Source organism: Petromyzon marinus, chromosome 34, assembly GCF_048934315.1.
Source record: "Petromyzon marinus isolate PM22_M1 ecotype Great Lakes invasive population chromosome 34, UKy_Petmar_22M1.pri1.0, whole genome shotgun sequence".
Classification (NCBI taxonomy): Eukaryota; Metazoa; Chordata; class Hyperoartia; order Petromyzontiformes; family Petromyzontidae; genus Petromyzon; species Petromyzon marinus.
Window position 1 is genome coordinate 12,569,966 of NC_133700.1, and position 62,267 is coordinate 12,632,232.

General features: G+C 46.6%; 2 protein-coding genes across 5 annotated transcripts; both read right to left on the minus strand.

Annotated features, from left to right (window-relative positions):
• Positions 1–737: 737 nt before the first annotated feature.
• Positions 738–33,912, minus strand: LOC116948737 (nucleolar transcription factor 1-like). Of its 4 annotated transcripts, none has more exons than XM_032965766.2 (21): positions 33,571–33,912; positions 28,322–28,441; positions 25,760–25,938; positions 24,608–24,691; positions 24,054–24,209; positions 22,613–22,677; positions 21,979–22,102; positions 21,134–21,244; positions 20,365–20,489; positions 19,361–19,502; positions 18,595–18,636; positions 16,956–17,081; positions 16,303–16,458; positions 15,662–15,850; positions 7,561–7,671; positions 6,178–6,251; positions 5,848–6,037; positions 5,563–5,610; positions 5,305–5,391; positions 4,424–4,561; positions 738–4,324 (listed from the first exon to the last, which is right to left on the minus strand). In XM_032965766.2, exons 2-21 carry the CDS (start codon positions 28,383–28,385, stop codon positions 4,226–4,228), a joined length of 2,310 nt encoding a protein of 769 aa, XP_032821657.1. In that variant the 5' UTR covers positions 28,386–28,441; positions 33,571–33,912; the 3' UTR covers positions 738–4,225. The 4 variants fall into 4 exon arrangements, with proteins under 4 accessions (XP_032821657.1, XP_032821658.1, XP_032821656.1 ...); XM_032965767.2 differs by lacking the exon at positions 33,571–33,912 and adding an exon at positions 33,415–33,543; XM_032965765.2 differs by lacking the exon at positions 33,571–33,912 and adding an exon at positions 33,235–33,394.
• A 3,309-nt stretch (positions 33,913–37,221) lies between these two features.
• Positions 37,222–56,166, minus strand: HHATL (hedgehog acyltransferase like). The gene is made up of 12 exons (XM_032965769.2): positions 55,987–56,166; positions 50,496–50,685; positions 49,518–49,579; positions 48,666–48,779; positions 47,610–47,804; positions 45,343–45,552; positions 44,515–44,686; positions 43,615–43,759; positions 42,549–42,584; positions 39,343–39,544; positions 38,596–38,740; positions 37,222–37,782 (listed from the first exon to the last, which is right to left on the minus strand). The coding sequence occupies exons 2-12, from the start codon at positions 50,593–50,595 to the stop codon at positions 37,679–37,681; spliced, it is 1,485 nt and encodes a 494-aa protein (XP_032821660.1). The 5' UTR covers positions 50,596–50,685; positions 55,987–56,166; the 3' UTR covers positions 37,222–37,678.
• Positions 56,167–62,267: the final 6,101 nt, after the last annotated feature.

The following is a 62,267-nucleotide window of genomic DNA, read 5'->3' on the forward strand; positions in this document are numbered from 1 at the left end:
ATTTTGATTCACGTCGATTTTTTCTGACTTTGTGAACTAAGACACAAAGTCACCCGTTTGATGATTGAAAATATGTAAATTTCTAAATATCACTGTCCTGGTCACAAAAGCAGAGTTTGTGGGGAATAGCCATTTTCCGTACTTTTGAGGCATAAGCAATTAGGACATAACCCTTACTACCCAGGAACTAAAAACAATTGTTACAGTGTTATCACCAGGAATGAACCAAGCCAAGCAAGCCTGGATAGTTCGTGGATGAATGGATAACCGACCACCATGCGTAACAGGTTGTTACAGGTTACTACAGGGCTACGAAGTGGGCAGCAGAGGCTAATTCAGCAAAGTCCATTGTTGTGCTGCAATTATGTCCCCATGTCTATGCTGTGCACCTTCATCAAGCCGCACTGACCAGCGTCCCGGTAAACATGCAACGCTGGGCATGTGATTGGAACCGTTGAGCCAACGTTGGGCCAACGTTCTCTATTCACTAAGGTGAAGAATGGTCAAATAACATTTCACTACCTGCACAACGTGGGGTGGGCCTCATCCAGCAGTGGATTGACAACAGGGGTGCACATGCATATTAAACTTGTGCAATTAACACCAAATTTGGGGTTGGTGGTAATTACTATCACGTTAGTTCAAACGTCACTTTGCCTTGTGCACAAACATAAACGCAAACGTTAAAAACACTATTTAAAGCATAAGTAGGAAAGCATTAAACAAGTGTGACGATATTTGAAGTTTTGTTCACTTTTATTTTAAAGTCGGTATTACAGTTCCAGTCAAAAAAAGAGTCTATATGATAAGACAGAAAACTTGAAAAAGGCAGATTTTTTTTGTATATAAAATCTACAATTACGGTATTATCAAAATCTCAGTAAAATGTATGCAAAGCCCTCAGACAAAATACCAACATTCTGAAAAGCCATACACATCAAATGAAACACTTGCTGAAAGGGCAGAGATCTTCAAAGAATTAACACATTTCAAATAAATGGAAAACTGTTCTGGCTTTATTTACTGTATATACAAATGCCCACATATTTCAGAAGCCCTGAATCCATGTTCAAAGATCTGTTCGTGTGGCAATTCCTGTAGATTTTGTCAAAAGTTAAGCTCCGTATACAACTCACCCAAGAAGCAAAACAGCGTCCACTAAGATGTCAGTTTTAATAAGCTAAATGAAGACAGAAAATTCACATCTACAATGTGAAGACTCACAATTGATCTTAAGTTTCATGAGCACAGTGAAAATGGCAATAAAACATTTCGATTACATAATACAAAAAGCAGGGCCTTACTTGTGTTTAGAAAATTAACTGAAACGCAGCCAATGGGAGTTGCTGACAGCTTCTTAAAAGTGTTCATTCAAACTTGCAAAGGAAAACACACCTTGCGTCCAAACCTTGCAATGTCAGACACAAAAATGCAGTCCCTTTATTTAAGCCAACAACGAAGTGAATGAAATATTCCAATATGACCCCCTACGTTTTGGGTCAGGCCATGTATACGTTTTATGCCAAAATTCTTGTCATTAACCCCGATCACGTTTAAAAGATGACCTTTTCCAATGCATAGATGACATTCTATTACAGTTATGCTTCTAAATAAAAATTTACTCAAATATTCTTAACAATTTGGATTTATAATGGAATTACACGTTTGTGCACCATTCATCAGATGAGAAAACCACCTAAGTTTGGTTCACTTTTATTTTAAAGTCAACAGATGAGAAAACCACAAGTGGGGAGATAATGCAGGGCTTTAAAAGTAGGCAGTGTAAATGTTCATAGATGAACCAAGACTGAGATTTTAAATGTAACAACTGATGCATAAAAATGGAACACGGAATTTTCATATCTGAACATGCCGCTGTTGAAACTGATGCCATTCTGTTGTGAGCAATACATTTTGAGGGTTCAATTTTTAAGACTGGTTATTTAGTATTAGAATATTGCCACAGCCAACCTTTGTGATTGTTGGTACAAGCCTTTCTTAAAATAATGGAAGTGACCAGCCTCCATTTACTTAAAAAGGAAGATATTAAACATAACGCTGTTATTGCCTAAAGCTACAGCTGCAGCCAGGTCATTGAATGAGTGAGGTCTGGAGTGATTTGTGATAGGAGAAATTTCTTACTGAACGGACACACCTGTACCTTACAAGCGCCTTAATTTCCTAAAAGCGAGCCTTAACAGTAACAGACTTGTTGTAAAATGTAACCTTTAGTTATTTATTTTACGTTTCTTACATATCAGCATGCAAGTATTCAAACATGTTTCTATATCTTACAATCACATTACATTTTTAATAAAATGATAACACCAATATTTTTCCTTTTTTTGTATGTATAAAACTGAGGAACGCCTAACATGTTGACACCACCTACTGTGCTACCACTTTTACGTACAGGTCAGGAAAAATATGTGCAAGGTGACTTGCCCCACACACAAAACGATTTTGCAAAGATTTAAAAAATCTTAAAAAATATTTATAAACATGGCCCTTGCTTTAAACAAAAATAAGTAATAGTTCATGTTTTTGTTTTATTTAAACAGGTAGCGAATATAAAGAGTTGTTTTGCTTGGTCAGGTGATTTTTACTTCTAATGATAAAACAATAAAAAACACATTGGCCCATTATCATAAGCTAAATTAGATGTGAATAACTATTGTGGTTCCACCCACATTTCAACGGAGGGACCAATGATACAAATTACACTGTTTAAAAAAACGAGCTGAACTTATTTACCGAAAATATTTACACATGTAAAATAAATGTGCAACAAAAAATACAAATTAAGTAACAATGTAAATGACCATCTGCAAGCAACAACCAAGTGATAAAGGAAATACTCTGGACTGATGTATGGTCAAAAACTTGTTGTGAAGCTCGTGTATTTTACTTTCAAAATGAGTTTTCCTTGTTTTGTTAGCTTGAAAAAAAGCTTCACAGTCCTTACAAACAAAAGCGAAGGGGAATGAAAACAATTACAAAAACACAGCTACAATTTAACCTGATTGTTTTATGAATTTCAATTAACGTATACCAGGTGGTGTTAATCGGTAACACAGACGTACCTGCATGCTATACACGCTCTAGGAAATCACCAATTCGCCTTTTCGCTTAAATGTAAAATGGAAACAAATTCCATTTTGATCTACAGTATTTTAACTTAAAGAAGCCTGCGGGCAGGCAGGACTTGACACTGAACCTTTCGCATACTTGGTGGATAATAAACCTTCACCCAGTATGGTGCATCAGCCGCCAGCTCACTTAACAGATTTCAGCCATGCATGATGACAAATGTATAATGACGTGTCTTGGTCAGGCCTTCCCTTCACCAACACACCACAAACTTTTAATCATGCCACTGTCTCATGTATTTCAAACACAATGCAGCACTTTCTTCCTATGTAACAATCTTTGACGTTATTAGGCGAAATTAAAAATGTAAAATTGCGATGGCCAAGATATACGATGATAGACGCTAAGATAACTTATCTATGATGTTCAAAGAGGGATGTTGGACATCTTAGTGAAGGCACCCTACCCCTACCCCGACTGTCCCCACCCACCACGGCACAACCCCTCCAGTCCTTCCACAACCCCCCCACCACTTCCCAAACCCAGCCTAAGCTTTGTGTCTGGAGGAAAGGGGCAGGGCCTAAAGAAGGGGTGGGTCCTGTAAAGGAAAGGCGTGAAACTAAACGAGGAAGAGCTGGGGCCTAAATAGAAAGAGGTTGGGCCCTCAGGAGTAAGGGGGCATAACGAGGAAGGGCATGACCCTGAAGAGGCAGTTCCCCTGCAGAGGTTTAACTCCCAATTTAATATAAGCGTAGAGTAAAATACCTCCATCAGGCACCATACCTTTCGTGCCACAGATGCAGCCAGAGGCCAACTAGTCATGTGTAAAAGGTTTTGGGGGATTATTTCTCCCTATTGACCATAAATAAAAGACTAATGACAATGGCCGCAATTGGGTACCCATTCTATAAATTACCCCTTAAACATAGGCATCTGGTCATGTTGCCGGACTTTGCTGTCCTGTAGCATTGCCAAAACCAATTGAAACATGGCGAGTAAAATAAAGTGACATTTAAGTGATGCTCCACATGAGACAAGAATTAAACCACCTGATCAGTTACATTTATTGAAGTTCATTTTGTTACTATGAGGAGCACCGCTGCCAGGAATGACATTTTGGCCAACATTTCTGGGTTCAGTCAGAGTCCGAATCGGATCCCTCTTCGGACGATGATTCGCTGTCACTGCTGTTGTTGTTGCCTTCCTCCCCATCTTCTTCATCATCGTCTTCATTCTAGAGTACAAACACACACACACACGACAGAGAACATGAAGCAAAAGCACACATTTGACGTACAAGAGCACGACTTGGGTAAAAGTGAAAAATGTCTACCTCATCGTCATCATCATCATCTTCATCGTCATCATCATCATCACTGTCATTATCTCCCTCTGAAGACTCCTCCTGGCCATCCCCTTCCTCCTCATCATCGTCTTCATCTTCTGATGACTCCTCATCATCTTCATCCTCCTGTATCAAATACAAGTGATTAACTCAGTGCATAGGTCACAAATGCACTGTGGCTACAAACTCGAAGGCCACTTTAGCTGACCTAAAGTTCACTGCCTTAAGTGTCCATAGTAACTCCTCCAAGCAGGGGCGGAGCCAGGGGGGGTGACAGGGGTGACATTCTGCGTATAAGTGTACGACACTCGGTCTGGCAGACTCCGTGCAACTGCAATGTCAGAGTGTGTCGCCAACCGATGGCGTCTAGTTCAACAGCCTGACTCTCTAATCATTCTTCAAATAAAAATTTGTTGAATGTCACCCCGGCCTGAAATCCTGGCTCCGCCCCTGCCTCCAAGCATAGTAAGCTCATGCACACAGTAACCATGTCCTAAAAGTTGACATGTGACCTCCCTGCAGGTAATTATAATAAAATATAATAAAACAGCTGCCAAATATTAGGGTGCCAACTTCCCACTCTTGTGGATGCTGGGGACTGCCAGAGAATAGGGTGGGGAATGAGGTGAGAAAGGTAAAAATGTTGCCAAAATAGGGCTAGAAACAAATGTGGCAAGTACACATTATTTTACTTGTTATCATTAAGTATGTGCAACTTCGTTGTTAAAATAAATAAATAGTCCAGTAACGATATACAACAAGGTTAACAAAGTACCATGATGGCCAGAATATACAGGGTGATGGTGTCTGAGCCTTGAATATGGTGGATCACAGCAATGTAGTGAAAGGCACCCAAGAAGGTTACTTACAGACTCCTCTTGATCTTTCTTCGATTTTTTGTTCGCCGGTTTTGCTTTTGCGGTTACGGCTGAGGGCTTTGCTGAACCTCTTCGCTTCTTTATAAGGAAAGCAAATCACAAACGAAAGCAAAACACATAACACAAGATGAAAAGAACATGACAAACTACATCTTGTGTGACTTACTGCAGTATGTACCTGACCAAAATGTTATCAAATAATGACTCTTCCAACCATTTTCAAAGTAAAGGGTAACATCAAATACTTACATTTGTGACGAACTCCTTGTACAGGGCTTTATCAGCTGCGGGCAGCGTCTAGAACCAAAATAACAGTTTATTTGTTATAATTCGATAAGTTCTCAACGTAACTGCTTTCACAATCCAAAATTGTAAACATGTATCAAATTATCAATAGTGCAGTTTTAGCTGTTTCCAGTTAATATTTTTTGAGGTGCTTTTATTTGGCAGATCAGTGAGAATGCCGAAGCAATTCTCCCAACACTGACACAATATTATTATACTATTAAAATGTCAGTGGATTACGGGCACTACCTTTATCCAGGCCTCGAGCTGAGCCTTGTACTTCTTTTGAGCCTCCTCTGCCAGTTGCTTGTAGCGGTCCTTCTGCCCCTGGCCAATTTTCTGCCAGCGACGGCCGATCTCCATCATGCGCTCACGCAGGGTGATGTGCGACAGCTCCCCGTTGGACAGCAGCTGCTGTGAGAACATCTGGTAGCCACTCCTGCACATGGCAGACAAGTTTGCACGTGGCTCATTAGCGCCGAGTCTCACTTGGTGGCAGCAGATACTGAAATAAACGGTATTCCCGAAAGGGAAAGGAGCAGAAAAATTCAGTCGAGATGGTGGCTGGAAATGACTTACGTTGGTGGCTTCTTGGGTTCCCCCTCAAAGTGAGCCTTCTTTACAGGGGCGGTTTTCATTTCAGCAACTTGTTTCTGTTGATAAACAGTCACTTCATTTAAACCCGTTCAAAAATACATACCTCTTTTGCATTGACCAGTGTGGTCAAACAAACTCCATGGCCAATACGGTGTCCGGGAGGGTCTTCATGCAGTAGTAGACTCACAAAATTGTAAAATAAATACCTGGACCGTCGACAACCTTTCAGGTAAACATTCAAGGATTTTTAGAAAACATCCGGCGTTATGCAAAGGGAAGCTTATTTGTCAGGATTATCAAGACTACGTAACCACTGGACAAATCCAGCCCTCACACATCTAATGTAGTCCATGGCGTCACTCCTACTATTAATAGCGGTTTCCCCCCGCAGCTTTGAAATGTAATTAACAAAGTTAATTATTTCACTTGACTGTCGAAAATAACAAATCCGCTAATAGGTTGTGTAAAATAATAGGCTCTGTCGTGATGTGACGTGGGTATGTGGGGGTGAAATGGGTGGGAGCCTTGGAAGCTGGAACCACGAGATTCATCCATTTACTGTGCATCACTCTCCTCTTGCTTGCGTCTGCTGATCACATCGTTTACTATCTCCATCTTCTGAATATATCTCTCTTCTCTCATCTCCGATCTCTCATATCTCTCCTCTGAATATACCTATCTCTGTCATATCTCCCATCTGAATATATTCTGAGCTCTCATAAGTCTATTCTGAACAAATCTTTCCAATAACTTCTCTCTTCTGAATGTGCCTTTCTTACAACACTGTTGAATAAAGAGTTCTAGCTCATATTTCTCCTCCGATTAAATCTGTCAAATAATTCTCAAATCTCTCTTCTAAATGTTTTCTCCTCTATATATGTTATATTTCTACTAAACTATCTCGTATGTCTCTCTTTTCAACATTTTTCCTCTCTTATGAATACATCGTTAACCCATCTTGATGCTATTTATTGTTTTAATGTACGTGGTCCCCAGCTGTCACTGTACATCAATGTGATGCTCAAAGGAAAGTCTGGAGACTTGCATCTACTCGTGATAATACTGCATTGAAAGTGGTGCACAAGTACAAATAACAAAAACTCATACTTGTCAATAACACTGCCTTAAAAAAACAGGTACATAACAGATGATATTTCAGGCAATGGCTCTCCTCCTTCACAGCACACAGGGAGAACCGGAGAGGCAGAGTCACTGTCTCACTCCACCACTCTGGCATGACTATGTCCTGTTAAGAAGGGTCAATGACCAACATGCCACCTATTATATATTATTATATACTTTTTTTTTGAGCCATTGTTATTGACAAATGCGTTGAGTTTTTTTTCCATATATATTCGGACTTACATCATATCGCTTCTGGCTCTCAGCTGCTGCCTTGATCCAGGGCATCTTCTGCTTCTTCTCAAGAGCCTTCCACTCCACCTCAAGTGCCCGAGTCGTCTTCTTTTGGTCATTCTACCACAAGCCATTTAAAAACATCAACAGGGCATTTTTTTATTTAAAAAAATCTGCCACAGTCTCTTGCGATCCCTTTGAGCTTCAAGAACTTGGAAATCATATTTTGGCTTATTTGGCAAGTAATTGATTGTTGGATGACATGTTTGTTCATATTTTCCATTAAAATAATTATCTTTAACCCGCGGGGTATACCACTTTTTACAAACAAAACAAGACCCTGCGGGGTATATGGAGGTGCGGGCTATCCCAAAAATATTTTACACGTGTGACATGTCATAACTTGTTTAATTTTTTCATGGTAGGACTATCCACTCACGTTATCACGTTAAAATGAATTGTTTGAACAATTAAACGACAATGTTTGAAGTGCGCGCACTGTTTACCGGCAACGGGAGAGCTGGGGGGAGAGAGAGGTGGGGGGTTGGGGGGTGGGGCAGCTGGGGGGAGTGAGAGGTGGGGGTAGCTGGGGGGAGAGAGAGGTGGGGGGTTGGGGGGTGGGGTAGCTGGGGGGAGAGAGGTGGGGGTTTGGGCAGCTGGGGGGAGAGAGAGGTGGGGGTTGGGGGTTGGGGCAGCTGGGGGGAGAGAGAGGTGGGGGTTGGGGGGTGGGGCAGCTGGGGGGAGAGATGTGGGGGGTTGGGTGTTGGGCAGCTGGGGAGAGAGAGGTGGGGGTTGGGGGGTGGGGTAGCTGGGGGGAGAGAGAGGTGGGGGGTTGGGGGGTTGGGCAGCTGGGGAGAGAGGTGGGGGGTTGGGCAGCTGGGGAGAGAGAGGTGGGGGTTGGGGGGTGGGGCAGCTGGGGAGAGAGAGGTGGGGGTTGGGGCAGCTGGGGGAAGAGAGAGGTGGGGGTTGGGAAGTGGGGTAGCTGGGGGGAGAGAGAGGTGGGGGTTGGGGTAGCTGGGGGGAGAGAGAGGTGGGGGTTGGGGGGTTGGGCAGCTGGGGAGAGAGAGGTGGGGGTTGGGGCAGCTGGGGGGAGAGGTGGGGGTTGGGAGGTGGGGTAGCTGGGGGGATAGAGAGGTGGGGGGTTGGGTAGCTGGGGGGAGAGAGAGGTGGGGGGTTGGGGGTGGGGTAGCTGGGGGGAGAGAGAGGTGGGGGTTGGGGCAGCTGGGGGGAGAGAGAGGTGGGGGTTGGGGGGTGGGGTAGCTGGGGGGAGAGAGAGGTGGGGGGTTGGGGTAGCTGGGGGGAGAGAGAGGTGGGGGTTGGGGGGTGGGGTAGCTGGGGGGAGAGAGAGGTGGGGGTTGGGGCAGCTGGGGGGAGAGAGATGTGGGGGGTTGGAGGGTGGGGTAGCTGGGGGGAGGGAGAGGTGGGGGTTGGGGCAGCTGGGGGGAGAGAGAGGTGGGGGTTGGGGCAGCTGGGGGGAGAGAGAGGTGGGGGTTGGGGCAGCTGGGGGGAGAGAGAGGTGGGGGGTTGGGGGGTGGGGTAGCTGGGGGGAGGGAGAGGTGGGGTGGGGCAGTTGGAGGAGAGGTGGGGGGTTGGGGAGAGGCAACGGCGTTACCAAAGCGCCGCTAATATCTGCGCAGTGCGCGATCTACCAGTGCTAAAACTTTACTTATCTACCAGTTGCGTTACTTATTTATTAGATATTTACTTTTGTTACTTATTTACTGTTTTAAGTTCACTCGTTTCCGGTTAGTTTGTTTTATTTGTGCATATTATGATTTGAATGTTAACAACTGATAGTGGAATGTATTACAAATGTAAACTTCGTATTGATGGAATTAAGCTGCGGTAACGACGTTAAATATATGAATGCATGCGGGGTATATGGAGGTGCGGGCTATCTGAAATTTGTTTTACACAAAACGCTATTTTTGCGGGGTATATGCGTCTGCGGGTTATATGCGTATGCGGGCTATATGCGGGAAAATACGGTATATTCCAACAGTAACATTTAAGCCGCATGATGAGGAAACGAAATTACCACTTAGAACTCTCGCAGCAAACAGATGACCATCCTGTTTGACAGACAAGACCAGGACGATGACATCACCGAACTACTTCTGAAGTCACTTCAATGCACCTCTTCTGGATGATATATTTTGTGCATTATTCCCATTGTGTAATTGTTTACCCAGGAAAGGCTCAGAGTCTCAAGACTGTTCCAAAAGGGCCCTGCCAAGCGTTTGCAGGAGGTGACGTTGCCGTATAATCCCAATAGAGTATTTTGCAAGTGAACTTTTTGCACGTTAGGATGTTTGTCCATTACTAGTTCCAGTGAGGGAAAAAAAGTGTTTGATCCCCTGCTGATTTTGTACAATTGCCCACTGACAAAGAAATGATCAGTCTATAATTTTAATGGTAGGTTTATTTGAACAGTGAGACAGAATAACAACAAAATCCAGAAAAACGCATGCCAAATATGTTATAAATTTATTTCCATTGCAATGAGGGAAATAAGTATTTGACCCCCTCTCAATCAGAAAGACTGCTGGCTCCCAGGTGTCTTTTATACAGGTAACGAGCTGAGATTAGGAGCACACTCTTAAATGGAGTGCTCCTAATATCAGCTTGTTACCTGTATAAAAGACACCTGTCCATAGAAGCAATCAATCAATCAGATTCCAAACTCTCCACCATGGCCAAGACCAAAGAGCTCTCCAATGATGTCACGGACAAGATTGTAAACCTACACAAGGCTGGCATGGGCTACAAGACCACTGCCAAGCAGCTTGGTGAGAAGGTGACAACAGTTGGTGCGATTATTCGCAAATGGAAGAACCACAAAAGAACTGTCAATCTCCCTCGGCCTGGGGCTCCATGCAAGATCTCACCTCGTGGAGTTGCAATGATCATGAGAACGGTGAGGAATCAGCCCAGAACTACACGGAAGGATCTTGTCAATGATCTCAAGGCAGCTGGGACCATAGTCACCAAGAAAACAATTGGTAACACACTACGCCGTGAAGAACTGAAATCCTGCAGCGCCCGCAAGGTCCCCCTGCTCAAGAAAGCACATATACATGGCCGTCTGAAGTTTGCTAATGAACATCTGAATGATTCAGAGGACAACTGGGTGAAAGTAAAATAATAAAATAAAATAAGACAATAAAATTCTCACGACGTTTCAGGCCACAACACAAGTAGCCTTCATCAGGTGAAAGAACAGAACTGTCGGGACGACAGTGCTCCAATGAGTGTTGTTAAGATTCGTAGCGTCTTTTTAAGCTCGGTGAGAGGCGTGAACCTCTTGACAAAGGAGTTTTAGTATCAAAGCAGGATAATTTAGCATTGAAATAGCTGAGGGATTGGCTTGTGACAGAAATAGCCATGTTAAAGTCAGAGTTTACCTATCAACAGAGACATTTAGTATATGGACGCTAAAGGCCTCCAACTACCCAACTTTCATACAGTAAACCGATGTGAAAAGAACTAAGTCTATATTACATAATATAATAAATGTAAATTTTGATTTAAAGCTTTTGTGACTGCAGTAATTCATATTCTTAGTTTTTTCGGTAAAGTCACGTTGAAGAGAAACAACAAAATAACAAAATATATATAAAACAATAAAAAATTCTCACGACGTTTCGACCATAACTCAAACGGTCATCATCAGGTGTGTCGGTTTGCATAAATTTATTTTGAAAACGGCATATTTATTTATTTATATATAAAAAAATAACGTTTGCGTCACGCGCAGCGATTGGCAGTTTGCCCAGGACTAGTCCATCTATTTTTTGAAAAGGGGAGGGGGGAGACGAAATTTGTTTTTATGTATGCTGTCTGAAAGCCACTGTAAGCGTGAACAATCAATCAAGAACTGAAATGATTTATCAAATCTTTCCAATGATTGCTAAGATAGAATCCATCTTCTCGGTTGAAATTGTCTCTGTGCTTGTATATGTGGATAGCCTCATGAACGAATCTCTCATGGAAGCCAGATGGCTTACAAAGAACCTCCGTCTTGGAAAAGTCAATGGCATGTGAGCCTACTGAATTAGAACAATGATCTGCTACGGCCGAGGTGTTGTTCACGCTTACAGTGGCTTTCAGACAGCATACATAAAAACAAATTTCGTCTCCCCCCTCCTCTTTTCAAAAAATAGATGGACTAGTCCTGGGCAAACTGCCAATTGCTGCGCGTGACGCAAACGTTATTTTTTATATATATATAAATAAATATGCCGTTTTCAAAATAAATTTATGCAAACCGACACACCTGATGATGACCGTTTGAGTTATGGTCGAAACGTCGTGAGAATTTTTTATTGTTTTATATATATTTTGTTATTTTGTTGTTTCTCTTCAACGTGACTTTACCGAAAAAACTAAGAATATGAATTACTGCAGTCACGAAAGCTTTAAATCAAAATTTAATCGCCTCTACGGGGAGGGTTTTCACATAACTTTAAGATCCTTCAACAAACTCCGGGATAAGAAAGCTCAGCTGATCGAGTCTCTCACCTTCCTGAAGAGATGCCGCGACTCTGGGGTAATACCAATCGCATTTACACTCACCTCTGCTACTGTAACTTCTTCTAATGCGAAACGAATTCTTTACAAAACTAGCTTAGCTCTTATCTCAGAAAAAATCAGACTTATACGCACAGAACTAGATCAGTTAGACAAGACACTCTACAAATCACACTTATCATTGACGGCAATAATGTCCACATCGGATTGGGAACATGTAGACAATATGACTGCCTCTTCAGCTGCTACTATGTCGACCAAATGTAAGGAAAACCTGATTTCCAAATTTAACCTCCTCTTCAACAAAAGACCGGACCCACACACCAAAAAGTTAGACGTTAATAAAGTCGTAATTAATCGCAGTAACAGTTCTATTTCCGATGGTCTGAAATCCGTTTTAGCTAAAGGTCTAAACTTTGCAGTCACACCTAAACACATACCAGTTAATGATATAATTGCCCAAGTAGACGTTGCTCTCAGGGGCCTGGGTCACATCGCTGCAGACGTGGCAAGATCTGAAATCGCTGCAACCCTCAAAAACGCTAAGATGCCAGCTAGCAACCTCAGCAAAGATGAGCGTTTTGAATTATATAAATTAAAAAAGAGGAATGATATTGTAGTTCTCTCAGCTGACAAAGGCAATGCTACTGTCATCATGGATAAAATAGAATACAACAACAAAATTAAAGAATTACTCGACGATGGTAGTTATACAAAAATAAAAAGAGATCCCACCAACAGCCTCGTCACACAAACCAACAAAATAATTTCTGATTCAACCGCATTAATTGATCAATCTAAACAGTTTTCGTTGAAACCTTCTGCTGCCAGGCCACCAAGATTATACGGCTTACCAAAAATACATAAAGTTGATACACCTCTTCGTCCCATAGTCTCTACTATCAGCTCCCCCACCTACAAACTAGCTCGTTTTTTGTCTGAAATCCTGCGTCCTTTCACTGGAAAGACCACCTCTGCGGTACAAAATTCTACTCACCTGGTATCAACAATCAAGGGTATTTCCCTGTCCCCAGACGACCTGCTTGTCAGTTTTGATGTAGTTTCCTTATTCACCAAGGTTCCTGTACCTGACACCATTCCAATCATTGAAGACTTGGTTCATCAAGGACTAAACACTGAGGTACCCCCCCTGGTGAGACACTGTTTAACCAATACATACTTCACTTGGAATGGAACTTTCTACAAACAAACTGAGGGCACCCCAATGGGCTCCCCCCTTTCTCCAGTTATAGCTAACATTTTCATGGAGAAATTTGAGACTGACGCCATCCAGACTGCCACTCTGCGCCCAACCTTATGGAAGAGGTACGTGGATGACACTTTTGTCATCTGGCCACATGGCCGGCCTGCTCTAGACCAATTCTTCGACCACATCAATTCCATACACCCAGCCATCAGATTTACCATGGAAGTCGAAATAGATGGCAAGATACCTTTTTTGGATGTCCTAATTAAAAAGAGACCTGATGGTTCAATGAGCCACTCTGTCTACAGGAAAGCTACCCATACGGATGCTTATCTGAAACCGGATTCCCACCACCATCCATCACAGAAGAATTCTCTCATCAAGACTCTGTATCATAGAGCCCAATGCATATCCGACCAGGAACACATAAGCAGTGAACTCAAGCACGTACACCAAGCTCTTAGGGCTAATGGTTACTCCGACTATACAATCCGCAAAGCTATCACTCAAACCATGAAGAAGAACCCTCTTGAGGAGCCTTTCAAAACCATCACTTTACCCTACATTGCTGGGATCACAAAAAACATCTCCAAAATCTTGAATAAACACAAGATCCAGGTCCGTTTCAACACATTACATAAAATCCGTGATCTGGTTCCGTCTGTAAAAGATGTGATTCCGGACATACAATACCCTGGTGTCTACAAACTAAGTTGCCTCTGTGGTAGTAGTTACATTGGAGAAACCAAACGCCATATCTCGGACCGCATTCGTGAACATAAAGCAGACCTTAAACACGGTAGGACCAACACCTCGGCCGTAGCAGATCATTGTTCTAATTCAGTAGGCTCACATGCCATTGACTTTTCCAAGACGGAGGTTCTTTGTAAGCCATCTGGCTTCCATGAGAGATTCGTTCATGAGGCTATCCACATATACAAGCACAGAGACAATTTCAACCGAGAAGATGGATTCTATCTTAGCAATCATTGGAAAGATTTGATAAATCATTTCAGTTCTTGATTGATTGTTCACGCTTACAGTGGCTTTCAGACAGCATACATAAAAACAAATTTCGTCTCCCCCCTCCTCTTTTCAAAAAATAGATGGACTAGTCCTGGGCAAACTGCCAATCGCTGCGCGTGACGCAAACGTTATTTTTTTTATATATAAATAAATAAATATGCCGTTTTCAAAATAAATTTATGCAAACCGACACACCTGATGATGACCGTTTGAGTTATGGTCGAAACGTCGTGAGAATTTTTTATTGTTTTATATATATTTTGTTATTTTGTTGTTTCTCTTCAACGTGACTTTACCGAAAAAACTAAGAATATAATAAATGTACTTAATATATTCTTCAATAAGCTGGGCTATTAATCACAAAGCATATACTAAATGATATTTGGGTACTTGGAGGCCTTTAGCGTCCATATACTAAATGCCTCTGTTGATAGGCAAACTTTGACTTTAACATAGCTATTTCTGTCACAAGCTAATCCCTCAGCTAATTCAATGCTAAATTCTCCTGCTTTGATACTTAAACTCCTTTGTCAAAAGGTTTCACGCCTCTCACCGAGCTTAAAAAGACGCTACGAATCTTAACACCACTCATTGGAGCACTGTCATCCCGACAGTTCTGTTCTTTCACCTGATGAAAGCTACTTGTGTTGTGGCGGAAACGTCGTGAGAATTTTATTGTCTTATTTTATTTCATTATTTTATTCTCATTCTACGTGACTTTACCGAAAGAACCAAAGAAGACTTGGAGAAGATCTGCAAAGAGGAGTGGGACAAAATTCCTCCTGAGATGTGTGAAAACCTGGTGGCCAATTACAAGAAACGTCTGACCTCTGTGATTGCCAACACGGGTTTTGCCACCAAGTACTAAGTCATGTTTTGCAGAGGGGTCAAATACTTATTTCCCTCATTAAAATGCAAATCAATTTATAATATTTTTGACATGCGTTTTTCTGGATTTTTTTGTTATTCTGTCTCTCATTGTTCAAATAAACATACCATTAAAATTATAGACTGATCATTTCTTTGTCAGTGGGCAAACATACAAAATCAGCAGGGGATCAAATACTTTTTTCCCTCACTGTACATGTTATGTCGTTTATTGTGAAAATTCGGTGACAGTTCCTATGATCACTGTTACATTGCTTTTATGGCTTTCTTTTGGTGATTTCGAAAACGTTTTTTGGTTTAAGTTTTTGTTAAGCTATAGGAGGAAACCGGATCACCCAGTGGAAACCCATGCAGAGAAAGGTGCTCGTGTCAGAAATTAAACCTAGGCCCTTCTTCTTACTGTCACCACTGTGCCACAATACTGCCTAAATACAATTTGAGTTACGACACTGCCCTTACCTTGAAGCGTGCCAGGTACTCGTCCAGCTTGCTCATCTGGAAGAGCTCCTCAGGGGTCTTGGGGGGATCAGGCATGCGGCCACGTCGGGCACTGCTGTTACTGGCAGAATCCTTCTTCTCCTTGAGCTGCGTCTGCATCTTTTGCTCGTAGTCTGCCTTCATGGATGCCTCCAGCTTCTTGTACTTCTCCTGGATTTTTGTACGTTCATGAAACGATGCCAGGAATACAATGAAAACTTGTGTCAATTTGTAGTCCACTGAAATGTTTGGTTCTTAGCTGTGCATTACTTATATACGAATTAATTGTCCTTGATTTTACTAGATGAGATGCCAAAAACACCCATGCAATTTTGGTTTAAGATTGTATTTTCAAGCGAGCCATAAATGCTACGCAAGGCTTCCCTACGAGAACTTTAAAAGGGCACATTTCAACGCCACCTATTGGTTTACCCCTACACAGCTACGCAAAAGTCAATGTACAGGTATATCTCTGGCAATTCTCAACAATGACACCGTGCCTAGAAATGTGCATTAAAATAATAATCATATCGTGAGCATGCATCCACACTAAAGCCAATGTACCTGGTTATACAGCAGCTCACAAGCTCACGGAGCTGCAGCCCAGCTTCACCCCCTTTTACCTTTTTCTTCTCCGAGAGCTCGCTCCAGAGGCGAGCCAGCAGTCGTGTGAGCTCGCTCTCTGGGAGGTCTGGGTTCTTCTTCCTCAGCTTCTTGCGCTTCTCTTGCGAGAAAATGAACATGGCCGAGATGGGGCGTTGAGGCCGATCTACAGCGCTCTGTTGCAACAGCAAACAAGGAAGAAACATCTTGCATATGCGTGGATTCTGTAACACTTTGGAACAAGGGTCCGTACTCTTAAATATTTAATTATCAATAATGTTACACTTAAATCCACACGAGATGTCACACAGCGCATGACGTTGCGAGATGTCACACATAATAATGCCACGGGGAGGCAAGCACATTGATAAAAGTCAACACGCTTTGGCCGAAGAGGTTAATCCATTTTATATGCTGCTTTTATTTCCAATTTTGGGAGAACCCTTTATTTTAGAAAGTTTTCTCAAAGGTAAGTCCTGAATAGCAACACATCATACATAAATATATTTAAATTGGATGTTTAAGAGAGTTAATGTATCTCTCCGCTATAGATACAATACATTAACGTTTTCAACATTAGTTGGAAGAGCTAATAACAGCTACATGCAATTGCTTGCAATTTATTTCAATGAGCGTGACTGCCAGGTGCCTCCTCATGCAGCTGCCGACTCACAGTGGGTCCAGGGGAGTTGGTTATGTCCTTGCCCAAGGCGGCAGCTGTTGCGAGACTTGCCATCTTGCCGCCCTCCTTGGCCCGTTCTTCCATTTGTATTCGCTCGCGCTCCTCGTCAGTCAGGTTCTGCACAATATGGCAAAAAGTCCTTTCAGAAACACTCCATGGGCAACAGGGTTCAATGCAATGTGCTCCAAACTGCATATCCAGCGGTGGATGGGTGCATGACAAGTCAGAACAATGATGTGGCATCGGGTGGGACAGCCGTGTGTGATTAACCCTTTCCCATTCTTATGACGTACATGTATGTGTAAGTCATCGGAGCAGAATCTTAAGAAAAACTAGAAATAAAATAACTTTATCGGTACCATTGCTCCCACAGGGCCATGCGGGAGGGCGTGTGGCAGTTTGGTGTCAGCTATCATAGAGTGCGGTCGTAACACTACAGTTCTCTGCGGATGAGTACAATCTCTTTAAAAACAACGGTGCATTATTCCTCTCTAAATAAAATGAAGCCTGCTTGTCCGTTCTGAGATTCAGCGGTGAACGGGAACCACCCTGCAACTAGCGAATCTATGGTGTCAGTCTGGTGGTAAATCACATTACATTTTTTACTTAATTTGGTTACATTTCAGATGAGAATCAAACATTGGTTTGACTGTTACATGATCAACATTTCTCTATCTAGAATGTGTGGAAGTGCTGTCATGCCACCAAGGATAACAAAAAAAGTAACTGAAGGAATCTCAAAAGTTGTGCGACATCTGCATTCATGGTCCATTCTCCAACCCACAAGGTATGCCGTTGTAAATATGGCAGGAAAACGTCACCGAGGCACGAGGCAATTTCAGAAGCATCCTGCTTCGGGCTGTACAGCTACTTCCTTCAAAAGGGCTATTTTGCATGCGAGAGAAAACCAGAACATCCGGAGAAAACTTATATATATGAGAAAGTAACTCATAAATTAACACAGATAGGTTCACAAACTTTCTTTCCCTACTGTGATTTCTTGGTCACCTCAGTCCCACGGGTGTGACAGTTTTACAAATCTACACGATCCACTAACCCTTGCCTTCAAAGTGTAGAGTATTGTGAGTAACCAATGAGGGGGCGAGATCAGAAGGAAATACGAGCGGGTTGATAGTCAAAAATGACATAACGTCACGGGTTACGCATGTGGCTTTGGAGAGCACCTTAGGGAACATGGGCGGAGCCGAGCTGGGGGGCGGAGCCGAGCTGGGGGGCGGAGCCGCCCAAAGGGTTCTTAAGGGGGACTCCGGGACGGAGGCGGGGTCGTCGTAGGGAGCCAGGGTAAGGATCTGCTAGAAGAGGGTCTCTTTCCTCGTCGCGGAGCGGTGTTGGCTGAAGGCCCACTCCGGGCAGACGAGTAAGAGAGCCCATAGGGTAGCCGAAGGTAGGGGTCCAAATAGTATTCAGTGTCCGGGGTAAAGGACCGAGATAGAGTGCACCTACACTGGTGTGAGTGTAGGATGTCGAGTGTGACAGTGTTTTATTAAACGACAACAGCCCTTAGAGAATTCCTCGTCTCCGCATGGTTTTACTGCACTACAAAAGTGTCAGAATAAAGCACGTACCACCACACCTAGAAAGCAGTTTGGAGACAATGGGTAATCCTTACCTCAACAAATTTCTGAAAATCAATTTCATACTGCTTTTTTTTCTGCAAGAAACAAAGTCACAACACATCAGACAAAGGATTCAAAACTGATATCTACAACGATTTCAAGTCACTCCCAGATTCATATACACAGACAAGGGATATCTCACATTATTTTCATCCTCATGGAAATAAAGGTCAACATGTACAGTGAATGTAATATATATTTTTCATCTCAGTGGAACACAATGGCATAGCTATAGTGTGTTGGCAGTGTTGTAGGTGCATTGAGGCCCACGGAAAGAAGGGGGGCCCAGGCATCTCACCACGGTAGGCGAGGTGTTATCTGCCTCGCCTGGTATGCAAGAGGGTGTGGGTTCGATCCTGACCCCTGTATAGTTGCAGTTTGCATGTTCTCTCCGGGTTTGCCCTCCACAATTAGAAACATGCGCTTAGAGTATTTGGCTGTTATACATTTCCACATGATAATCCACTTCTTTGAGCTAATATTTGTGGCCAGGTCACTTCTGAAAACGAGATCTATAGCTCAGTGGGCCTTATCTCGTAATTAATTTAAATAGTTTCTAGTAGTCGTTGAAAAACAAAGCGGAGAGAAATTGGGACACAAGGCCTGGTATAATTTCTTGTACCTGGGCCCATGCCAACCATACTACGTCACTGCACAGGTGTCATCGCACACTTTTAAGCCCGATAGCAGCAGGCCTAACTGCACAGGAGTACGGCGCTGTTAAAAATGATCGACAGGGCTGTGGTTCGCAGGTCTCACCTGCTCGCAGCGCTTGTGGTATGCATCCTTCTCCTTGGGCGAGAGCACCTTCCACTGCCGGCTGCACTCATGCATGCGCTCCGTGCTAGGGACATCCTTGAGACTTGCGATCAGCTCCGCGCAGAAGAGGGAGTAGCCGTTCCTGAGTGGGTGAATAAGCAGCAGCAACCACTGTATGCAAAGTTCTCAATAACTTGCAAATGTTTACGTAAGACTATCAGCTAAAATACGTGCAAATGTAGTGTATTAATTGCAGGACAATTGTTGATATTTTTACAAGCTGTAATTTTACATCCAACTCGGTAGTTGTTCCAAGCTTGACATCAGACCTCAAAGTGGCCACTTATTGTGACGTAGGTTATAGTCTGCAAAGTCACTGTCATTTGAACCAAATTTAGTTTACAGCCTACATTAAACTCTTTGCGTGAATAAACAAAATACTAGGTGAATCTCACACCAAGTATATTCAGTGACGCTGGTAGATATTTTCCAAAAATTGGACTGTTGCAGCATGCATTTGTGTAAAATGAAACAAGAGCCCAAGTTGGAGGGGTGGAGAGAGCCCATCTCTAAACCTTTATAAACAGTTTGCCTTTAGAGGCTAACCCCCCTTTTCCTGATGATGACAGCTTGTTTTGCGATCAAAAGGTCGTGCTTTTGTTTTTATTTTATTATATTTAAATTACTGAAAGAACCAAGAATACATCTACATTATAAACTGCCAGTACGCTCACTCATGTTAAAAACCAGGCTACAGTCTACATTAAACTGCCAGTATGCTCACCAAGGTTAAGAACCAGGCTACAGTCTACATTAAAGACTGCCAGTACACTCACTTCGATTAAGAACCAGGCTAGTCGACATTAGTGATTTTCATTATTTTTATTCACTTTATTTTGCATTTTCACGTGACTTTACCGAAAGAACTAAAGAAAATGAATAAGAGTAGATATTGTGGTGGAGAGCTGGCAGGCAGGCGATTGAGTGGGTGAGTGCGTGCTTACGGTGGCGGCTTGGTAGGCCGTCCATCGTGCTTGTCCTTGAGCAGCCACTCAGCCTTGGAGAGGACAGACTTGGCGTCGTTGGGCACATATTCTGGGTGTGTGCATATGTACTCCTTCAGCTCCAACTGGGTAAGGAATGCGGTCAACATGTATATTAGATCATGCCATACGCAGCACACTCACCTACTTTCCATTTCGCCTGCAAGGACCTCGCTACTTGTATATACTATCAGCAAGTGACCACTGATCAACAAAAATTTCCAAGACAAAAACACAAATGACGTTTTACAACCATAATAGTAAACAAATAGGCACACTTATGTATGATAGTATGTTATAAAAAAGTTTTGCTGGCTGGCCACATGCTGCCCGGCGCAAGTTCTGACCGGTTGGAGGCCATGCGCCACCCAGCGTGCAGAGGAGAGCGGGTGCGTGGGTGGGTGTGCATGGTGGGGGACGCAGAATCAAGGGGAAGCAAAGGTGGGGGGTAAGTGCGCGAGGAGGGGCGCAAAATGCGGGTGGTAGGGGTGCCCTGGGGGTTGTTACATGCGAGTGGGGGGCACCCAGGAGTGGGAGAGAACCATCATTCAACGACGGGAACTTTCACTATCATATAAAGAAAAAGGTTTGGCTGGGCTCGCTGGGAGGAGGGAGGGAGGTAGGTGCAGGGCTGCTAATTTTGTAGAAAATTAGCGCGAAATTGTTTTCAGCAGATGGTGAGCGCGCTCAGTGCATCTTTCTCGCTGCTTAGCATGGGGGTTGCTCTAACCGCGTGCTGTCTCTGGAGCTCCAGGGCCTTGGCGATCCACTTGAGCCTCTTCTTATCAGGAAGCACCGACCACTGGCGTCTCAGGGTCTCGTTCACTTCCTTCAGGTTCATCTGAAGCAAAAGAAAGAACAGAAAAAGCGGGTTCTTAATGCAACCCAGACTGGAGCGGTGGTTCAGTGGTTCTTGCTCTGCGCCATCAATCATACACTTATGAATATACATACAGTATCCGATTTATATTCACAGCCATAGCTTATATCAGTGGACAATGATATCTGAACTGGTCCTGAACCTCCCCTTCATCAACCTGCACTGAGCAGTGTGAAGTAGAGTGACAACTCGGACGACCGACAAGGAATGGAGGCATTTATTCAGCCGCGGATTGACAAAATGGGTTGCAATTATTAAAATTAAACCGTTTGCTTGATATACAACATTAGGTATGCAAGTGCTTGGTATGCAACATTTATTTAATGTTGTATCAATTTCAAAGATTCGACAAAAAAGGTGCAAACATGTATGCATGTAAGATTAGAAATTTCTGCAGAAAATTGCGAAAGTTGAATTAAATTTATGACATATATTAACACAGCTAACATTGACATTTTAAAAAGTGTCAAGTGCACAGCCAAATAAGAATATATACATAGCATCATCCTACCTCAACTACTCTCTTAATAATGGAAGGAAAGGATCATTAACGGGACTGCGAGCATTAGGTAAATAACTTTTTAATGCCAGTCTCGTGGTGGCAGCTTTTGGAAGGGCCCAGATGGGTCGCTAGAGACCTCTTATCTCATCATCCATTAACAAAGTGAACCCTAACAAAAGGCTGGCGCGTTTACCTCGGGGTGAAGCTTCATGTAGGCCTTCTTCTCGTGGTGGTACCACAGTTGCTGTGGTGTCTTGGGCTTCTCGGGGACGTCTGACTTGCGCACGGCAACCTCCACCAGGTCTGGGTGCTGCTCCCTGCGAGAACAAGCGGGATGCACATGCACATATCCGGATTCGAGATAAGACACTTACACAAGGCAGCTCTGTAGTCAAGAGACATCACTGCTGCAGACGTTTTAAATCTATTTCTTCCCCATATAAAGGTTCACTACATACCTGATGCGAAGCGTCACAACGAAATTGTGTAAGTTTGACTCTATGGACCCTACTATTGCCACATCTATTATTCTGATACAATAATTATTTAACACCTTTCAGGAAAATATCTACAGTTAAGTGTAGCAAAGTTCATCATAGACGTTTAATGTACACATGACTGCAACATGCATGTTAAAAAAACACACACATTACCATTAATACTGGAGAAATATGCAATGCAGTGACACCAATCTATATATTATATTGTGAGTGGTGCCTCATGATCCATAAAACACACAAACAAGCCCACAGCCACTTTCACAATTATATTTACAAGCAATTGCATTAACAAATAGTCCATGTGCCTAATTATAACGATATTCTCACCTAAACTTGGCCATAGCTTTGTCAAACTCCTCCTTGTCTCGCTGGTAATCTTCCATGTACTTCAGCTGTACAAAACAAAACGAGGACAACATTCAAAATACTAGCTCCATATACCCATGAGCATAAGATATATTGATGAAATACACAGGATATTTCACAGTAAAACTAGGTTCCAGAAATGTCTCTCCCCGCTAAATGACCATGTCGGTTGATGTACTGCAATGTTTAACAATGGACAGCTTAAGCAGCCCAAATCATAGGCTCTCAACGAAGGACATGTATGGATTTGTAAAATTGAAAGGACTTAAGCCTGAGAGGCTTCACTTCAACATTTACTGCCTCATATGACCAAACGGCCTCAGGGCATGGATTATAATGGGGATTCAGCATGAAATGACTTGACTGTAATTGTCTGAGCATAAGAGGCAGGGTGGACACCTACTTTTTGTTGTCTGTCATTTTTTGCATTCGATGGGGGATACCCAACAAGAATCTAGAGTGAGTCCTTTTCAGTCATGTGTAGCTCACTCTCACATTGTGGCTGTTTGACGTGGCACTTATCTTATTAACTTGTATTCATTAGTGTTTAATGTATAGATGTGTTTATGCAGTTGTAAGGGGAATTTCAACCACATATGCAAAATTTTAACCTCAACGTACGACTTTGTTTCCTATTTGATTTCCGGATAATTCACGCAACATTAAACTACACTGCCTCAAGTGAATTGTCGTTTAACTTATATATATTCATTTACTTCTAATTTTCAACTAAGCATCAATGATTACATAGTTCTAATAAGTGCATCCTGATTTGTCCACTTCTGTTTTGCTTTGCCGTTTTGTTGGAATTAGAAACAAATTATAAATGTTACTGCATGGGAGTTAAGGCTATTCGTAAATATAATATAAAATGGACATTAAACATTAACATTAAGTATTTTGTCATGACGTTGCCTAAATCATCCACATTACCGTGTTCTTACAAGGAGAGAATTAGGAACAAAAAGTGAAATTGAGCAATACTGTACGTGTACGTTTTGTTATCTTTCGTGTTTTAAGACTGTAAATTAAAACAAAAAACGCGTGGTTATTTTTAACCTACTCATGGTATACGAATAATTTATTGCACTAAGCCACGAAATTCAGCAGATTTTTACGGCCACATGGATAATAATGCAAATGCACAAATGTAACTAAAATTATAAGTGTATTGTCTAGTTACTTGGAATATTATGCATATGGGTTTAAAGTTTAAAAAAACATAGGGTAACTAAAAACAGCATGAGGTGTCCCCAACCTTGAAAATTAGGCCTGTGCCCCCAAAATACAAATCTTGGAATGACAATTCTTTCAGCATATAGTTAGTCTCTCAGAACCACTCCATCTCACATTTCCTCACCAACCCATTAACAGTCAGTCACTACATCGCACAAGTCAGCACCTTCTTCTTCTCGGTCATCTCCTTGTACTTGGTAGACAAGATCTTGGTGAGGTCCAGGTTGGTGAGATCAGGATGCATCTTGGCATACTTGGCACGCTTGGCCATGAAGAACCTGAAGTATGGGGTGAGCGGCTTCTTTGGGAAGTCTGGGTGGCTCTGCAGAACACACGCACGGTGACATTTATAATATGGGTCCCAAAAGCATTCAAAAGGTGACCTAAGTCCAAGTTCACTATATATTGAAACACAAAAAAAATCGGTACATATTACCTCTTATGACATACAGATCATCAATGAGGATTGACAAAGAAATGGAAAAATACAAATTTCAGAGGAACACATCAATCAGAGAATATATAAAAGTTAGACAAATCATATTGCCGATTAAGAATAGTGGACTTGAGCAGGTCACGTCACTAAAAGGAATGATGGCCAGAAGTCAAGAATAAACATGGTAGTCAAGGGACAGAATGCGTCTGAGGAATATTCACTGCGGAGATGGAGGAAGGCAATCAGCCGTGTATAGGAGGAAGGTGCATTGCATCCTAGCATACCTTGATTTTCTTTCCTTTGTAGGGGTTCTTCACATGCTCTTTCGCATCCACAAGGAGCTCCGTGAGAGTCCGGAATTTACGAATCTGCAAGAAATGCATGCTCATCAAATCCTCAGTGTGTTACGCTGCCCAACATAACCCTTAGGAAACAATCAGCCACAGTATATCGACAATACATAAACTGTATTCAAATGAATACTGCATTGCACCTATATACACATGTGCCTAAAAATTTTAAGTGTTAAGATTTGTTAATGCATATATTAGTGTGTGCGTTAATGCTGATTAACTGTGCTTAGCTGCGCAGACCTTCGTTAGTGGCACCAGCGGCAAGGAACGGGAGGTTGCACTACATTAGAGCTGCTAGTGGTGGCAAGATCAGGATTTACAGAGTTGAAGCTCGCAGAATTATGTCCGCTGGTTGGATCATTAGCTTCCCCTGTAGGGGGCCTGGGTACTGAAGAGGGGTGGAATGTAAAAACTGATCCTTTCGGTACAATAAGATCACACATGGTTCTACATTCGCTCACTTTGGTTGAAGTACATGTGGAAAGAAAAGCATGTAAATGTTCCTGAAATGTAAGGCAATGTTCTCTCCAAATTACATTTGCAGCAATATAGTGGTACCAATGTGTACATTAAATTATCAAAATACTGTGACCGCAGATTCATTTCCTAGAGGAGTGTGTTAACAGGAAACTAAAATGAAAGATACTTCAGGAATACTTTATACACCCTTCCACTTTTGACAGTCTGCAAGTGCATGGGGCCTGACCTGGGCAATTGCCAGCATACATGACACTGAATCACAAACTACAGCAGCCGTTTTGGCTACCTCAAAGCAATCCATCAAAAAGTGAATGAGCTGTGGCACTGCTTGAGCCCAAGACTCTAAATTCTGAAGCAACAACCACAAATAGCAGCCTCTTATTACCCTCTGTCCCTGTTCCAAGGTACTAACCCACAGCGATATTTTTGTAAAATGTATACACACATACCTAACAAGGAGGCTTTAAAGAGCTCTATCCACTGTGGCTTTAGAACAGGGAGTTCGTCTAATGGCAAGTTATATTTTAAGGTTTTTTTTCCATACAAATAAACAATTTTAACAATACTGAAAACTGACAAAAATGTACAGGGATAATCACAGACCTCGCTGGAGAGTTTGAGCCATTTCTCCTTGCACATGTCCCCAGTGAAGTCGGAAAATTTAACCTTCTCCCAATCGAGGTGTTGCTCCGTTGTCTTGAACTTCATACTGTCATTCTCTGGGATGACAGACTTCATGCGCTCCAGTAGCATGAACAAGTCTTGCTTGGACCAGACATCCTCTGGGGGATCGGACACCAGACACCGGGAACAGGTGCAGCATTCAGACAATGGGGAAATCAGTGAAACTAAAGCAAAAACCCAAAACCTCCTCGGAAGACAGTGACGATTGTGCAAACTGAAAAAAGAAATCTAAATATTATTCAAACAAAAACTTGTACTGTCCAATAAACCCCATTATACCAATCTGGATATGTTCATGTTGATAACCATGAACTATTCCATTCTATTCTTGCATATGACAATGTTCAGGTGATAGATGCTAATGTCGAGGTCTGTAAGCCATGACGGGGAGGGCTTCAGGAGAGAGTTTGTGTAGTTCTGCTAATTCTCCTCAGTTGAATGAGTGCAGACTACAGTGATTTACTTTATGGTCCATAGTTTGGGATGCATGGCCACAACTGTTACATTTATCATATCACACACTGTTACAATTATATATATAAAGTGTTCAGCCAATGATAAGCACAATGCCAGGAAAATTACCGCAACTGCTATTATTGATATTATCACCATTACTTGTCATACAATTCATCCTACTTGTAATGTACACCCAAAGGTTACATAAATACATCATATTGCAGTTATGAACATAGTGCCTGCGTCCTGGACCTGGATCTGAATAGGATGAATATCATTGTGCCGCACTACAAAAATAAGGACAAAATGTTACTTAAATTACTGTGCCATTACGTAATGCACAAAACATTCACCACTGTGCAACAAAATACTTGGAAGAATATTTCCAAAGCACATAATGCTCACAGGTAAGTGTAAATTACTTCCAAAGGTCCAATTAACATTACTGGAATGGTTTGTGACCTGACCTGTTTTTGATGCATTTCTAAAGTTTATATATTTGAACAGTGGTTGCATTCAAGGCCTACGTAGTGGACCATATGTTCCTGTTCAGAAACGACCATTTGGATGTGGTCCAGTCTGCATTCGTACAGGTTAAGGTTGGTGATTTTCTCATTTATATGCTGCATACACACTTGAGTGTGTGTACACATGTACACACAATAACAACCTCTGCACTGGACTAATTGGGGGAGAGCCTTTCTCTGACAAGGGATGTCCATCATACTGCAAATAATGACATAATTGTCCCATTTACATGTGCTGTAGTTTACACCTGACACTTTATCTAATTACAATCTTGATTTGAAGCGTTCGTGACTGCAGGAATCCACACACTTTGGTTCTTTCGGTAAACTCACGTAGGTACAAAATAAAATAAAATCTAATTACACTTCAAGCATTTCATTTTAATGTCATCGCCATTACGGAGAGCATTCAGTGGGCAAATGTATGTTTCTTCAGTGCGGAGCACACATTTCTTTCCTGTTACTTGGACATGGTATGGTCTTGTTGCAGTCAGAAAAGCACATTTAGTGACTCATGTTTTACTAAAAGTTTTTCCGGTATTTTATTTACACAATAATGTAATGCATAATATTTAACTAAATTTCACATTTACAAAAATTTACTTGAGACAATTAAAGTGCAAAAATTTGCATTGGGTTTCCACAGGCACAGGACGTAGTAGACCAAGGCACCAAAGGGTAGCCTCATGCCCTCAGGGGCCCCACCTGGAATGCCTGCAGATCACAGTATCCTTGCACGTACAGATTCCTTAGCATGAGAATAGTGTTTGACAGGATTTTTTTTTCAAACAATTCAGGCAGCCTTTTCGGCATACCCCGATTTCCTGCTTGAGTAGAGCCTAACCATAAGTAGTAGTATTAATATTTGTACTTTTGTTAAATGTTTTATTCTATTCAGTGCCTGTGCCAACAAACGCGAACATGCATTTTCAATTACTATGAACACTGTTCACAAGCTTAGTTTACACTGCTTTAGATAAAATAATGAGGGAAAAGCCACTTTAGGTATTTATAGAATTGGCCACAAGCCTTTTCTGAACAACATAATGAATAGCAATTAATGGCCTCCAATGTGGCTTAAAGGATTGTAATTTTGATGATAAATAAAACATATCCATAGCCACATAGTGGAAATTGCCAAATAACATGTAATATGGGGGGGAAAAAATTTGACCCACAACCATAGATATTGCGACTTGAAAATGAAGTAAAAAAATGTATGACAAAGAAAATCAATTTATACCGTGTAATAAATATATATTACAATTGATGCAAATAACCAACCAGCACCCTCCTTAAAATGTCTGGAGACCCTATGAGGCTTTCATTGATAAATAACTATTTAAAGGACTTTCACATGTTGCTTTAAAAGCCACACTGTTAAATCCCAAAACACAACACACCAAACAGAGCATACACTCAATCGTCATGTGCTGCATGTATTGGGGCATTCGCTGTTATGACAATCCCGCTTGAAGAGGGTTAAACCCCTTCCTACCAGCGTCCTTGTCAGCGGTGGCAGGGGCCTCGCCGGCTGCCTCGTTTCTCGTCTCGCCATTCATCCTGCCCAGTGGGATTGAGCCTCTCGTGGCCCCGTGTGCGTCACTCCACTCGAGGTCTGTTCAACACAAAACAATGCTACTGCTGCTGGGGGTTGTCACAATCCATCTTCAGCCACAAAGCCGCAACAAAAAACAAGGCAAATACCGAAACTGTTGTACACTTTTTACCACCATTGTCGCCATCACCACCACCACCACCAAAAAGAGGCTGTGGTCCAAGTTATTACCAAGGCTGAATCCCAAGGTGTAATAAAAAAAACCAAATAATGAGCAGTTAAGATTTTCATCGGTACCAAGATTTCAGACCAAACATCACAAAAGGCTAGATGCAATGTGTAATGATATACACCATTATTGTTTACCAATGTTTACGACCAAACATACTCTGACATCACAAACCATTGGAAACCGGTAATCCATTTTAAACGTCGTAATAAATCCATCAGAAATTCAGACAGGATGACGCAGTCTTGCTGATATCTTCAGGGGATAGCCCTTAACCACAGGGTGACGTCTACTGCCAACTCAGCAGCGCATGCACGAGGGATGCTCAAAATCCTCATTCATACATATTAACCTCTAAACAATAGCAAGCAGTGCAATGGACTATAACTCCTTCAATGGTAAATAATTATCTGGTGGCTTACTGTGACTCGAACAAATGCTGCACTTGCAGCAGCTGTCACGCACAAAAGTGTGCTATCAATAACGCCTGTGTTACAGATTCTTTGTATTACTGTCGAGTTCCCATCTGCGAGGGCATTTATCTAGGCTGTAATTAGCTAATGCTCAAATTTTTTGCAAGTTGCATAAACGTCAACGTTGGATTAGACCAAGACTCTTGTCACTTTCCTCTAATCATCAATTGGAATGGGTTGTCAGTGAGGCTGTGCTGCAATTATCATTGAGGAAGTAAATCGAACTGTAACAATATCAACAGCACAGGAATGAAGCAGGAAGCAAATATTCAACTATCATAATCGACTTGGATGTCATGTTATATTCTGCTAAACAGAACATTAAGAGAACAAAGGGACAAGTTATTTTCTTAAAATAAAGGGGCTAATTTTGTTGCCCAAAAACAGAGAAATTACAGGACGTGAGTTGGCCGAGTTTCATGCACCATGTTAAGAGGCATTTTAACCACCAGTGCAAGAAATAGCCACAACTAAACCTTGTCTAAAAAGTAATTTTAAGGATAAAACTCGCCACTAAACAAATATAGCATCACACTTTCATTAAATGCTTAATGTATAGTAAAATTTCTACTTATTTATTTGACGAGGAAATCGCTTTTTTTGTTATTTTGTGCCCACGAGGCCTCTCATTGTTCTAGCCTGCTCGCGCGAGGCCACCTGCTCTATGCGGGCTGCAAGTGTCTCATTGTACACGCAGTGTTGAATTCCAACAACCATTTCAGCTTTCCTACAAGCGCACGACCAGACTAAGCTGCCAATTTTTTTAACCAAATGACCCACTGATATAATAAAGGTTTTTGGGGTTAGATCGCGTAAATGTCTCGTTAAACCCGCCACAACCCGATACAGCCAATTAGTACGGTTTGTCACGTAAACAAACATGCCAATTAGTTACTAGTTCAGCACGCACCGGTGTGTCGGAAAGTACACCCACAAGCTTTACAATTTATTATGAATAATACTGATCGCAAAAGCCTAACACTCGAGTATACTTCAACAGCGCGTAACGTATCTAACAACACAAACGTGCGCGTTTGCAGCACACGTTCACTGGACTCGTGTCAACACGAAGGTTCACGCGCCCCCTTTAGAGGCGGCGGGGGCGGCTAGAGTGGAAGCAAACCGAGCTGCGGGCAACGCAGGCTCCCTGTGGACGCCCGCAGCTCGTAGCCTCCTCTACCCCCCCCCCCTTCCCTCTTCTGCTCACGCTCTGCCCCAAGGCTGCCGCCCGCCGCATGTGGTGGGCGTGGATCGGTCGTGGTGGCTGTGGGGGTAGGCGGGGAGTGAATTTGCAACGGGTGAAGCGTTTCATTCGGCTGCGGACCTAAAGCCAACAAGCAGTGCGCAATTGTGAATGCCGCATACCAAGCCCGGGCCGGCTCTGCTTGCCAATTAGCAGATGTTCGTGAACTCGCAAGAGTGGCAACATATTTTTCAAGCCGCAAATCCCAAGGAAATTCCCCAAAATCTTCAAAGTGTGGCTACTCCGCGAAGGACTTGTTTTGCCTGCACTATTTTAGCGGCAGCAGATCATCAATCGCAGTGACAACTCTTTATTTTGCCAATTGTTAAGATTCAAAAACTGTCAAGGAATAATTTACCAAGATTTGCTGGCTGTACAGTAATGTGGCACTATTAAGGTCTAGCTGTCTAATGCATATTCCTCGGAAATGGTTTCATCCGATCCACTTTAACAGCTCTATATCCACTTAAGTTTACTCTGGGCTGAACAGAAACAGGCCCATGGTGGTGAGTTAGTGACCATGATATGATGAATGCCCAAAGGATGCCCTGGCACATCTGCAAAAGACGCCCGTTATGATGCACGCAGTAATTTCCAACACACTTTGCTGTTTTACATAACTGCATACCAAAGTGCATATGGCATGGGTTGGGATTTTCAAGCTCCATCCCTTGCACTTCAAAGGTAACAATAGGGCCATAGGGGGGATTAAGGGGGTCTTCTCTTCCCGGTTTGTAATTAACGTACCGTCTCCAAATTGCCCCCTACACTCACAATGCCAATTACAATGTCGTTTCGTTTGAGTCTCGTTTATTACTCTGGACGTGTGCAGGACCCCCTCATGTATCCGTCTGGTACATAATTTAAAGCACGTGTCTTCGTATGCAATGTTATTAAGTACTGTACTGGAATCGCTTTTAGTGACCGGTAGTGGGGTGGTTAGCACACTGCACTCTGAACAAGGCGAACCGAGTTCCAATCCGGGCCAGTGACGAGTGGATGTGACTCAATCTTGGGCACCCCCTTCACCAACCCACACTGACCAGCGTGAAGTATGGTCAAACAACACGTGCTTGGGGAGGGGGGCTTCATCTAGCAGTGTACCGACAAAAAGCTTATGATAACCGCTTATCGCATTTGCAACCAAACATTGACCCGATGTATGCACATTGCTACGTTTATCTACAAGGTATTAATTATCCTGATTTAATCGTAGTGGGTTAAACGGTGAGACGTGAACTTTCCCAATGTCCCAGCTGTCCGCTCCGACACGCGGCGTTTAAGCTCGGTGCTTACAAGTGGCCGGTTAACACGGAGGCAGCAGAAACGTAACCTTAATAAAACCCACGGCCAAAGTAGCCAAGTTTTAAACCTCGCCTCTGCAGGGACCCCATCATTTGAAAATATTACATCAAAACGTCGAGATACAACACTAAACTATTGAGTTACTTTAATCTGGAGTTTGAAACCATTCTGAACACAACGCGTAAACACGTGCGCACGCAGACCATTATAACGCAGGGTAATCGATTAAGCGAACGCTTACAAATATATATTTAAAAAAGTAGCGACCGATTAAAAGTGAGCGAAAGACTTTTGGACACAACAAATCAATGGCCGTGTGAGCAAATTTTGAAGGAAATGAAACGGGGCCGGACAAAAAATGCAAGAAAAACAAGACAAAGACAGCGGCCAGAGGGGAGCGGGACCCAGGAGGCCGCGGGAGACCTCGCCACGCCGGCCAAATGGCTGCTTGCGCGCATTCGCGATTAAACCATAGCCTCGTGTATATACACACACACAGACCAGTGTTTATTACACACATATAGTATGCATTCACATAGGTAAACACAAGACGCAAAAACGTGCGATGTAGCGTGGCACAGGAGGCGCCCGCTACTGCCGCGGCGCTCGGCTAAGCGGAGATGACCCCTCCCCGTGTAAATGTTTCCAACACTCGCGAATAAAGCCAGCCTTGTTTAAACACTAACACCAGCCTATATCCTACGCACACATGTGTTACGTGTGTGTGCGATAATATATATGCACCCAGTGTTACTATGTACACGCACGTTATGCATTTCGACGAAAGCAAAAAAAAGAATCTGCGAGATGGAGGCGGTCGAGTGGGACGCGAGCCCGGGGAGAAGACTCCATCGGACAACAAGCCTCTCTCCACGCACTCGCATCGACACCGAGCCTCGCTCAAAGCCACGACGATGGACAATGCACAATTAACACACGTACGGTATAGACTATTGATGCTATATTATTATAGACACGGGCAAAGATGGACGGATAAACAAGAGCCGAAGCGAGACGGGGGGGGGGAGAGGAAGCGGCCGCCGTCGCCCAAAGGAGACCGCGGCTCGCTCCGCCGGGGCCAAAGCTCTCGGCTGCGCACTCGCGACAAAAGCCTTCGCTCCAACAACAACAACACCCACCATCACCACGACGTACAACACACACACAGAGACACGCGTACGACCGTGGCAGTCGCGGTATAAACGTGCGAGAGAGCGAGGCGGAGGCGGTGTTGGCGGCCGCCCCGAAGCCCGGGGCCGCGTCCCCTCCGCCGCCGCCGCCTCCATTTCCCGCACCGCTCTGCTGCGTGTACCGCCGAGACAACAAACGCGCTCAACGATCACGACGTGTCCCGCTGATGTTTCAGTCACTGTATTTGTCGTATATTTCCTATGCATTCGGTGTATATAATCGGTGCCGGGATGTTGTGAGAAGGGAAGGGATAGAGACGAGCGAGAGATGTGGGGGAGCTCGCCGCCGCGGCCCCGAAGGTCGCTGGAGGCGGAATGGCGGACAGGAAACACCGAGGCTCCCGCGCTGCACCAGGCCGCGCCTCGCTCCAATTAAAATTAAATTACGGCGATAATATTAACGACAAACTCACGGGCATTTCTTCTCAAAGCCGCACCGTCGACGACCATTCTACTCTGATGTGCGAATCGCATTTAACGACGCGGAACTGTAAAACAATTGGCGCGGCTGCGTTGTAAAAAAATACACGCGCAACAACGTTAAAGCGACGTTCGCCTCCACTCTCTCCTCCGCCTTCTCATTTCCAATTTACCGAGATCCGATGCGTACGAAGCGATGGCTGCACGGGCGGACGCGCAGGCGGGCGAGCGGGCAGGGTGTGCGCGCGAGCGGGCGGACGGGCGAGCGGGCGGGCGGGAGAGCGGACGGGAGGGGAGCGCGGGCGGGCGTTTCTATCGGGCGGGCTCACCGGGATGGCTGAGGCTGGGGCCGCCTGCCTGGCTGGGCTGGCCCGTCCCGTGTCACCCCGCGCGCGCATGTGCGCCCCCGCTCGCCGCCGAGATCACCGCGCCGCGCTGCCGCCTCCAGCGCCAGGGACCCGGGAGCCAACGCGCGGGGTGGGCGGGAGGGGGGTAGTGGAAACGATATCGATGCACAATTTTTCTATGAGCGTATATGGTGGATGGTTTCATCGTTTATTTCATAGGCATTTGGGACGTGTTGAAACAAAACACCTTGCACCTTATGTTCGTGGCATTGTGATATTTTTTGCTGTCGTGAACATTGCAAAACACGTACACGTCGCCCCACTGAGCTACGCGAGGCTCCACGTGCGTTCGTGGCTGCACCCTTTTATATGCGAGCGTACGGCGGAGAGCGCGTGACGACGCACCGCCGCGGACCAATCGCAGCGCGACGTTTGAACACGACGGCGGCGCGCGCCGTGAACCGTTGAGGTCCTGGTTACAAAAAAAGTGTTCACTTTCCCGCCAAAACCGAGTTTTTACCCTCAGGGGTGATTAAATTAAGTCGAATGAAATGGTGAAGATTTTCAGCGACATTGTTGCTCATAACCAAGATTTATTTTCTCATGGAATATTTTCCTGAGCTCAGCATTTGAAAAGCTCCAGTTAAAAGAATACATTACATTCGTCAGCAACACTATCCTAAAAGGAAAATGGCGACGTTTCGGGCAATGGTCCTTCATACCAGAACACAATAATCAGAAAAAAAGCTTTAAAGTCAATCTAAGTGCTCTAGTGACGTCATTGCAACGTGACACTAAATGTAAATACTGTAATGGAATTAAAGTGACGTCACAGGGGCACTTATGGCACACCTGACCGTGACATTAAATGTGTTTGTTTCATTCAATAAAGCCTTAAACCTGAGCTAAGCAGTACAGGGCACAACCCAGGAATCTATTTGCAAAAATATATATGAACACAAATTTGTTTGAATGTTTAACTTTTCATAGCCCCGATAGTGTAACGACTGCCACGGTGATTGTGTCCCTCCAAGCAGTTCATTAACCCCCACTTGAGAATCCCGCCGTAGCAGGGATGTGTTTACCACATCAGGGGTTGCACACGGACATGCAGAAACAAGTTCCTTTCATGTGAGAAACATGGCTTATTTTACTGGGGCAACAGGTCAACTGGGTGAAAGTCAAAATAGCGATTTTCTGCTCAATTCAGAAATGAGACCATGTTCATCTGTTTATAGCCTTCAGTTCGTGGTGGGAATTCTTCATTCCTATGGCAAGGTGGGTCTCTCCAAAGAGACAACCGCTGTTGACTTCCCCACATGGAGGGGCACTCATTTGATTGACCCCAGAGGGATGATGGGCTGAGTCAACCCCCAACCAGGATTTGAACTCGCAACCTTGCAGTTGCGAGCCACTTTCTCTGACACTGATCCACCTGGCTGAATGCACTCTCCTTGCAGCTACTCTCCTGGTGATTCATATAATTCTCCATTAAGTTTCATTTTCCTACGACTCAAACCGGATTTCGTGTTATTACATGTCACCATTTAGCCTTTATTCCAAAATAATCTTAAATTCTACAGATGTCATTTCATATCTGTAACATTCAACACGCTGTGGATTTGGCCTTCGGTTTTCAATGCCAGCTATGACTTAAAAGCTTAGCGTTAGTTGTCAAATTCTACACCGTGAAATCAATTTAAACTTTGGAGAGTGCCGGTCTCCTTCCCGGTGTGCAGGACACTGTATGCATGTTGAACTTTTTTCGCGCCGTACATAGCCAACCATGCTAATCGGAGGCAAAACATGTAAGTGTGGCAGACTTCAGTTAATTCACGATAATGATAGCCAATATTGTAATGGCCTGCGAAACAATATTATCTGCTTGACCAATATGCCAGCTGCAAAATCTCCCAGCTGTAAGATCGACCACTGCATCTGTTGCTGACCTATTTAAATCTCGGCCCCTTTTTCATTTTCGTCTCTTCAATTGCCTCTCCATTATTCAATAGAAACTGTTATCACATAAATATGCAGCAGGACCTACTTTCCATGTACATTACACTATACAGAAGTGTAATGCAGATTTTTGTAAATATAAACACAAAATGCAGACAGTGCAAAACATTTTACCATCATGCAGACACTTTACCCCACCACCACCTCCCATGATTTTGAGTGTACTTTATACATTCTCTGTGCTGTGTAAAAATATCTATAGTATTTTATATGCAAATGCATTTTCTAAACTGTACACATTTTGGTATAGGAGACTGTTGTGTGTACGGTACAGTATTTTTTTATCCTTCACAAAGTCAAATACTATATAAAGAGAGCCACCAATTGTAACACCACTCATGCTCTTGTCTCGCCAGTACGTTCATTTTTCCACTTCTGGATGAATCCAGGTTAACACTTGCTTCCACGTACGTTGAGAAGATACATTTGGTTGTTGGTTGATTAGTTCCACTAAAATGGGGGGGGGGGGAACGAACCACTAAGTAATACCCTCATCATATCTTCCACGAAGTGAGTGAACTGTGCTATATTGCATTCCATATATTTACTCAGATAAGACATTGCATTTATCCGTATTAATTCCCACAGCATCCATGAGCAGTATGGTTGATTGGGTTAATTGTCCAAAAATAATCACTGCAAGGCCATTCGGCTGCACACCATCACATCGCACTCCATGCCTTGAGTATTTACTTATGTTTACACTACATGATAATATCCTGTCAAAGATTAAAGAGCTAATGTACCTTGGGGATTTTCCTTTTACGTCTCTGCTTCCATGTGGAATACAAGAGATCTATTCCACATTTAGCAGACCTCCGTGGCGTGCTAAGTATTTAATTTACATGTATTCATAAATGCTTTCTGCTGCTGGTATAATCTGGAGGGAGGAGGTGGCAAGACGCCTTGTAGAGCTGCAAATTGCGTCCGAGTAAATGTCACGTGAGAACCGTCCTTGGGGCCTCACGAAGGCTGTGCAAAATCTGGGGCAAATGCAAAAGTCGTGCAGAACTGACCAGGGGGGGGGGGGGGGGTCCATTACAGAATGCTAATGGAAAAAGGAGACTGTGAATTAAGCAATATTGGAAGTGTAAAGATAATATTGTAAAATCAAAGTGTCGCCATGCTTAGATTTTTGCTTATGGTGCTCAAATCTATTGGCAATCCGGAGGCAGTTTTAGAAATTCCACATTGTCTGGGAATTGCCGAGTAGAAATAACCACTGTTGGTTTGTCACCAAGCGGTGCAGCTTGAGTGGGGTCGGTTTGACTTCAGGGATAAATTGGACACGCGGTTTCATGCGTAGACATGTAACTAGTCACCTCGCAGTCATTGTATGAACTTAAATGGTCACAATACATTATTTCTTTGTCTTGTTTTCACCATCTAATTTTTTAAAATAATTTGTACTGTCATATTGAACAGTTTTCCTCTCTCCATTAGCCAGAGTTCACTTTTACCATATAATTTGCATATATGTTGTGTACATGGTGGACAGTGGTCACACGCAATTAAATGCAACATCCCACACCACTCGCCACTCACCCCAGCCCCTCACTCTCATCTCTCATAGCTTCACATGCCCCAGTAAAGAATTGTGAGCATGGCAATGCGTTACACAGCTACACAGTTACAAATGTTTAATTACACAGTGGCACAGGTACGTTCGGCAGGTAATGGCCACACAAATGCTTCACAGTGCATTGCTGAGTGTTATTAATGTTCATAAACATGGACAAAGTAACCACAGTTGGCGATAATCCACAACTCAACTCGCAAGGTATAATTTAATTGATTAAATATTGTAAAATTTTCCACTTTAAATAATGAGTTTAACCATACAGTTTGGTAATAGATTAAAATTATACTTGACATGGGGCATGACATTAGAAATTGCATTTTTCAAGGAATATTTTGTTGATAGAATTGTGGAGTAATTAAAATAAAATGCTACGTGTGGTTTCATGACAGTATATTGTCGGCAACATAAATTGGGATTTAAAAGCTGAACGTCAGTCTTGCCTGACGAACTCCGTACAATGGTACGGCATCTTCCAAACATGGGGGCACCTCACTCAGTCTTCTCCTTCACAGCGTCCAGACGGTCCTTCTCCATGACTAGCTGTACTCCACAGTATGTGATGAACCACACCATGATGGTGGTGAAGGGAAAACCTACAAAACAGCATCAACAGGCCTTTGTCATTGATGAATGGATGGATGGAGATTCGTCACATGAGACCTCTGACGCTGCTTATAAGGCCGCGGAAAGGTTTATGGAAGCCTGGGGCAGAATGCAAGATGAGGCCCCCTCAGATCTGAGGCCCTTCCATATCGGAGGCCTAGGGCAACTATCTCACCTACCATGCCCTCTCTCCCGCCATAGACACCTACAGTAGAAGGTTTTGTGCATCATGCCTACATTCTTCATTTAATCTGAGTTTAGTTATATAACATAACCCTGCAAGGCTGTAAGTGCAATAGGATACCAATGCACAGAGTATGGCTCACAGAATAAATGTGGTTGTGGTGGTCAACGCCGAGTGCAAGCAAGGAAGTATGTGACAGCGCTTAGCGCAAGGGGAAATGAATACGGGCATATACGGGAATTTTGTGGCCACTCCACCCTTTAATTTTGTTTTAATCGGATGTGTTTTCGGGTTGTAATGTGTATTGTCTGGGTATGATGTCCGACGTTTCTCACCACCTGCTGGGATCTTTTTCGGGAATTTTATCGGAACTTGAAGAAGCCACCAGAACGTCGAGCAAAATGTTGGGCATCACACTTTACAACACGCGGTACAACCCGATTACACGTCGGGTCGCTATACAGTACAACCAGAACGACGTAGTTGCGTCAAACGTGATTCTGTGTAAGTATTCAAATTGCGCATGAATTTATTCAGTTCCCTGTCAGAGATGCAGAGTGGTGGGGAAATGTTGTGCAGGTGCTGTGATGCTGCGGTGCGCCAGTGCGTAGACTCTGACCGTAGAGCAGGATGCGGCAGGAGACGAGTTCAGCAAAGTCCGTGCTGTTGAGAGCCAGCACGTTGTACAGGATGATGGTCCAGTAGTTGGCCGCCCCAAAAATGGCACGCACACGGCGAGACCACTCCGGCGTGAGCTGCTTGCCCTGGGGAGCGCAGCCACATGGGAACGCACGAACACACGCGCGGGTGTACACATAAATATTCCACAGGTTGATGTCGACGAGACTATGACTCTCACTGATTTTTTTAAAAATTCCGTCTACATTAACACTTAACGGGAAGGGTTTTCGAAGCCTTGGCCATGTATATGATCAGGTAAAATCAATTGCAATTCATTACCGAGTGTTGGGTTAGGCCTCAAATGAACTGGCCACTTTTTTGTTGTGTAACCCTCCACCACCCGATATCATGAAAGATCTTTAGAAACAAGGAAAACAATTCTCACTTCCTGCACCCACAGCTCCAGGAGGTAATTCTGACTTCCTAGTTTTTCACCTAAAGGTATTTGACACATTTGCAAGTGAAGCGTGATCTAATCACTAGGTTTGCTTCTGTGAACTGTTCTTCAACTCACCGGTGAGCTTAAACAATAATACCTGGTGTGTTAATCGCTTGTGCACATGTCAATTTTATTTAGCTTTGTCGGTTGGTGCAGGGTTATGCCACAACAACTAGCCAAGATCATTACGTGGACAAACAAAAACATCAATTATGAATCACGTGAACATTGTTCGAGGGCAATTACCTCGATTTGGGTGAGGGCAGGCAGCGCAAACAGCTTCTGCACCCACAGCTCCAGGTTGAGGCCCAGGCAGTTGAGGAAGGACCACAGGTAGACAACGTCGCACGGGCCCAGCCACAGCGTGGCAAAGGCAAACGTCGCCACCGTGCCGAGCAGCTCCCTCAGGATGTTGTCGTGGTTGACTCCGTAGCGGTCGTAGATGTATCTGGGGAAGCGCAGGATTGAGAATAAGGATTTACAGTGAGGGAAAAAAGTATTTGATCCCCTGCTGATTTTGTACGTTTGCCCGCTGACAAAGAAATGATCAGTCTATAATTTTAATGGTAGGTTTATTTGAACAGTGAGAGACAGAATAACAACAACAAAATCCAGAAAAACGCATGTCAAAAATGTTATAAATTGATTTGCATTTTAATGAGGGAAATAAGTATTTGACCCCCTCTCAATCAGAAAGATTTCTGGCTCCCAGGTGTCTTTTATATAGGTAACGAGCTGAGATTAGGAGCACACTCTTAAAGGGAGTGCTCCTAATCTCAGCTTGTTACCTGTATAAAAGACACCTGTCCACAGAAGCAATCAATCAATCAGATTTCAAACTCTCCACCATGGCCAAGACCAGACAGCTCTCCAAGGATGTCAGGGACATGATTGTAGACCTACACAAGGCTGGAATGGGCTACAAGACCATTGCCAAGCAGCTTGGTGAGAAGGTGACAACAGTTGGTGCGATTATTCGCAAATGGAAGAAACACAAAAGAACTGTAAATTTCCCTCGGCCTGGGGCTCCATGCAAGATCTCACCTCGTGGAGTTGCAATGATAATGAGAACGGTGAGGAATCAGCCCATAACTACACGGGAGGATCTTGTCAATGATCTCAAGGCAGCTGGGACCATAGTCACCAAGAAAATAATTGGTAACACTATGCCGTGAAGGACTGAAATCCTGCAGCGCCCGCAAGGTCCCCCTGCTCAAGAAAGCACATATACATGCCCGTCTGAAGTTTGCCAATGAACATCTGAATGATTCAGAGGACAACTGGGTGAAAGTGTTGTCAGATGAGACCAAAATGGAGCTCTTTGGCATCAACTCAACTCGCCGTGTTTGGAGGAGGAGGAGGAGGAATTCTGCCTATGACCTCAAGAACACCATCCCCACCGTCAAACATGGAGGTGGAAACATGCTTTGGGGGTGTTTTTCTGCTAAGGGAACAGGACAACTTCACCGCATCAAAGGGACGATGGACGGGGCCATGTACCGTCAATTCTTAGGTGAGAACCTCCTTCCCTCAGCCAGGGCATGGAAAATGGGTTGTGGATGGGTATTCCAGCATGACAATGACCCAAAACACATGGCCAAAGCAACAAAGGAGTGGCTCAAGAAGAAGCACATTAAGGTCCTGGAGTGGCCTAGCCAGTCTCCAGACCTTAATCCCATAGAAAATATGTGGATGGAGCTGAAGGTTCGAGTTGCCAAACGTCAGCCTCGAAACCTTAATGACTTGGAGAAGATCTGCAAAGAGGAGTGGGACAAAATCCCTCCTGAGATGTGTGCAAACCTGGTGGCCAACTACAAGAAACGTCTGACCTCTGTGATTGCCAACAAGGGGTTTGCCACCAAGTACTAAGTCATGTTTTTCAGAGGGGTCAAATACTTATTTCCCTCATTAAAATGCAAATAAATTTATAACATTTTTGACATGCGTTTTTCTGGATTTTTTTGTTGTTATTCTGTCTCTCACTGTTCAAATAAACCTACCATTAAAATTATAGACTGATCATTTCTTTGTCAGTGGGCAAACGTACAAAATCAGCGGGGGATCAAATACTTTTTTTCCCTCACTGTACGTTTAGAGAGAGGAAACTTGTTTTAATGCCTCAGCAACTCATCTCAACCATTCCAATGCACTGCTGCAGTCAAGCCAGTGTCAGCTGTCCCTGTGTGACACGTGATATACACAGCACCGGACTGAAAATAGGCTTTAGTCTATCAGTAGGTGGGCGTACGACTGTGTGTGTTTTTTACATTCAATTCAGTAATTTATGAGTACAGTAATGTATTATTTTACCAAATTTGGATCATGACGCTGGCACACTATGGCCTACTATTTTCCAAATAACGTCACGGGATATTTAACGTCCATTGTGAAGCGGACGGTGCTTGTTTACGGTTCATACGCCCACTGTATTAACCAGGGTGGCCGCTGATCCTGAACCACAAACCTGTGCAACAAGGCGAGCACATGCTTATCCTGGGATCCATCATTTCCAGAGGGACCTAAACTTCGTGTGATTGCCCACACGTCGAACCCTTGTGCCAATCCAAAGCGAGACGACGGCCTCCCCATACCACACGGGTCGTGGAGATTATTTGATCGTGCCTCAGCATAGACGTTGGAGCACAATCATGATCATCAACACAATCCTTGGGCAGACAGCCCGTAGGTGTCCACTGCACATTCCCTAATTTGTTTCCACTTTCCTCTGTCTTGTGCCAATATGCTCAAGTAGTGTACATCTTTCTGGCACCAATCTCTTCTGTCATCAAGCCATCCTTTGTCAGGTCTTTCTTTTTTTCCGGTTCCTTACATTTTTCCAAACACACTTTTAATATTCCTGTTGTTGTCCATCCTACATATGTCCATCCTACATATATATATCTATCCTACATGTGTCCAAATAGTGCCAGTTTCCTTCTCATCACTGCCTGCATCATCAGGTCGTCTTCTTCTCTGCGCAACCGTTTTCTTACTTCTACGTTCGTTCCTCTTTGGGTTCAGCTCACATGCAGCAGTATCCTTCTGTCGCAATGCATTTCGAGTGCCAATATCTTTGCTGCACTGCCCTCTGGTAACAATGCAGTCCCGTACCAGTCGACAACACCGATTGTCTTATGCATGGCGGTAACCGATTGAAACTCTCAAGATCTGATGAGACCGGGCACGTCCCACATTATTTGGTCACAGGCACTTTACGTGATATGCGTCTTGTAATGGCTATCGGGCAAATGGAAAGGTGCCAATTAATTATTTTATTCAGTCAATAACTGCTTTTTGGATGTAATTACTGCAGCTCCTTGCCAAGTTTGACTCTCACTTTGACCTTATATGGATGATTTACAAAACATGTGCAAAAATAGGTACCGTAATTTACTAGGCACATAAATCCTACTCCATCTGTCATCCACAACAATAATAACAATGGTACTTACTTGCAAAGAAAGTCGTTGATTCCTCTGTCAAAATGACTGCAACACAAATGAGGATTGTGATTAATTTAAATATTTTAAATAAACAGTAGTGTTTAAAGATTGTTACCCCATAAATCACGAAGTGTAAGGAGAGTAGGTAGTCTAATAATTATGCCTCTGCTGCTGAGGGAGCGACGTTTATCGATTCGCTTTTTTTAAGAAGCAACATGCGGCGCCCACATGCTGCGACCTCGAGCGTGCCTGCGCGCGTTTTCACAGCTGATCCTCCCGACACCTCTCACACCGCTCGTCACGCGTGGCACCCGCTACTCGTGCGGGTCGAGTGGCAGCGCACATCACTACAAGGTTGCCCCCGCCATAGTTATGCTCTGGGCCTCCCCTAGGTCAACTCGGCCTCAAAGCTAATTCACACCTGATGTGGCGGTGTCAACATTGCTTTTTGTGTTTAGTTTGTTGTCTTTTGCCCGCACCTCCGATTGGCACGGTTGGCTACATTCATAATACGACATTTACTGGGGAGGAAAAAGGCGGCCGAGCAAAGTTCCGGCCACGCTACCCCCTCGTGTACCACGTTGGCCCTAAAGAGGCGTTTGCGAAGAGCACTTGACCCAACAGCCTGCTTGGCCTCTATGGGGATCTCTGGCTCTTGTGAATGCGTCATTTAATTTGAGTTGTATGCTGGTGAGTGTGTAGGCATGCATTTGTTTGAATGTGTCTATTAGTGTGTGAACGTGTACAAGTATTTGCACACATGTTTGTATGTGTATAGGTGTGAGAGTGTGTACATGCATATGTGTATGTACACGTGTGTGCAGTGACGATTATCTGACGTGGTCTTGGGCCTCCCCTAGGTCGACTCAGCCTCAAATGAGGACCTGGTGCAGTGTGTAAACATCGCCACTGGGGAGACAAGGGCGGCCGGGCGTGGTGCTGACCACCCACCGCTTTGTGTGCCGTGCCGGCCTTCATAGGTACTCGCTAACATCACTTGCCCCAACAGTCTGTTAAAGGCTATACGGGGGACCTTGTGTTGTGTGTGTGCGTGTGTGCGCGCAGTGTATCGCACGTGTCAGCGAAGACGTAGAGCATGGTGATACACTTGGGACGCTTGGGGGGGTCGAAGTGGTCCAGGCGGGCGACGGTGCACACCACGCCGAACAGCATAGCAGCCTTCACCCAGTCGTACACCAGGTTTGCGTACGCCAGGAACGCTTTGAACGACAGATGGAAACAAAAAACAAAACCCCCACCGCACATGACTCGGTCATCGGCTCGCAGCAAGAGGGCGGAATTTAGCCGTCAGCACTGTGACTGGATCCATGCTTGCAATGAAACGGGGACAGAAAAAGGAAGACGTCGATCAGGGGGAAGACGCAGGTCGTGACATCATTTTGACAATGCACAATAATAAGTGCGATTGGGCAGGGCCCATTGCTAGATGGGGTGATGGCCGATGTGCAAAACTGGTGGACAGAATGGCGGTCCAAACAGATAAATGTGTCCGTGTGGATGTACACCGAGGAGGTCAAGCGATGAGATCAATTCATGTGCAGGAGTGAGATGGACGGCAGCCGCACTGAATCACGAGGGATGGCGCCAGCATGGGGAGTTCTTCATCCAGCATTGGATAGACAGCTGCTGCTGCTGATTACTGACAACTGTGGCGGCGTTTTGTTTCGATCGGTGCAACGAGAATGTAAATAACCCACACGGGGCTTGTGGGAAACCCACACGCGGGGGAAGCCCCGAGTGCATTTCATTTCAGATAGGCCTCCTTCAATGAGAAGACACTCTAATGGACTCTGTTTAGTTATGATTTAAATCATTTAAAGGAAAGCACCATTGTGTCACTGCAATTCCATCGTTATTAATAATTGCGATCCTATTTAAAGGATCGCTCCTTCTCTCCTGCTGCCCGCGTGGTCTGCAGGGAGGGGGGGGGGGGGAGGGTGCTTCACCGCCGTACCGAGGCCCCAGTCGGAGGTGTCCTCCAGCAGGGAGAGGTCGGCAGGGATGGTGACGATGTAGAGGAAGTGGAAGAGAATGTCCACCAGCAGCACGACCAGGAGGTGTCCGCATACGCCCATGTTGATCCCCCACAGCTCGTGCTCCTTGCGCGCCAGCGAAGAGTCGTTTACCTGCCCGTGGGACCCGCGTAGGATCAGTGCTCATTCCCTCCGACCGCAGCAATGCCCTCGTGGGCACAAACCATCGGTGGGAATTGATACTAACACAGGATTCAATGAAACTGCAGTCGATTAATGAATGCATCCTGTGCGCACCGTTCACCAACGCGTAATGACCAGCGTGGCAAAGAATGGTAAAAAAACACCCATGGCATGGGTCGACTTCTACACAGCAGTGGATTGACAAAGGGCTGCAAACTAATTAAACGAGTGACTGTTTGCCAAGATGAGTGTTAGAGAACGGCCCATGGAAGCGAATATCACAAACTCCCTCCTAGATCCCTCAAAGTGACCTCTGGTGCACCACACTGGTGGGTAGCACTTTTCAACTCGATCTGTTATGGAGTGATACATTCACGGCACAACATTCAAACCTATATTATTTAATATCCGTATAGAGTGCAAAACCACATTTAACAAGACAAATGTACATGTGCAGTTGATGGTGACAGGGCTAAAATATTTAACTCACTGCACCTGAGTACCTGGTTTTAAATCACAGGCGGCTGAAAGCTGGATTCGATCGCAAGATCCGAGCAGTGCCACCTCTGAGCCACACGGCCACTGCAGGAGGCCTCGGCGTGCGGCAGATGTCAGGGCGCGGTCACCTGCTCGTGGAACTTGTCGTAGACCATGACGGGCCCGAAGAAGAAGAAGGGCAGGTAGAAGTTGTACTTGAGCAGGTCGAGGAAGGAGTAGCTGCCGTCCTTGTAATCACAGTTGTCGAGCGCGAAGCTCAGGCAGCGCACAATGGTGAAGGCCGAGCCGCCCGCAAAGAGGACGTCCTGCAGCTGGAAGTCGCCCGACACGAAGCCGTTCTGCGCCACGCATCAAAGACAGGGGTGGAGAGAGATCCGGAAGGCATGGGCAAAAGCTCTCAATCATAGCCAGGGTGGATGGCGATCACGGCAGAATTAAACCTATTCATAATAAAGGTTTCTGGGTTTGATCGCGTACGTATAAATGTGTCGTTTATACTTACGCGATCTAACCCAAAAACCTTTATTACGAATAATATTGGTCGCGAAAGCCTACGTGTTAAATAGAATTAAACCAATTTAAACAAAAGCCAACCGCTGAATAGAGTAATGATACGGACCGCTCTTGCTGGTTGTGCATGCTCTCACCCGATGTGTATCGAGGAAATATTGTACAAACATTTTGACTTTCAGTACAGCAATCCCTCACCAACCCTGTGTTTCGCATCCACGGTATTTAAGTATCCACGTCTTTCCTTCGGCATAGCAATTTGCTAACCGCGGTATGGAGTTTGGCATATCCGCGGTTTAACACGGCGACCTCTGCCACTTGTCATTCAGAATCTCCCACAAAGCAGAGTCCCCTCCATGCATCGTCTCGTCTCCAGCCCCCGCCACCCCTCTCTTCCCACCACCAGGTGGAGGTAGAGAGTGGGCAGAGCGCCTCGTGCCTCGAACAACCACCTACCACGTTACCTCGTCAACTTCAACCCTCAGTGTGAAAGGTAAATAACATTATTTTGTTTTGATTGATTATGCCATTTGAAATTTTATTTTGTTACTGTTTATTTTATTTGCGTTGAGTGAAGGAACAGGCAACCTGGTTAGGCCTTGACGACTGACCGTGGCGACGGTTGCCCTGACCCCCATGTTTCCCATACGGCCTTCGAAATTGGGGGGGGGGTTCCAACTACGTCGGTTTTCAGGAGAGTAACCCCCGCGGTTGGCGAAGGAGGATCGTTGTATTTAGGAGGTGGAACCGAGTCTTCAGGAGGGGGCTCAGCCCCCCCTCGGCCTGGCAGCTTGAGCTGTGGTTTCCTATATTAAGTTCACGGTTACACAGCTGATGTGTGATATGGGTGGAACGATGCATCGACTCATTAATGTTCATTACATAATCTAATATTGCGTGTACGAAGAGGCGCGTTTTGATAAGCACGGCGTTACGTGATGGTTTCACGTCACCCCTGCGGCCCATTCACCACAATGTCAATCAATGGATTCTTGAGTTGAACCATGATTCTGAATTGTGACGATTTCTTTAAATCACCGGGAAAGTGGCATTTTCCATCATTAATATACACGATCTCACTTTTACCCTCTCACATTAATGGTTGTTAAAATATTGTTTATCTCAAGTGGATTGATATTCGATGCGTGTAATCCTCTTGTACAAGGTGTCACAGCTTCACGAGACATGCATGTCTCAAATGCGGCCATGGGGGGCTAGATTTGTGTACGCCTGAACAAACTCCATCCCCAGAGTTGCCACTGATTTATTTTTTTATTGTTTATGCTCTGATTGCTATTTGATTGTTTGGCTCTGATTGTTATTTGTTTAATCGTTTTAATTTGCATTGTTATTTGCTTTGGTAATTATTTTGAAACAGGCCAGCCTTGCAAACGAGACCTATCTTCTTCTCTTGAGTTCTTACCTGGTTCCACAAAATAATCCTAAAACGTTAAACCTCCTGGTCTCCCGACGACCGTCCTATTATTTTAAATAGCTGCCCTGTGAAATCTGTAATTCTCTAGACACTTAAAGTCCCTTTTGAGCAATCCTACCCATTCGAACTGAACTATTAAAAAAAGTTGTATTTTACCAGATAAAGCCCGCTGAGCTATATATCTATTTTTCAGAAGCGACCTGCCCACAAATTATATCCTAATTAAGTGACTCATCATATGGACATTTATAATAGCGAAATACATGTTGATTCTAAATGTGGATGGGAAACCGGAGGACCTGGAGAACAATCCACGCGACCGTGGAGAGAGAGACAGAGAGACATGCAAACTCCAGGTATACAAGCGTCAGGGTCTGGATCGAACCCACGACTTACTACTCTATAGCGGGCGAGCTAGTTAACATCTCCCCCCCCCCCACCCCGTGGCACCTGCCAGCTGTTGAACGGTTCGGCCCTGAAGGTGGCGAGCGATGCGAGTCCGGCGAGGAAGCAGAGCCAGCGCTGCTTGGCGAGTCCCACGGAGTAGAGCAGCAGGCAGTGCGACGCCACGAGCAGCACGTACTGCAGGCCCATGGTGGCCGTGACCACCAGCATGCCGTACACCATATACACCAGCGAGCGGCGCTGCGGAGCACGGGGACACCCGACGGACGGTGAACTTTGTCTACGGGACCCTTTTTGGCAGCATCAAAAGGATGAAACAAGAATAATAGGTTTTGCCATGTTCAAACACCAAATAAATACCTTTAGTAAGGCATCAGGTCTGCATGAACCACACGTTCTTGTGACAACACTGGTGAGACAAGGCCATGAAGAAGGCTGTCTCGGTGGAGGCTAATCAGTTTCGAAGACAATGCTTATATTATATTATCAGAGCATGTCTGTTTGCATGTGTTGCTACAAGTACGTGTGTGGTTAATGCAGACTTGATGCCTTGCAATAGGTATCTATTATGTGTTTGAACATCTCAACACCTGAACTGAACTGTTTTATTGTCAGAAAAGGATAAAAACCTATTGTTTTTGTTTCTTCATTATGTTGAACTTCTTTCGCACCGCACGTAGCCAACCGTGCTATTGGGAGGTGCGGGGGAAGGACAACAAACTAAACATAATAAACATTGGCTCGGCACGAGGCCATCCACGTTCCATCAACGACGGTTGGTGACTTATTCAGAGCTCAATGTCAGCTGGGTCCAACCCGGAAAATGTACATTGCAGCATATGGAAATCAGCAATTTCCCATTGGCTATTCCACTCCCAAACCTTGGCGTTGTGAGAACTCGGGCATTAAAACGAACCCTAAGCATCTTATAGGAGCTTTATAGAATCAGAATCTGTATTTATACTGGAAAAATCGGATGAGCTGTAAAGCTCTTTTTTAACATGTTGAATAGTTTCACACGTGAGCTGCTGCCCCCCCCCGACTCCTGCCCCCATGCCCCCCCACGCCTCGCGTGCGCCGACTGATGCAGGTGCCAGGTACCTCGGGGAAGAGGAGCGACGCGAACTTCCCGAAGAGCACCTGTCCCGACAGGGCGAGCAGAATGTAGTTCCGCCACTTGGAGAACCACATGAGCCACTCAAAGTCCGCGATGTCCTAGCGGGGGACAGGAGACGTCGTCGTCACACAGGCGCGTCCGGGGTGGTGACGAGCGACGGCTCCTCCACGCTCCCTCTCCCATGGCTCACTCGTGGCCACGGCGATCGCCGGTTCACTCGTTCTCTCAAAAACGTACTCGATCACCCACCCACCACCACTCATTCACCCACTCCCTTACCTTTGCGCTTACGAACTTCCTCACCTATGCACTCACCCATCAACCTCCCCACTCACGCATGCACCCAACGACGTCCTCACTCACCCATCTACGAACTCATCTATAATTGAGTGCAATAAATAAAGGTGTGAGTGGGTAGCTGAATGTATGAACGAATGCTAAGTGAGTGAGTGATTCATCTATCCACTCACTTACACTTTAACTGATGCACTCACTTATTCACCCACCCACCCAACCGACCATCACTCCCATCTACCTCCCCACTCACTCATGCACCCAATCAATCCCTCACTCACCCATCTACCCACCTACCAAATAATTTCCCCAGCCAATCATCCAAAAACCCGCCCATGCATCTACTCACCCATCCATGCATCTACTCACCCACTCACCAAACTGCCTGCCCATGCACCTACTCACCCATCCACGAATCTACTCACCCATCCATGCACCTACTCACCCACTCACCAAACTGCTTGCCCATGCATCCAATCACTCACCCACTCACCGGCGCAAGGGCACCTGAGTGTGTGGCTGTGCGGCCGTGCGATACCCACCCTCTTCCTTCCGAAGTAGGACCATCCATCCTGCAGACCTTCCTTGAAGTGTCCCCCGTGTTCTGAGACGAGACACGAATCCAATTCGTAAAATCAACAGCGTCCCTCCGCTCATTAAACCACATCCTAGCAAGCTAACAGTTTGGTCTCTGTGCTTGCAGTGCGGCTGGGATTGGTGTTCACAAGATTAACTACCCGAGGTCGACTCAGTCTTAAATGAGTATCTGGAGCGGTCTGTAAACATTAGCACGGGGAACTCAAAAGCGGCCGGGTGTCGTGCTGGCCAACCCACCCCCTCGTGGAACGTGCCATTCTTCATATTCTCTCCTCGCTGATAGCACTTGCCCCAACACTCTGTGCATCTATACAGGAGATCTTGTCTTAGTCTACATGCATAGTGTAAATACAGAGGTATGTGTGTGTGTGTGCGTGTATACACGTGCTCGTGTATGCATGTAGTCGTGTGTATAGGTTCACTGTGCCGGCCTTCATAGGCGTTCACTGACAGCACTTGCCCCAACAGCCTGTTACGGGTTACATGGGGGATCTTCTTTGGTTCTTTCGGTAAAGTCACGTAGAGGCGGTTAACCGCCTCTACGGGGAGGGATTCCACACATCCTTAAGATCATTCAACAGACTTCGGGATAAGAAGGCTCAACTAATCGAGTCTCTCACCTTTCTGAAGAGATGCCGCGACTCTAAGCTTAAAAGCCGTGATCTGAACGTGGCTCTCTCACTCCAGCGCTGTCCTACCAGACAGTCTCGCCCCCTTCACCTGATGAAGGCCGCTTGTGTTGTGGCCGAAACGTCGTGAGAATATTATTGTGTTATTTTATTTTATCAATTTATTATTTTATTCTCATTCTACGTGACTTTACCGAAAGAACCAAAGAAGATTAATCATTGCAGTCACGAAAGCTACATGGGGGATCTTTGTCTGTGTATCGGTGTGTGCGCGCGCGCGCCTTCGTGCCGCACCCTCGGAGACGGCAGCGACCCAGCTGGCCGCCCACAGCAGCGCGGCCCCCAGCACGCCCGTGTAGGCGCAGAGCTCGGCGCGCGGGAGCGCTGCAGCCATGGCGAGCTCTTCCGCGGCGCCACAGAGACCCAGACGCAGAGGGCGGCTCCGACGGCTCCCGGCGGGGACTCGCAGCCCCTGAGGCGCGGCCTGTGTCATCGCAACAGCATCTCGCGTTCTGCTACTGATGGAACCTCCGAGGGTACTGGACGAGAATCATCGTCGTCGTGGTCATCTCACCGTCGCGTCAAATACACCGCCAGGTACCCCTGCGGCAGCCTGGCCCAGGGGCAAACCCACGGGGTAGCTGTCCCCGTGTGGCACAAGGTGAACGCAGCACCCCGCCTGCAAGTGGCCATTGGCCTGCCAGTATGTTAGCAATGCTGTTAAGTGGCCCTTTCGCAATTGAGTAATATACGAGTGATTTACATTTCTTTTTGCAAATTTGGACCATGTTGACGCCACACATGGACAACTCTTTTTGGAATAACGTCGTGGGATATTTAAATTCCACTGTGAAGCAGACGGCGTGTCTTTTATGGCTAATAAACCGGCAATATTAACCATGGTGGCTGTGTATATCGAACCGCAAATCTCTGCAACGAGCAGCAAACGCGCGACTGCAGGACCATGTCCTCGCCCTGTATTTGTACGGCCCTTTGCCATTCCACAGCCGGACAAACCAGCAGTGGAAAGTTCATGTTAATATTGGTGAGGCCAGTGCATCATTGGATAACTACATCTCACCATTTCACAAAATGCTGCTCACCAGCCGATGTTGCCAACGCACTGCTGGACGAGGGCCTCCCAACGCCCGCGTGATAGTCGTGGGGGTTATTGAACCGTACTTCACTGCGCTGGTCAGTGCAGGTTGGTGACGGCGGGAAGTGTAGACGTGGGAGCATGGAAGTGCAGTACGACAATGGGTTTTCCCACAGGGCCTCTCAGCTGCCCATAGCGTAGCTGCCTAGGGGACAAGCCTGCCGCGTGTGGTGGTCGCCCACCCAGGCACCTTCGTGGCCAAACCTGCTTGGCTTCTGAGATCTGATGAGATCGGCAGCGTCTTGGGAGACTTGGTCACAGGCTTACGTACACTGCAGCATTTAGCCAAAAGAAAGGAGGCAAGTTCAACTTACTGCTGCTCAAGAGAGATTTACAGAGCGGTCATCTCAGGTCTTAAGCCAGAGGTGCAAATTCGACATTCCTATGGCAGGGACCTTTTTACCTTGCTGATCTTGTCAAGGAACATAAACTATCACACAAACTCCGGTCATCCTCGCATCGGATTTTGGCTAGCCATGGAACAAAGACGGGTACCGTGTCATGTGCGGTTCTGTGGCCATCTGGAACGCTCTTCCTTCAAAAAGTAGAAAGCCACTGGAGCGATACACTTTTAAATCTAGATTGAAAACTTATTTATTTACAGTTGCTATTTGTGTTTAGTTTGTTGTCCTTCCCCCCGCACGTCTGAATGAGCACGGTTGGTTACGTATGTATTAAAGAAGTTCAACAAACATACATAGGGACCAGCCGATTGAGTGGACAGCCACTGTTAGCTTCCCACAAAGAGGTATATATATTTTTACACTGAAAGTAGAAACTGAGTTGACCTTGTGGAAGGATTTGAACTCGCGACCTTCTGTTTGTGAGCTGTTTCCTCTAAACACAAAACCAATCTCTGGCCATATGACTCGATGTTTGACAAGACTATTATTATTGACTCTATAGGTATGCTTGTGTTTTGCAATTGTGATTTTTAAAGTGTCTGCATACCAATAATGAATATTAACATTCTTCAACAACCACTGATGAAATAGTCAACTGGGAAACAAGTGGCAATGATCAGTTTCTCTAATAATCTCCAGACGATAAGACGAGTTAAGCCAGGCGTTGAGGAGATGGGGCGATGTCCGGCAGAGCCATGAAAGTATTTACAGCACAGGCAAAGGGTGAGGTGTAAACACCAACACCGGTCACGTGCAATTGTACGGGATGCTGCTGCTGCAGCTGCTATTGCAGCTGCTGCTGCCGTGGATTATTGTTTAGCACGCTGGGCTTGCAATCCAGGGGTCTCCGATTGCCGGTGCAATCCCCTGGCGTGGCACTTAAAACAAAAGTGCAGGTTTCTTAAATCCCTCCCACCTCTGTCCACCCAGCGCTATAAATGGACCCACCGCAGTTGGTAGATCGGCAGGTTGCATAAGTTGGGGTAAAGTGTGGATGACTCCCGTCTCTTCCCAGACATACTGGCCATCGTGGAAGAGTAGGCCGAGTATCCTCGAGAGTCCCCTCTAGTCGAGGCTCTTCTGCCAGCAGTGACACGAGCACGCAATTGCAGGGTTGCGCCTTTACGTTATAAATGCGATGCGATTGACGTCGACTCAAGGTAGGATTCTGTGGCCGAAGGGAAGAGCCGTGCAAGCCAGGCCTGGCCAACTGGGCACAGGCGCGCGTGAGCAAGAGCCGTGCGCGTGAAGACGTCGTCTGTGTGCGAGATGCACCGGGCCCTGTGCACGCACCACAACTCTACGTGTTTGACAGGAATCGGGCATTTGCCAGAACAAAGTAGATTCAGGCTGTCAGCGGCCGGGCACGAAACGTAAACATCCGATACATTTGGTGTGGATTTAAATAACATAAAATAGTCAACCAAACTTTTAAAAACATATTCTGTTTGCCGTGATAGAACGAACGAAGGAAACTAAAGAACATTTGTAGAACTAATTTTCAGCCCACCACTTACAATTCAAATCACGCAACATTGCTTTTTTCAAAAGCAATGTTGCGTGATTTGAATTGCTTTTTTCAAAAGCAATGTTCAGTGGTGAAGAGGTTATTCACTGAACCCTTATAAGGGGGGTGGGGGGCAACTACAAAATCCACAGTGCTGCCGGGGGTGCTGCCGATGATAGCGAGACGACGACGATACGAGACGCATCGAGCCATCAGCTGTTTACAGACTCGCACACGCACAGCCGATCCATCAGCCACGCGAATAGCACGCGGGCGCGCGCTGGCACCTTCAAGGACCGGCGCGCGGACTTTGTGGATTCCGGTCACGGTCCCCAGGCCCACTCAGCATTGTGTCGGCGAGCCACTCCAGTCCCGTCGAACGAATGGGGTGCACGGCTCAGTGACACACGGCGCTTTTTCTGGAAGATTTTGCTGGCTTTTCTTTAGTGTTTCTATTGCGTGTCGTCACTTTAAGATGTTCTTTGTTCATGTTGTTTGTTTGTTGCAGTTGCACCCGAGTCAAGAGCCGCATGGCTCACAGAGCTAAACCTAATACATGAAACTGAATAGCCAGCGGCCTCTGTACTTTATGGGACTGAGTACACTTGAAAGACATTTTATCCAAGTGCTAAAAAAAGAACATTGTTTTAATGGAAGCATAGGTTATAATAATAACAATTGCAGCCCTTCTTCAATGGCCTAAAATATGGCTCTAGATTTTGGTGTTATAATTTATTTATGTAGTTTATTGTTAAAAATTCGGTCACAGTCCCTATGATCACTGTTACATTGCATTCATGGCTTTTATTTTGGCCATGTTTTTGTTTATTGTAGTACGGAGTAAAGACTGATGGCCTTAATCTTAGTTGTCTTGTGGTTGTTGTTGTTGTTATTTTACTTGCATCCCACTGGGATTTTTGCACACAGCGTTGGTGTACGGTGCTATTTCAGGAATATTTTGATATTTTTTTCCTGCATTTTCTGTTTGCACAGTCACAAAATCACTTTAAGATGCTTTCTTGTTCATGTTTTTTGCTTGTTGCGGTTGCACCCGATGCAAGAGCCGAATGGCTCACAGTGCTATACCAAATAAATGAACTATGAACTATGAATCCACTGCAGGATGAAGGACGAGTGTTTAGCCACACGTTACCATGCTGGTGACTTGAGGTTCGTGAAGAATCGGTTCATAAATCACTCGCTACCGATGGTAGCCGTGGCTGGGAATCCAGCTCAGGTTCACAGAGTTCATGGCGCAGCGCACTATCCACTGGACATTTAAAACGTTAAATATAGTGAATATTGTTCGTGACGAATGTCAAACTTTCTCATAAATGAGCCACAGTTTGATTCCACACCTGTTTCAGCCTATGTCAAGAGTTACATTCTAAACATACGAGGATGCATATCTCTACAGATATGCACAAATGTTTATAAGATGTACTGTATGCATTACTAGAATGTATGCCCATGGAGATACACATATAGTACGGACGTATTTAGAAACTGATCCTTTGATAAGGGCTGGTTCTGCGTCTGCACATAACTTTACGATCACGTAACTTACGAGTTATTACCTCCACACCTTGCAATTGCAAACAACGTGATTGTACAAAACAGGTCCCTGCAGGGTGGGCTGGTAGGAACATTGGAATTTTGCGCAATTTTATTTTTACACCCCAACAGCATGATATTTCACTTCGTTAAAGTATTGAAAGGGGACGGACGGACGGACACATTAATCTATTGCAGGCTGGTACACTCAGTTTACAACTTCGTCCCTACCAGTATAAGTCATGCGGTACAGTATATGTCTCTACGCGTAAAGCCCCCTCATCAATCCATGGCTGGGTGAGGGTTTCCCCACACTGTGATTCGTGAGGGCGTTACGATATGGCCATACTTCACCACGCTGGTCTGTGCGGGACGGTGAATGTGGGTAACATTGACGTGGGAGCATAGTACAGTCCAGCACTTGACCTCTGCTGTCCATAACGACCTGAAACTATTCTGGCGCTTGCCTCATTATGCGCGGTCATCAATAATTCATCGGAAACAAGTCATAAACAACTGACTTTCTTTTCGCCGATAGCCTGAGAGATATCCATTAACAGATTAACATGTAAAAAAAAAACATAAAAAGAGCAGATCAACAATAACTTCACACGATCAACACTAGAGATGTTTTACTGCTGCTGTGGCAACAAGGGATAAATGCCATCACCGAATAAAAAAACCTACTAATCTACACCACCATTATCTGCGGCAAATCCCTGCATGCGTCCCTGAGGCGAATTATCATCGCGCTCACTGAAGGCACGAGGAGAGTCCACAATGGTCACACAACGAGGGGAGCGGCTTTTCAGCACTCGAAACGTCTCGGGAATGATTTTCGGGACAACTTTGCGCGCTTTTCGTTGTCACTGCGGCATCGGCTCCCCCTATAAATACCCGGCGGCGTGTGGCGTGCAGGACGCCTCCTGCGCAGTGCGGCAAGCGGGCGCCCTCAACTCGCGCCGCCCGCCCGCCCGAGAGAGGCGAAGCCCGCAGCGGTCAAATCAGCGGCGGGCAGAGTCCCGCGACGCGTGCCGATGTGGCCTGAGGCGGCGATGATGGAGGATGACCGCGACTCTCGGACGGGTTTCCGTCCGACGTCTGGTGCAGTCAGTACAGCAGAGGAGGGTGGGGGGGGGGAGGCAATTGCTGTAAATTACTCACCGGGAAGACGCAAGCTTGCGAATACACGCACGCGCAAAATCAAGTTTTTATCGTCGAGCGATTCGGCGATGGCGCTGCGGGCGGTGCATCGTCCCCTCGCCCCTGCCGCTGAGGGTACCCGAGAAGTATTTTTGCCGAGACATTTTCCCAAACAGTGCCCACCCGCAGCTCCCCACCAGTCACACCCCCCCACCCTCCTCACCCCCCCCACCCTCCTCACCCCCCCCGCCCTCCTCACCCCCCCCCACCCGCCCTCCTCACCCCCCCCACCCGCCCTCCTCACCCCCCCACCCGCCCTCCTCACCCCCCCCCACCCGTCCTCCTCACCCCCCCACCCGCCCTCCTCACCCCCCCACCCGCCCTCCTCATCCCCCCCCACCCGCCCTCCTCACCCCCCCACCCGCCCTCCTCACCCCCCCACCCGCCCTCCTCATCCCCCCCCACCCGCCCTCCTCACCCCCCCACCCGCCCTCCTCACCCGCCACTGGTGCAGTGATGGACACGGACAGATGCAACACCTTTTTATAGCCCCAGCTCAGGGGTGATGAGAGAGAGACGGAGCCCCTGCTGCCCCTGCTGCCTCTGTGCCTCCTGCTGCCCCTGCTGCCCCTGCTGCCCTGCTGCCCCTGCTGCCCCTGTTGCCCCTGCTGCCCCTGCTGCCTCTGCTGCCCCTGCTGCCCCTGCTGCCTCTGCTGCCTCTGCTGCCCCTGCTGCCCCTGCTGCCCCTGCTGCCCCTGCTGCCTCTGCTGCCCCTGCTGCCCCTGCTGCCCCTGCTGCCTCTGCTGCCTCCTGCTGCCTCTGCTGCCCCTGCTGCCCCGCTCGTTGGGCACAGATCACGGCACCTCGAGGCTCCCCCTCGGCGACGATGTCCGTGCCACAGGGGGCCGGTCGAGAAGTGTGTTGGGTGCTTGAGGTGTGGTGGCTTCGTGATCTTCTCATCCGGACCGACGGAAACACCTCAACAGAATGTAAACAAGAAGGGCTCGTTCGCAAACTACTCTGTGACCAAAGATGCACACAATCAGAATATGTATTTATACTAGAGGAATCCTGTGAGCTACACAGCCCCCCTTTTTTAACAGATGTCCACCTTTACGGCCACGCGGTAAGTATTCAGTGCTCCCTACGTCAATCGTGTAAAGTACCCCGTGACACGGGAAAGCAGTGAGAATCCACAGTCCTCGATAAACTTAAGTTTGACAAAACCCGCCGAGCGTTTTCTGGGGTCTAAAACAACACAGGCGTCGATGCCGAGTGGACGTGGCGTGAGAAGCGGGGCCCACCGAGACCCTACCGAGGGGGCTCGCTCACCCTACCGAGGGGGCTCGCTCACCCTACCGAGGGGCTCGCTCACCCTACCGAAGGGGCTCGCTCACCCTGCCGAAGGGGCTCGCTCACCCTACCGAGGGGGCTCGCTCACCCTGCCGAGGGGCTCGCTCACCGTGTCGAGGGGCTCGCTCACCCTACCGAGGGGGCTCGCTCACCCTGCCGAAGGGGCTCGCTCACCCTGCCGAAGGGGCTCGCTCACCCTGCCGAAGGGGCTCGCTCACCCTGCCGAAGGGGCTCGCTCACCCTGCCGAAGGGGCTCGCTCACCCTGCCGAAGGGGCTCGCTCACCCTGCCGAAGGGGCTCGCTCACCCTGCCGAAGGGGCTCGCTCACCCTGCCGAAGGGGCTCGCTCACCCTGCTGGGAGCTCGCTCACCCTGCCGAAGGGGCTCGCTCACCCTGCCGAAGGGGCTCGCTCACCCTGCTGGGAGCTCGCTCACCCTGCCGAAGGGGCTCGCTCACCCTGCCGAAGGGGCTCGCTCACCCTACCGAGGGGCTCGCTCACCCTACCGAGGGGGCTCGCTCACCCTGCCGAGGGGCTCGCTCACCCTACCGAGGGGGCTCGCTCACCCTACCGAGGGGGCTCGCTCACCCTACCGAGGGGCTCGCTCACCCTACCGAGGGGGCTCGCTCACCCTGCCGAGGGGCTCGCTCACCCTACCAAGGGGGCTCGCTCACCCTACCGAGGGGGCTCGCTCACCCTACCGAGGGGGCTCGCTCACCCTGCCGAGGGGCTCGCTCACCCTACCAAGGGGGCTCGCTCACCCTACCGAGGGGGCTCGCTCACCCTACCAAGGGGGCTCGCTCACCCTACCGAGGGGCTCGCTCACCCTACCGAAGGGGCTCGCTCACCCTGCCGAGGGGCTCGCTCACCGTGTCGAGGGGCTCGCTCACCCTACCGAAGGGGCTCGCTCACCCTGCCGAAGGGGCTCACTCACCCTACCGAGGGGGCTCGCTCACCCTGCCGAGGGGCTCGCTCACCCTACCAAGGGGGCTCGCTCACCCTACCGAGGGGGCTCGCTCACCCTACCAAGGGGGCTCGCTCACCCTACCGAGGGGCTCGCTCACCCTACCGAAGGGGCTCGCTCACCCTGCCGAAGGGGCTCACTCACCCTGCCGAAGGGGCTCGCTCACCCTGCCGAAGGGGCTCGCTCACCCTGCCGAAGGGGCTCGCTCACCCTGCTGGGAGCTCGCTCACCCTGCCGAAGGGGCTCGCTCACCCTGCCGAAGGGGCTCGCTCACCCTGCCGAAGGGGCTCGCTCACCCTGCTGGGAGCTCGCTCACCCTGCCGAAGGGGCTCGCTCACCCTGCTGGGAGCTCGCTCACCCTGCCGAAGGGGCTCGCTCACCCTACCGAGGGGGCTCGCTCACCCTGCCGAAGGGGCTCGCTCACCCTGCTGGGAGCTCGCTCACCCTACCGAAGGGGCTCGCTCACCCTGCCGAAGGGGCTCGCTCACCCTGCTGGGAGCTCCCATCCGCTCCGTGGAGGAGAGACCGCGCGCGTTGGCACACACGCAGCGTAGCTCCGAATTGCGAATATCGCCAAGACTCGAGGTCACGCTCAAAGCTTGCGTCGAGGCAGCCGCGATGCGTCTCATGAAAAGACGCCAAGCGAGTTGTTTAAAACGACACGTCAAGTGCAGGCGGGACGCCGGCCGAGGCTTTAGTAATGGAGCCGTGACCGCACCTGGAGGTGCGGTGCCGTCACGACAGCAGACGCGACAGCACCACGTGCTGCGTGACCCCCTCCACCTCGACACCCTCCACCTCGACCCCCTCCACCTCGACCCCCTCCACCACGTCCCCCTCCACCTCGTCCCCCTCCACCACGTCCCCCTCCACCTCGACCCTCTCCACCACGTCCCCCTCCACCACGTCCCCCTCCACCACGTCCTCCTCCACCCCGTCCCCCTCCACCTCGACTCCCTCCACCACGACCCCCTCCCCCTCGTCCCCCACCTCGACCCCCACCTCGACCCCCTCCACCTCGACCCCCACTTCGACCCCCTCCACCTCGACCCCCTCCACCCCGTCCCCCTCCATCTCGACCCCCTCCACCTCGTCCCCCTCCACCACGTCCCCCTCCACCACGTCCCCCTTCATCTCGACCCCCTCCACCACGTCCCCCTCCACCTCGACCCCCTCCACCCCGTCCCCCTCCACCTCGACCCCCACCTCGACCCCCTCCACCTCGACCCCCACCTCGACCCCCACATCGACCCCCACCTCGACCCCCACCTCGACCACCTCGACCACCTCCACCTCGACCCCCTCCACCTCGACCCCCTCCACCACGTCCCCCTCCACCTCGACCCCCTCCACCTCGACCCCCTCCACCTCGAGCCCCTCCACCCCCTCCACCCCCTCCACCTCCACCCCCTCCACCTCGACTCCTTCCACCTCGACCCCCTCCATCTCGACCCCCACCTCGTCCTCGCAGCGGCGCCCGTGTTTCGAGCACAGCAGAGTTCAAAGTCAAATTGTAAACGCCACTCCAAATGTTGTGTCAACGTCGTTGTTGACTTCTCAGTCACTTCCTCGTCCCAATCTTGTTCTGAAGCTGTCGTGACTGCAGGAATCCACACTCTTTCGTTCTTTTGGTAAAATCACGTAGGTAGAAACAATCATAAATCACGACGTTTCGATCGCAACAACATGCCACCGTTTTCAGGTGTGTCCCACTTAAAAAAAATCGCTGCCATAGTGCCGTCATCGTTCAAGGACTCGATCTGTACAGAGCTCAATCAACTTCTCCTGGAGGAGTCAAATATTATCCTCTTCGCCTTCCATCGCGCGACTTTCGAGCGCCACCCCATGACCCCTCCTCCCAGGCTCCTCTAACCTCGACAAATTCGATCAAACGCGCGAATCCCTCTCCTGCTTCAGAACGAGTCGTGATCTTTGCCGACGGCTGCTCTTGAGTGTGCACTCAACAACTGTGATTGCACAGTGATTACACAGTTGTTGAATGCTGCACTGTGACTGGCATTTCACAACCAAAGAATTCTGTACCAACCAAGAGTAATATCCCACTCATGTACGGCGCGTTGATTCTTCACCTGACTAAGGAATGTTAGCGTTGCGGTTATGTAAGAGGTTGTGTTTTGTTAAGAATTTACTATTTACATTTAAATGTGACCAGAATAAAATATTTAAAAGCTATGTTTCAATGCAACAGGACTGTATGGTTGTTCGTGAGAGTTTGTCGCTGGAATTGAAATGTCCCGTATCTGCTCACGTTCTGAGTGCCGGCATCAGGAATATCTCCCCAGGGCAACATTATGTAACTCAACACAATGTGGATGTATAACAGCTTTGTCGAAACGCGACCGCTACCCAGGACGCCGTACAGAAACAGCGTGGATATTTAGTTTATAAAGAGGCAGTCAGTCCGAGGCAGAGGCAAATAATGGCATTGAGCCTGAACTTGACAGGGGGAGTCGAGAACACAGGGGGCTGAGGGCAAGCAGCTCCAGACCATGGGGGCAGCAGAAAGATTTCGACTGAAAGCGAAGGTTGCGGGACTGAGAGAGCGCATGGAGGGGAGAGGCAGGAGAGTTTGTGGAGATGAGTTGAGTGAGATGAGAGGGGAGAGGTAGGAGAGTGCGTGGAGGGGAGTAGATGGAGATGAGAGGGGAGAGGTAGGAGAGTGCGTGGAGATGAGTTGAGTGAGATGAGAGGGGAGAGGTAGGAGAGTTTGTGGAGATGAGTTGAGTGAGATGAGAGGGGATAGGTAGGAGAGTGCGTGGAGGGGAGTAGATGGAGATGAGAGGGGAGAGGTAGGAGAGTGCGTGGAGATGAGTTGAGTGAGATGAGAGGGGAGAGGCAGGAGAGTTTGTGGAGATGAGTTGAGTGAGATGAGAGGGGAGAGGCAGGATAGTTTGTGGAGATGAGTTGAGTGAGATGAGAAGGGAGAGGCAGGAGAGTGCGTGGAGATGAGTTGAGTGAGATGAGAGGGGAGAGGTAGGAGAGTTTGTGGAGATGAGTTGAGTGAGATGAGAGGGGAGAGGTAGGAGAGTTTGTGGAGATGTGTTGAGTGAGATGAGAAGGGAGAGGCAGGAGAGTTTGTGGAGATGAGTTGAGTGAGATGAGAAGGGAGAGGCAGGAGAGTTTGTGGAGATGAGTTGAGTGAGATGAGAGGGGAGAGGTAGGAGAGTATGGATGGGAGTAGAGTGAGATGAGAGGTAGGAGAGTGCGTGGAGGGGAGAGGCAGGAGAGTGCGTGGAGGGGAGTTGAGTGAGATGAGAGGGGAGAGGTTGGAAGGTGTAAGCCCGTGGAGTATTTTAAAGACGCGGTGTGCGATCTTGAATTTGAGACAGGATGTGCCTGGGGACCCGTGGAGGGATCGGAGTGCTAGGGTCATGCGTGTGGAGATGACGGTTTGGGGGGAAGCCATGGGAGAGCGCTACAGGAGTGGAAGTGAGACGAGATAACGGCGCGGGTGAGGTTTTAAGTGGCGCTGAGATAAGAGAATTGCGGGTGCTGGAGGCATTGCAAAGATTGAGGGATGAGGTCCTGAACCTCTTGGATGAAAACTCGACAATGCTCGCCCCGTTGGTGGAATGGTTCTGCCACGCGGCTTGTGATCGGACACACTCGATACCCTTGAGCAGTGATCGGACACACTCGATACCCTTGAGCAGTGATCGGACACACTCGATACCCTTGAGCAGTTGCGATGTTTAAATACACATGTAGCCATGTTTCACTTGGACCATCTCGTCTCATGTTTATTTCGACCCAGCTCTCAACTGGTGTTACACAAACGAATCGTTTTTGTACTGAATTCCCGGTAATGGTTCAGAACACTCATGTACAAGAAATGCGCAATGCACAGCGCTCGTTAGACAACGGCGGACGCTTTAAGAAATGTCCCACGGTCGACCGCTCGACTCACGAATGAGCTGGGGGGGGGAGGGGGGTGATCTCGCACGGCTCCCCGACCCGTTTTTTATC

Excerpts from the sequence above, each read along its gene's own strand:
- HHATL (XM_032965769.2), bottom strand. The coding sequence starts at position 50,595 with ATGGCTGCAGCGCTCCCGCGCGCCGAGCTCTGCGCCTACACGGGCGTG. Across the intron at positions 48,780-49,517 it reads CCTACTTCGGAAGGAAGAGG|GACATCGCGGACTTTGAGTG; the intron begins GTGGGTATCGCA and ends GTCCCCCGCTAG. Across the intron at positions 45,553-47,609 it reads AACCGTTCAACAGCTGGCAG|AACGGCTTCGTGTCGGGCGA; the intron begins GTGCCACGGGGT and ends TGCGTGGCGCAG.
- LOC116948737 (XM_032965764.2), bottom strand. The coding sequence starts at position 33,028 with ATGCATAGGAAATATACGACAAATACAGTGACTGAAACATCAGCGGGA. Across the intron at positions 24,210-24,607 it reads ACAAAGGAAAGAAAATCAAG|AGCCACCCAGACTTCCCAAA; the intron begins GTATGCTAGGAT and ends TGTGTTCTGCAG. Across the intron at positions 16,459-16,955 it reads CCAACTCCCCTGGACCCACT|AGCGCTGTAGATCGGCCTCA; the intron begins GTGAGTCGGCAG and ends CTGTTGCAACAG.